Consider the following 72,089-nt stretch of genomic DNA (forward strand, 5'->3'; position numbering starts at 1 on the left):
ACATCATGGTTTAGGGGGGAGATTGTTGAACCTAGCAAAGAACTAATGGCCAAACAAGAAACAAATGATGACAAAAACATCAGTTGTTTTTCATTATGTTTTGGCAAACTGCTACTCCAAACATCTGACATTACAAAACTGCTTATATGAAAGAACTGAAGACTCAATAGCTGATCATCAAACTAAAGAAGATCCAAACAACTGATGACACAAACATCAGTTGTTTTAGCAAAGATCAGTTGTTAGCATAGGATTCTTTTATTTGTCAATTGTTTTCTTTTTGTTCATTAGTAGCTTGTAACCGTTTTGTTAGATGTCACTTTCACCTTTAGCTCCTTAGTTGTTTCACACATGTGTATAATGAAAAAGAGAGTCTATTCTTCATTAACACTTTTCACACATCACAACATTCACCTGATCAGTGTACTCTGTACTAGAAAATCAGTGAATGAATGATGAGCTAAGGTTGAAAGGGATCAATATGTAGGTTCCCTGGACGGATCACACGAGATATCCCGATATACACAGGTGCGGAATCCCTGTGTAGATCGTTACGGACGTAGAATATAATCACACAAACACACGTACACACGATACGAACAAAACTCACGTTATATTGATAACCCGAACCGTGTTACTTACAGACTCACGTCAATAGACTCACGTAAACTGAACTCGATCAGCCAAAACACTAACCGACCAACCGATTAACCTAAAACTGTAAACAGTTAACAATATAAATACATGACAACTTCGCCTCAGGCGAAGTTGTCTATAACTTCGCTCGTTGAACAAGTTCGCCTAGGCGAACTTGTCAACAACTTCGCTTGGTTAACAAGTTCGCCTAAGCGAACTTGTCAACAACTTCGCTTCTAAACAAACAGTTACATAAACAATATTACAGACTCGATTACAGACTTTAGACATATGAACTACTGACATCTATGCACCAACAGACTCCCCCTTGGCAGTAGCTTCATATCTTGATCTTTCAGCTCTTGTCTCGTAATCCTGTATCTTCATGCGTGCACTCCTTCTCTCACACACACCGTGACTACTCGCTGATACTTCCTTGCTTCATCCTTCCAAGCAGGAATGTAGAATATCTTCTTTTCGTTCAACGCTTGCAAATCAGCTTTCGATAAGTTAACAAGATGCATCGGGTCATACACCCTCAGCACTTCTTGTTCATCTTCGTCTTCCATCACGGCTTCAGCAGTCTGGCAATCAACGTACCACCATTTCAGATTCTTCAACACATCTTGAGGCATATTCTTCATTGGAACCTCCTTGATGCATCGGATCGGCTTATACTTCATCACCATCCATGGCTTGCCATCTGCTCTCAATCCCCTCTCTGTATCCTCCACGAGCTTTCCCTTCTGTGGCTTTAATAGTTCAAACTTCTTTTCTTTTACGCCTTCTTTCCACACAATCTTCTCAATCATTCTCACCATATTGTTGTCACTTCTGTTTATTAGGCCCAACCTGCCCAAATCTTTCACCTCGCATTTCGGCAACGTATTGAGAGATCTCAACATTCTCTTGAAGTATTGAATGCCATCATAACGCTTCACCACAAACAACTTGATCTGTTCATCATAAATCCAACAGATGATTCCCTTTTTCGACTCAGCATAGCCTTTGATGTTATAACTTTTCTTGAACATGGCAGGAACAGCAGGCTTCTTGGTCTTGATAAACCAATGAGCACAGCCTTCCTTCCACCTAGGCTGCTCCTCCCACTCAGTCTCATCCATCTCAACACTCACATCGGCTTTCTCAACCTCAGGGATCTCGTGTTCAACGTTTTCTTCTACTATCTCCCCCTCTTCTATTCCATCTTCAATCACAATCTGCTCACCGATCTTCTCAATCATGTCACTCGGCAGCACATCTTCATCAAACAGTACCTCATCACTGAACATGTCATCGTCGAGGTCTTTCAGCGCATCTATCACATCATCTTCAACTAACACCACATCATCACCAGAACCACCAGCCACGTCAGTAGACTCCCCCTCAGCTGTGGAAGTACCAAGAGCTTCAGAAGTTCTTGGCAGCTCACCACCTGCATCTTTCGATGCATTGGGATCATCGTCACGGTCATTCCTCTTCTTTGTTCTGAGCTCGTCGCCCTTACAGCTCATCTCCCCCTGAGATGCCAAGAACTCCTTCAAGGCATCTATGATTTTTCCATGCTCAACCAGGAGGGATGCCTGTAGTTGATTTGCTTCCACTAGGCTTTGAATAGTCTTCGACTGTTCTGTCACGATCCGCTCTAGTGAAGCAATCCTTTCTGTGTCTGACATTGGCGAAGGCGAGACTCCAGAAGCAGGCGTAACCGCAGGTGGTACCATACCTGATAACCCTGCAGCTGTGACGACCGTTGACTCCACAAAAACGAGCAACTACCACCGATTGAGTAGGCGTTGGCGGTGGTAGAGACACGATCTCCGGAGTTGACGTCTGGATGGTAGTGGTGGATGGAATGCCAGCCGTTGATGTAGCCACCACGGGAACATCCGCAGCGCTTGTACTCTTCACCTGTATAGAAGAAGGAACAATGGACATACCAGACAGTGCGGCCGGAGCAAATCGTACAGTCCTTGAAGTCTCTCCAGCTCCCATGCCAGCACCTGTCCTCTCCCGTCTTGATCTTCTTATCAGCTTATGAATGTCCTCTTCTTCTTCCGACTCATCATCATCCTCTGTTCTCTTCCTCTTCCCAATCGTTCTTTCTCGAGACACCATCAACCGTCTCCCCTCATCCATAATCTCATCCAAGTATGAGTCAGCCATCGAAGTTGCTGCTCTAGTAACACTTACACCCGAACTCTGTGCAGCTGAGACTTGCACCTCTTCCACTTGATCCATGTCAAAGTAGCCTTGACCTCCAAAAACAGCGTCAAGGTCTATATCCTCAGCAGTTGATGCAACAGGCACAGCAGGAGCAGAAACAGCTTGAGTTGCTCTTGCCTGCTGCGGTTGAGGATCTCTGAACTCGTCCCCGCCAGCAGGAACATACTCTGGGTTGATTAAAAACCCGAATAGAGGAGTATGCCTGGGACGACGTTCAGAATTGCTCCTCGCACTTGACGTGCGGCACTGAGCAAAGATACGTTTTCTCACTGATTCTACGTATCTGATCGGGCGTCTCTGAGGTAGACTCGGAGCCACATGGTTCAATATCATCTGTAGAAAGCGTGGGTACATGATGAACCGCTCCCGAGACATCGCCCTTCTTTGCCTGTCTATCTCGTAAAAGACCATTTGACTGAAACTATAACGCTTGTTATAGGTCAGTGCAGTCATGGCAGACTGCATGGTCGCACCCATACCGTCTGTGCCCGCCTTCCTCCCCGACATGCACACGATCATAACGTGCATGAGGAAGCGCCACTGGTCTAGAAGGAAACCCTTACTCCTCTGGGTGTCTCCTAATGGACCAGAGTAGCCCATTCGAAGAAATGCTCCATCACGAAAAGGAGCTACGAACTCTGTAGATCGTCTCGAGTCTCGTCTCCGAACCGTAGCGCCACCCGGATCTGTTCAGAGTTGAACTGAACCTGTTGATTATTCACCGTAGCTCTCATCACCGGGGGCTCAACACGGCAATCATATTCTACCGTCTCCCAGAAGTCTTCGATGTTCGGTAGAGATATCGGCAACGTGTTGGTAATCGCGTGAAAAATCCTCGAGCGCAGGAGGAACGTGATAATCTCGCGGTAGTCGTCCACACCGCTCGCCTCCGGGTCAAGAGTGATGTACATATTGTCACCCGGGAAAAACTGTCTCTGATTGTCACCATCATCGCCTCCTGCACCACCAGCACCCGCTATCGCAGCCATATATGCAACAAACTAACCAAGTTAGAACGACACAAAGACATAGCACAAGTTCGCTTTGTTACCATGAGCGAAGTTGTGATAAACTATGTATAGGCGAAGTTAAAGTTGAGGCGAAGTTGGGAACAACTTCGCTTCAGCTTTAAGTTCGTCTAATTAAAACTAAGTAAATCTGATCTTAGGCGAAGTTAAAGTTAACTTCGCCTCATCACAACATCGCCTCAGGCGAATTTAAGTTCTGGGCGAAGTTACGGATAACTTCGCCTCAGGCGAACTTAAGCTTCGGGCGAAGTTACGGATAACTTCGCCTCAGGCGAACTTAAGCTCCAGGCGAAGTTACGAATAACTTCGCCTAAACCCTAACTTCGCCTGAATCTGAATCGGCAACAGTGAGATTCATGGAACTACGTGCAGGTGATGATTGGACTTGTTTTAGACGATTAAGCACTCGTAAACATAAGTTTTACGGTCATGTTGACGATCAGTATAGTGTTTAACACGTAAAAACACAAGTTAAGAGAATCGGTTTCAAAACCGATTGGTTCGAGGTTAATAACCGGGTCGAAACGACCCTTGATTATCATGAAAGAACTTGTAATATACGATAATGCAACATCTCGAACCTTTGATCGGTGTAAAAATCGGAATAGATAACACTAAAACTGTGTAAAGAACAAGTTCGCCGGAGAATAAGCTTGAATAAGTTCGTTGAATTTTAATAAACTGATGAACAGTTTTGACCTTAAGTATCCCTTATATAGGGGAACTGTTGTACAGGCGAAGTTACAGATAACTTCGCCTAGGCGAAGTTAACCACAACTTCGCCTGTTCAACAACATCGCCTATATATTTACAAAATCAAACCTTATAATTTTAACAATTTTCCAATTAAGTTATAAAACTTTCCTAGAAGAAATAAATAACATGATCAATTCTAAGTAACCAGTTAAAAAATCATAAAGCTATCTAAGTACAAAAACGTAAAAAATTTAAAGAATAAGGGATCAAATTTCAGTCTTGCTAGGGACTGCTACGTTTTAGAAAAGATCCGAACAGGAATCATACTAACTACGTGACTGTCACATAGATCCGTGTTTAGCTGTATTATGACATATAGAGACAGGTTGTAAGCAGGTAATATGCTTAAGATGGTTTTCATCGTTTCTGTGATACGAGTTAGGTTCAATTAATCCTTAAAATTTAAGTGGGCAACAACTCAGAAATATTGATGCCTCCTATCTATCCTCAAAGCGTATTTGGCTTTCCCCAAGTCACCCCGAATTGACTTCGACCCATAGTGTCTGATTAAACATGTAAGCACTCTTCTTCTGGTTCCCGTTCTTCTTCTTGCTCTAAGAATGAGAAGTCTTGATAATTCGTCATCTCTAAAATGTTTCAATAACTTCAAATATAATTTTTTTTTAATATACATAGACTTCAAAGTAGAAATTAACTGCAAGTCCCGAATCTGGCTCACTGCAGTATCTTGAAACGCTATCTTCACGGGAATCAGAATACACATGGGCTCGTGTATGACTGGGTAATCGCTTTTCTGCCTATCATTCGAAAAGATATATATGAAGACACGCAAAACTCTTAAGGAGTTTCCACGTAAAATCAAGTAAAATTAGTTTGTATCACATCTACTTTTACGCACCATGAAAAGTTACCATGACATACAATGATTGTCCTAAAGCCTTTTAAGCCTAATAACTTTACTAGTTAAGCACACAGAATTAGTATATCTATCATTTTCCAAGGTTGGATCAGTTTTCCGTTTAACATAGCTAACGATCTTCTTACGAAGTAACAGTCTTGAAAAATAATTTCATTTCCCTTCTCTCTTTCAAAATTTAAACAAAAATCGCCCCGACCAAAACAAAGTCTTCAGGTAAACGGCTATCCCGAAGATCCAATGGATCAGCTGGACCGACCACATACTAGTATGTGTCCGTCTAACTAAATATGATCGACTAATTTTAAGCGAAAGAACGAAAAACTCATCATAAACCGCCCCGGTCACTATCAGTAATCTGGTTAATGGCTATCCACAAAATCTACAAGTAGAAAATGAGGACCAAAACATATCCGAAGACAAGTCCTTCAAACTAATGTAACCGACATAATTTTAAGCAATTAGTGACGTTTTTTTTTTTTTTTAAATAACACAAGAAAAGCATGGTTACTCGGGATTGATCATCCCATTCAGTTCAATAAGGTTTTGAAATCTGGATTTGTCAAACGCTTTAGTGTATAAATCAGCAAAATTCTCAAGCGTATCCACCTTTTCAAGAATTATTAGTTTCTTCTCAGCACAATCCCGTATGAAATGATGACGTATGTCAATGTGTTTAGTTTTACTATGTTTCACGGGATTGTGAGTTACTGAGATAGCAGCTGTGTTATCAATGCAAATAGGAGTAAGTAAGAAATTCAGACCATAGTCGCGCAGCTGTTGTTGTATCTAAAGAACCTGAGAGCAGCAGTTGGATGCAGCCATGTATTCTGCCTCACAGGTTGAAATTGCGACTGAAGTCTGCTTCTTGCATTGCCACGACACCAATCTGCCACCAAGAAACTGACATCCTCCAGTTGTTGACTTCCGACTCTGATTGCACCCTCCATAATCAGAGTCTGTGTAAGCGACCAGCTCCAAGTCTCCTCCTCTCGGGTACCACAACCCCAGCTTCGGCTTGCCCTTGAGATACCGCAGTATCTTCTTTGCACCTTTCAAATGAGATTCTTTTGGATTTGCCTGAAAACGTGCACAAAGACAAACAGCAAACATTATATCAGGCCTAGATGCAGTTAAGTACATTAAAGAACCTATTATCGCCCGATATTGAGTTGGGTCCACATCTGCATCACTGTCTACTTCAGCACCCAATTTGTGATTGACGCAGATTGGAGTATCATATGGAGAACTGTCCTCCATCTTGAAGCGCTTGAGCACATCATGAACATACTTCGTCTGATGAATGAACATCCCGTCCTTCCTCTAATCAACCTGCAATCCTAGAAAGAAAGTTAGTTCACCCATAGCACTCATTTCAAACCTTTTCTTCATGACGGCTTCAAACTCCTGACACATGGAGACTTTTGATGCAGCAAAAATAATGTCGTCCACGTAGACTTGTACCAGCAGGATGTCGCTTCCATCTCTTTTGAAGAACAACGTGCTATCAATTTTCCCTCTTTCAAAACCATTCTCGAGCAAGTAATCCGATAAAGTTGCATACCAGGCACGAGGTGCCTGATGTAATCCATACAATGCCTTGCTCAACCTGTACACGTGATCTGGATAGTCTGGGTCAGGAAAACCCGGAGGTTGCTCAACATACACAACCTCATCAACTTTCCCATTCAAAAACGCACTCTTCACATCTAGCTGAAACACCTTCATCTTTTCATGAGCAGCAAACGCCAAAAACAATCTTATGGCTTCCAACCTAGCGACAGGAGCAAACACTTTGTTATAATCAATCCCCTCTTGTTGATTAAAACCTTTGACTACTAGCCTCGCCTTGTTTCTTATAATGATCCCCTTATCATCTCTCTTGCACTTGAACACCCATTTTGTGCCTATCGCATGCACATTCTTTGGTTTTTCAACCAAAGTCCAAACTTCCATCTGCTCGAATTGAGCCAACTCTTCTTGCATGGCCTCGACCCACGAGCTGTCCTTTAAAGCCATTTGATAATTTTTTGGTTCAATTTGGCTTATAAAACAGGTATACATGCATTCATCGATTATTCCTGTCTCCTTAATGCTTGTATAAACACAGGTATGTTCATTCAAGCTACTTCTCGTTTGTACACCTGAGGACACATCACCAATCACATTATCCAGAGGGTGATCTTTATGGATTCTCGTGGTCGGAACAGAACCGACATGCAAATTATCTTCCAAATTAGAAGAGATCTCATCAATGGTTGTTTCATGCTGAGAGTGAAAAGGATTGATAAATTCTTCTTCAGCAGAGGCAACAGGGGTATCGATAGTGTTTGATGAGGAAGGTTGACATTTATCAATCAGCTGTCTTTGTAATAGATTTTCTTCCTCATCGAGTATCATCTTCGTCGCAGCTCTTTCTTCTTCTTCAGAAATCTCCAAATCCGGTACGTTAAACGACTTAAAAAGCTTAACATAGTCGAAAAGCTCATCAGGTCCATTGCTAGGTTTTGGCGGTTGGTAACTTGTGATGTTAGTGTTACACACCACCTCCACCTTGCAAGTCGAAGTATTGAAGACCCGTCTGTTGGGAGTACCAACAACATAACCGACTAATATTCCTTCATCGGCTACTTCCCCAAATTTAGAATTTTTCTTCAAGATCGAACAAGGGAACCCGAATGGTTCAAGACCACTCAAGTTGGGCTTTCTTCCATGCATAAGCTCGTAGCAAGTTTTACCAAGTCTCTTAACGGTTAACACCCTATTCAGAACATAGCAGGCTGTAGCAACCGCTTCAGCCCAGAACATCACAGGAAGCTTCGAATCTGCCAGCATAGTCCTGGCTCCTTCAATTAAAGTTCGGTTCTTCCTTTCAGCCACCCCATTCTGTTGCGGAGTATACGGCGCGCTGTATTGATGTTCAATTCCTTTCTGAAGACAGAAGATCTCCATTTCAAAGTTCTTGAACTCCGTACCATTGTCACTTCTGATGAACTTAATGTTTTACTCATGACGTTCTCAACTTTAGTAATCAAATTCTTCACCATTTGAGCCGTCTCATCTTTCGATTTCAGAAAATATACCCACGAATATCGCGAGTAGTCATCAGTGATCACCAAGCAGTAAGAAGTACCTCCTAGACTTTGTACATTCACTGGACCGAAGAGATCCATGTGAAGCAGTTCTAGAGTACTGGCAATTGAGTTGACCTTCTTGGTGAGATGGGATTTCTTGTGTTGCTTTCCCTTCTTGCATGCAATACATTTTTCTTCAAAGTTAAAACTTTTCAAGGGAACGCCCATCACAAGCCCATTTTTGACAATGTGGTTCATCTTCCGAAGATGAATGTGCCCCATCCTTCTGTGCCATAGTTTGGATTCTGATTCGCTTGCCTTCGTCATTAAACATGATTCTCCCGTGGCCATTTCAGTAGACCTCATATCCATCACATACGTATTTGTATCACGTGGAGCTTTCATCACTATCCACTCGTCTGGTATCTGAAAACCTGGCTTCAACACGATCGCCTCATTCTTCGTGAAGTGAACAGTATACTCCTTATCACAAATCTGCGACACACTCAGCAGATTGTGCTTCAGCTCTTCCACAAAATTCACATTCTCAAGTGTCATCTTCCCATTGGACACCGTTCCTTTTCCAGTTATTCTTCCTCCACTTTCACCAGCAAAACTAACTCTGGCTCCCTGAACAGGTTTTAAGTCGTGCAACAAGTATTTGTTGCCCGTCATGTGCCGGGAACAGCCGCTATCTACAATCCAAAGACTGTGGGCAGCCCTGTTCAACTGTTCCTGCACAGTAAAGCAAATGATTAGAATCTAGGGACCCAAGACCAATTGGTCTTGGATCTATACATCCCGTACTTCTGCTTTCCGAAGTTAGCATTTGAATAATTCCTGTCAGTCCTAGTAGGAAATCTCCTTGGAAATTGAGTGTGAGGCCTACCAAACCTATGTGTATTGAAAGTATTATATCTTACGGTTTGGCGATCAACATTGTAAAACTGAGGTTTGTTTCTTTGAAAACCTGTATTAGTTACTTTTCGGAACCTTGAAGGGTTTTCATTTTTAACAGTATTAAAATTACCAGTAGACTTATGCTCAGTTTTAATAGGTCTCACGCCTCTGAATTTCGGCGTCAGAGGACAATCTGCAACAAGATGTCCTACCTTGTTACATCTAAAACAACACCTATACTCCATTTTCTTTTCGAAGGTTGTTTTGGATGTCGAGGCAGTGTTACCGGCCGTTCGTCTCACATAAGGTGGGACGTACGGGTTGAGTGGAGTACTCTTTTTAGAAGTTTTATCTTTATCTCCACCAGTGGGTAACACAACCTTCTCTTTTGTCTTACCCGATTCGGACAACTTATCCGAATCCGATGAGACTGGACTCGTAACAGAAATATTTACACTTGAAACAGGCGAACTCGTTTCGCCACTACTAACATTTGATTCTTTACTTGTAACCTTGATTGGAACTGTCTGAGGAACTTCAAAATCAGCAGATTTCTGTACACTAGGGTTAAAAGTGTAATTGTGGTTATACGGTGGTGGAACCTCGTGATAACCAATTCCTCCTCTCTTTGTAGAGGTACCTTGATCACTAACAAGGTGATCAAGAATAGCTGAGGAATTTCTGAACTGTTCTAGTTTTCGGTTCAGTTCCACCACTTTCACCTGGTGGTCAGCAATCTGCTTTTCTCGTTCAGCAATCAGTTTAGTTTTTTCTTCTAAAACCTCATAACTTAGATCAATTACTTCAATTTTTTCAGCAAGTTTAGTTTTTAAGCTTTTAACATCCTTTTCACATGCTTTTATTTTAACTTTGTAACTGTTTTCTCTTGCTTTCGTAAAGTGATGATCTTCTTTAAGAGTTTTAAATTCAGCATCTAAACGAACATACTGATCAGTTATAGTAGCAAGTTGCTCAGACAAATTCTCACATTTAGTACAAAAAGATTTAGAACTTACCTCGGAGATTTGATCATTGTTGTCTGCCATGAAAGCTTTTTCCTTTCCAGTAGCTTTCTCTTCTCCGGTAGTCTTCTCACGTTCTTCACTCTCAACCTTAGCCATATTAGCCTGTTCACTAGTTTCATTCAAATGCAGGTTCCAGTTGTATTCACCTGCTTCTCTAGACAGCATGGCATTGACATCTTTCGTATTTCCAGTGTGCTGTGCAGACCGGCCCTGACCACGTTCAACTCTCTCGTTTCTGCAATCTTTGGCAAAGTGTCCGTTTTGTTGACAGTTATAGCACCTCACCTTAGACTTGTCGAATCCTGGCCTGCCTCCAACAAACTTTCTTCCCGTCTTTCTCATGAACTTCTTCACTCTCCTCACTATCATGGCCATCTGCCATTGTAAATCCAACTCCTCCAGATCATCAGCATCGATCTGGTCATAGTCTTTATCTAGCATCGCTGGATCAACCACCTTTCCTTGAATATAATTTTCATAAGAAGCAATAAATGAAGCATAGAGGCCAAACTGCTCTTCAGCAGATTTGACGCTCATTGGCATCTTAGAGTAATTATTGCTTGCGGAACTTGAAGATCCACTACTCTGGCTTGCTGTCTGTTGAGCACCACTTGATCCACCCGCAACAAAGCAAACATCCCCATTTGTGTTTACTGACACATGCCCCTCCTGTGAAGAATTTGCACCCGACTCACTTTTCGAGTAGTAGGCGGCAGAATCAGTCTTAGAACTTGTATTGGAGTTTACTTTGGCACCGTACATGCCTGGATCTTGAACCTGATCCATAGATGTTTTTTTTCTTACCATATTAAGCTCAATAGTTCTGAGCTTGTTCACAGCGGTTTCAAGATCATAAGTAGGGAAGTCCTTGTCTTCCCTCATCAGTACAGTATACATCTCCCATTTTGGTGGGAGAGCATCGAGAAGTTTTTCCACAATCTCTTCTTCTCGGTAGGAAATGGAGTAGTTACTCAATTCAGTCATTAGATGATAATATCGCGTGATAATATCATCAAGAGATTCGTTCTTTATGTACTTAAAGACTGAAAATTGAGTTTTAAGCAGCTTTATCTTTGAGGCCCGAATGCCTACATTTCCTTCGAATCTGCTCTCAAGAGCTTCCCAAAGCTCTCTAGCTAATGTATACTTTCTGAAAGTATGGAGGATCTCCTGTGGAAGAGCCATTGTGATTGCAGCATGAGCCTTGCTTTCGGCTTCATACATCTTCTTCTCCTCCTCTTCCATTTTACTGTATTTCTTTATTTGGTCTCGACCCTCATACTCCATGATCGGTGGAATATATCCATCTTGGATGCATACCCACATCTTCGCATCCTGGTACTTAACATACTGTATGAACCGATCCTTCCACGCAACAAAGTCGGTTCCCTTCAGCAATCTTGGGGCCTTTGTAGCTGACCCCGCTTCAACTTCCATCTTGACAAGCTCTGAAATGTTGATTGACGACATCCTTCTTGAAGACTAAGAAACCCGAAAAATTCTGAAAAGGGCGAAGTTAGAAAAATTTCTTCGAAACAGTACTGTAGGCGAAGTTAAGGATAACTTCGCTTAAGTAATAACTTCGCTGGATCCTTCGTAAATTCGCGTAAATGGGCGAAGTTGAGAATAACTTCGCTTAAGATAAGCGAACTTAGAAAGTAAGCGAACTTGAAGAGAACTTCGCTGAACTAGGCGAACTTGAGAAGAACTTCGCTGAGTTAGGCGAAGTTGAGGAGGTAGGCGAAGTTGTGAATAACTTCGCTTCTCCTTATATCTTCGCTGAAACCCTACGAATCTTGACGGCAACTTCGCCTGATGAACAGCAACTTCGCCTGACGAACTTGAACTTTCTGCAGATCTGAAAAACGGATTTTAACGACGATTTTGACGGTTTGAAGGCTCAAACACACTGGTAGGAAGCTAGAATGAGCATAAACACCAAAAACTCGTCCCGGTAACACCCGAAATGGAACGAATTCTACACCCGCGTGAATATCCCGAACCACACAATCGAGCAAAAGCTCTGATACCAATTGTAGGTTCCCTGGACGGATCACACGAGATATCCCGATATACACAGGTGCGGAATCCCTGTGTAGATCGTTACGGACGTAGAATATAATCACACAAACACACGTATACACGATACGAACAAAACTCACGTTATATTGATAACCCGAACCGTGTTACTTACAGACTCACGTCAATAGACTCACGTAAACTGAACTCGATCAGCCAAAACACTAACCGACCAACCGATTAACCTAAAACTGTAAACAGTTAACAATATAAATACACGACAACTTCGCCTCAGGCGAAGTTGTCTATAACTTCGCTTGTTGAACAAGTTCGCCTAGGCGAACTTGTCAACAACTTCGCTTGGTTAACAAGTTCGCCTAAGCGAACTTGTCAACAACTTCGCTTCTAAACAAACAATTACATAAACAATATTACAGACTCGATTACAGACTTTAGACATATGAACTACTGACATCTATGCACCAACACAATAGATTGTAATCTTTCAATTGCGATTAATACAAAGTTGTTCAACCTCTTATTAGCTTTATGATTTCCAGTGCACAAACTGTTTGATTAAATACTAATTGAATTATAGTTTAAATATGATTTCAATTAAAGTGATACTAATTCTTACAAAGAATTTGATCAGTTGTGTATTGTGTCAATAGTTGTGAATTGTGTTCATTAGCTTAGATTAAGTTCTAGAATCCTAACAGTCAAAGTTTCAATAACATCTACTAGACGAAAGTGGGAAAATAATCAGTTTTCCATCTGTTAAAGTCTCTCCAGAAGGTTACATGCTATATACGGAGAGTATTTATTCTTGGGATATCTTAGGATCCGGTAGTTCGTTTCAGTGGGAACCGACATGGAGAGAGAACGCGTCAGGTGCAGTTTTAGCCATGACTGATGTGTTAGGTCACAAGGGCTTCAATGGGTCTTCAGGTTAAATGATGAGAAAGTTGCTGCAATTATGTAAGTCGAGTAAATTACTAGAGGTACGAGTGTCCATAACGAATGGAAGTTTAAAGATCATCAAGCCTCTAAGTGGGAGATTGTTGTGTTTGTGGAAGCTTAGGCTCGGTTTGGGGACGGTTTACTTGAAGATTAATTAATTGAGTTTAATAAATATAGAAGACATAGGAGGTCTTGAGCCGCCCCCATATCTCTTTATTAGGGCTCATTTATGTTTTCTTGTTCAATAAGCTAAAAACCCTAGATTAGTATCAATATATTGCAATCGTTATAATTGTAATTCCTCATGAGTGAGGCAGTGGCAATAATAAAATACCCTGGTTGCAGCCCATGGATGCAGGCCAGTCTAGACCAAACCACGTAAATGTCGCATGTTCATCTTCGTTTATTTTTCTTAGGCAATATTGTTCGTGTTTATGTGTGTGCCAGATCCTAACACTGTTGACTCAAAATAGGAGCATGTTTGAGGAAAAAAACCAAACGTCCATATAGTTTGCTTACCAGTCTACTTTTGGCACATAGATTGTTCATGTCAGCTAGTATCTTTACATATGTGCCACTTTAGCAATAAATATAGAATTGTAATTCATTCCGCAATTAACAAGTTTAGGGACTTTATATGTAAAAAGTTGGGTTGAATGACTTTTATAAGAAAAAAACAGAAGTTAATTGTTTTTTTTATGATGGTACTTACACTACTTAATACATTGAATAAACCTTATTTTATGTCTATATAATTGTGAATTCATGAATATTTGGAATTATTCGTGTTACAAGAGACTTTGCAAAAGTCATAATTTTACGAAGATTTAGTTGGAAAAGGTATATTATGAATATAAAGAACTTAGGGGGTGTTTGGTACAGAGAATGGAAATGGAGAGAAAATAGAAATGGAAATGGAATTGTAGAGAAAGAGAATTGGTATGGAAAATGAGAATCATTTCTCTTGTTTGGTACACGAGAAAATAAACAGAGAACTCTACCATACCCAACCCCACCTCCACCCAACCTGACACCACTCACCACCGCAGCCCCACAACCACAGCCCCACCTAGAGGTGCACAAACCGGTTTTTTTGGTTCGGTTATTAACCGGACCGGTTTTTTTTTTGCCCGGAAAAAAACCGGTTCGGTTAATAACCGGACCGGTTAATAACCGGTTTTTTTCTGTCAAAACCCTAACCGGTCTAACCGGTTAGGACCGGTTTAGAAACCGGTTAGAACCGGTTAATAAACTGGTTTTTTTATTAACCGGTTTTTTTTATTAACCGGTTTTTTTTTTTTTTTTTTAATTTCGCGGTTTCAAATACGAATATTTGTTTTTTATATTTTGTACTTAATGAAGACCATTATTTTTTCACAGTATAAACAAACCGGTAACTACAAGGCAAAACGGACTGACCGAAGCCATTCTTTGCTTTCGTTGTTAGGGTTCTTTGCTTGGAAGATGAGTATGAGTGTGTGTTGGTGAATGTGTTTTCAACAAACCAAAGATTAAAAACACATAACTTTCATTTATAGTTTTTACATTAAAAATACAAACATTAAATCGTTATCGCATATTCGTAACTCAAAAATACAAACATTAAATCATTAACACTGAAGAAATCTCTGCCAAGAACTGTTGTTCATGATTTAACTCAAAAATACAAACATTAAATCGTGAACTAGCAGATGCTCCTGTTGTTCCCAATCGCAGTTTGTTCATGATTTGCCTCCATGTTTGCTGTTTCTTTAACTAAATTAGAAAAATCCAAATCAACAAGTAAATAAGAGCACATATTAGGAAAAAGAATGCTTAGACACGATTACATGAACAACTTGCTGTTTCTTACTCATGATTTGCCTCCATGTTTGCTGTTTCTTTAACTAATTTTCTTCGCTACCCGATCCCGAGCTATTTCTTAGGTAATCGTCGTACGCGGCTTCTTCATCGGTCATTGGTTGAGTGTGTCCTTCATTGACCTCGTCTTCATACAAGCCCGCTTCATACTCCATTTCCCCCTCGAGTGAGCGTTGATGTTATGCCCTATCTAAAGAGTCCAAGTAATCCTTGTAGCAAATCGACATCTCTATAGCTGGTGCAGTGAGTCGAGTCCTCCTAATCGATATAACCCTGCCAGAAACAGAAAAGCAGACTCCGAAGCTACCGTGGAAGCTTGGACCGTTAGTAAATCTTTGGCCATGGCGGCGAGGATCGGAAACTCATCCTCCTTACCTCTCCACCAAGCCAGCAAATCAAGACTTCTAAATTCATCCGGAGTCATGTGTTTCACAAAGTTGGTACCACCATACCTTCCAAGTTCACTGCTTGGGGTGTTTACCCTTTGACGTTTACCGGCGTCTTCCCAAATCATGTAGTACATCCCCATTTCAAGGTCGGTTTGGGATTGGGATTGGGCAACAGCTCTTAACGAGTCATGAATTTGGGAAGACGACCCGTATTTTGTAAGGTAGACATCATACATGTTTGACAAGGTGGTGTTGAAAGCATTCTTTAAAGTTTGGCTATAATAGGGGTTTTGATCGTCGTTTAACCCAAGCTCATCACAAATTTTTTCTATTAAAGCTTCAACACCACCAACATTGATGCAGCAGCACATGTCAAAACAGCGGGTAGTTGTTGAAAATATTTTCTAAATTTTTTTTTCATTTTTACACCCATATCAAAATAAGGTGCACCCCTACAATCAAGTTCACTCAACTTTGTGCACATGACAGCAATTTTTGGTAAAGCAATGGGGCTTGTTGGATAGTAAACCCCGAATAAACTAGTTGTGCAAGATTTAAAAATTTGAAGGACCTCCGTAACGATCTCAATCAATAACCAGTTTCTAGGATTATATGGTGCACATTTACCCCTACTTGACAAAATTTGATGAAACGCAATTAATGATTCTTTTTGTTGGATGGCTTTCTCAAACATATTACAAGTCGAGTTCCATCTTGTTGGACAATCCCAATTTGGCCCCAACCATTGACAATTAGCTTCTACACAAAATTTTTTGTATATTGAAAATGTTTTATTGTTGCTAAAAACATCTCGTAACATTCTTTTAAAACTGTTTCTTTGCGTTTCGATCACGTTTAACCCATCTTGCACGGCCAAGTTGATAATATGTGCAATGCATCGGCTATGAAAAAACGCTCCATCACAAATAGGTTTATACTTTAATTTTAAATGGCCAACCGCGGCCGTATTGTTGGACGCGTTATCAAACGAAATTGAAAAGATTTTATCTTCAATTTTGTATTGTCGAATGACTTTATCCAAGATTTGAAAAATATTTCTACCCGTGTGCGGGTAATCAAACAATTGAAACGCAACGGTTCGTTTCATCATTTGCCACGACTCGGGGTCAACCCAATGAGCCGTCACACAAATGTATGAGTCGGGCGAACCATGAGGTACCGACCAAACATCCGTTGTTAAGTTTACACCAGTTTGTAAGTTTGAAAAGTATGAAATTAGTTCGGATTTAGCGTTTTTCCATGCTTTAAGACAATCTCTTCTAAGGGTCGAACGACTTACGTGTTGGTAGCGTGGTTGAACATAGTTTTGCATCATCTCCGTGAATTGAGGGTGTCGAAGTGGTTGAAAGGAAGTGTTTGTTGAATCACAAAGTTTGAAAACTGTTGACGTACCGCTTCAACGTCGTACGTAAACACCCCTCCTTGATTCGTCATCTCCGGCTGCGAACTACTTCCCGCTTCGTCCTTCAAGGCCTTGCAAAAGCGCTGTTGTATATGCGCTTTTAAAGTGGAGTTTGCATCTTTGGCATAGAACTTCAAACAGTGCTTGCATCGAGCTTTTTGTCGACCGTTAGACAGTTCGCATAGGTCGAAATGTTGCCACACATCTTGGTTTCGTTTCGTGGGGATGATCCGAACGACCGTTATGTCTGTGTTCGAGGCACCCATGTTGACGGATGAAGCAGCACTTTGGGAGGCCATGATAATAAGAGCGTATAATCGAGTATGAAATAAACGAGTACGAGTATGAAATAAACGACTACGAAATAAGAGCGTATGGAGTGGTAATGTGGTATAATTGAGTGTGAGATAAAAAAATAATCGCGTATGAAATAAACGTTTAGAGCTAGTAGAGTTGTATAATCGAGTGTGAGCTAACCTACCCAACCTAAACTATATATAGTTGTTTATGGGGGTAAAATGTTAAAAAAAACGGCTAGAAATCAAGAAAAAACGGGCAAAAAAGGACCCAAACGGTCATATGGCCGTTTTATAACGGTCAAAAACCGGTTAACCTAAAAACCGGAGGTTAACCGGTTTTTGACCGTTAACCGGTTAACCGGTTTTTAGGTTAACCGGTTTTTTAATAACCGGTTTTTAAATTTAACCGGTTTTTTTACTAACCGGTTCAATAACCGGTTTTTGTCCACGAATGAGTAACCGAAGTACTAACCGGCGGTTCAATAACCGGTCTAACCGGTTTTTTAATAACCGGTTTTTCTATTAACCGGTTTTCGGTTAAACCGGCCAAACCGGTTCTATAACCGGTTTTTTTGAACACCTCTAGCCCCACCACCACCAGCACCACCACCACAGCACCACCACCACAGCCCCACCACCACCAGCACCACCACCACAGCCCTTTCTTCAACCACAGCCCACCACCACCGGCTGCCGCCACCAAACCCCCTTCTTCAACCACAGTACACAAGAAATTAAAAAGATTCAAATTTTTGGAACATAAGATATAGAAAAAGGAGGCTCAGATCTGTCATCACTGCCTCTTTGGAGATTTTGTGGTGGTGGTTGTGGTGGCGATGATGATGATGATAATCAGAAGCCACCTGCAACCACCGCCGATTTCCACCACCACTGTCACCCACCTGCGACCACTATCACCCGACCATCTGAAAACCCTAACCTACCACGAACCCCACTTGAAACCCTAATCTCCGTTCACCCGTACCACCTGCAACCTACAACCGGTTACCATCTCTGTGTTCACCACTGCGAACGGCGGAGACAGGGTGGTGGTTGCAGATTTGGAGACAAGGTGGCGGTTGCAGACTTGGAGACGAGGTGGCGGCCGGAGACGAGGTGGTGGCCGGAGACGAGGTGGTGGTCGGAGACGAGGTGGTGGCCGGAGACGAGGTGGTGACATGCTATGAGGAGGCTGCTGAGAAATGGATTTCTCTTTGTTTTAAAGAGAAATGGAATTCTCTAGTTTTAGAGAAATAGAAAGAGAAATAGAAATGAAAAGTGGAAAACAAACAAAAGAAATATTTCTAATTCCATTTCTCCCCAATCAAATCCCTCTACCAAACACCCCCTTAGTTTCATTTAAAGAATAATTGAACACGCAAACATATTGTGTCCACCCTGTACGAGCGTATGAAACTGTAAAAGTCGTATGTCGACATATATGATACCATACGATCATATGTTAGTGGACAGGCGTGTGGACCAATTGATGCCGTACTTATACGCAACAAAAAATAAACTTTAAATTTGGTAACGACAAACTTTCGCAACTTAATAAAATATTTGTCGAGTTACAAAATATATTGTTATCGCTAGTGAACTTCCTGATTAGAGCATGTTTAGGATTGAGTTTGAAAAATGCTTATTGGTGTTTTCAAAAAGTCAATAAGTTAAAATGAGTTTGATCTAATGGTATGTTCATATTTCACTTTTGGTCCAATATAACATAAATGGTCCACAGACTTGGACAGTACCAACTTTTTCTTGTTAAGTGAATCTGAATGACTAGAATTAGAGGCGCGCAAACGGGTCAGTCCCGCAAGACCCAACCGGTCAGACCCGACTCTATTGTAAATAACCAAGTCTAATTGGTTCGGGTCTCACGTTTGTCATTCATAGGTGGCACGGGTCTTATTAGGGGTGTTCTTCGGGTTCGTTTTTCGGGTTTCGGGTTTTTTGGGTCGGGTTCTTCAGGTTTCAAAGTTTTAAATTTAACCCGAAACCCAACCCAACCCAAATCTCTCACGGGTTTTTCGGGTTCGGGTAATTCGGGTTTGGGTTTTTTCAGGTTGGGTTAATTGGGTTTCGAGTATCCTAGTAAATGAAACAAAATATAAAAAAAATAAAAAACTTCAATGCTAAAATTAAAACAACATATTCTTCTTTGCTCGTAATGCAAATAATCAAATAATAAACTAACATAACTTAATAAAGTCATAAAACAATTTCAAAGAAGAGTAAAACTAAGTAACTAACTCGAACCATAATCGTCTTCAGTCAGACGTGATTTGGTTGTTCGATTATAGTTGCTATTATTAATAAACAGGAAAACATAAATTAACAATAAAGAATCGATCCATAATGGTTGGAATGACAAGAGTCGATTAGGCTCAGATTCTAATAACTTTAGTGACTAAGACTAAGCCTATTATAACTAAAATTATATTTAATTTCAAAACTAAAAGTTTATTTGGGTTTTTCGGGTTGACCCGAAACTTATAAATCAAATCCGAGAACCAACCCGAATTACTTCGGTTCAGGTTCGGGTGCGGAATTTTCGGGTTGGGTTTCGGGTAAACGTGACATTATTCAATTTTGTAAATAACCAAGTGGGTTATGATTAGAAGAATACCCTTTCCCTCTATCAAACAGTTTCAGATCTAACGTTCTCCGGATGAGTAAACAGTTTCAGATCTAACGTTCTCCGACAATGGGATGAGTAAATAACCAAATGCTATTATTAATAAACCGGATGAGTAATAAATATTAATATAAATAAATTTGAAAGTTTGAAACCATTTCCCTCTATCAAACAGTTTCAGATCTAACGTTCTCCGACAATGGGAGTAAAAAACCTGTGGGAAATCTTAGATTCTTGCAAGAAAACACTTCCTCTTCACCATCTCCAGTAAGTACTTCCCCCGAACCCCATTTCAATTTCACCTTCTAATGTTATTATTATTATTATTAAGTGCAGAAACAAGAGGGTTTGCATCGATCTATCATGTTGGATGGTTCAACTTCACAATGTCTCAAAATCCCATTGTTCTATCAAAGATAAGCTTTACCTCAAGGGTTTATTTCACCGACTTCGGGCCCTCATCGCCTTGAATTGCAGCCTTATCTTCGTTACAGGTGCCTTGCCCTAATTTCAAAATCGCATTTTTATTTCTTGAGCATGCTTTATTTGAACGGGTTATCGTAATTTACAGATGGCTCAATTCCGGGCATCAAAGTATCTACGTATAGAAGGCGTCTGCATTTGGACAATGAGGTAATTATTTCATGTTATGATGTTGTCATCTTCCTTTTTTTTGTTTTTGTTTTTATCACATATCTTATAATTATTAATTTGATTTTATATTTGTTTTTGTGTGATAGAGAACCCGAGACGAATCTTCTTCAAATAAAAATGCTCCCCTTCAAAGGAATATGGGCTCCGAGTTCTCGTGTATGATAAAAGAGGCCAAGATTCTTGGTTCAGCATTAGGGGTTCCGTGTTTAGACGGGTAATTAATATGCATATATATACCTTTACTAGGACATATTAGGTATGTAAACTAACCACATGTTCAGTGAATGGTTCATGAACCGTTCGGCAGGAACTTCATTTATTTAATAAATGGACGAACATGAACATATTTTTTTGTTCATTTAGTTAAACAAACCAACATGAGCACATGTCTCGTTCATTTATGTTCGTTTATGTACATTCATTTAAATTCGTCTGTGTTTGTTCATTTATGTTCATTCGTTTATGCTTTTTAATATATTCTTTTAATATTTTTGGCTCATGACAATGTTTTAATAACTTTTAAGGCCCAACACATTGCTTTTCACACTACTTATAACTGGTTTTAGCTTGCTTATGTTTGTTCATCTATGCTTAGTTCGTTTATCCTGTTAATGAACGGACATAAACGGACACTAATATGTTCATTTTCTTACCTAATGAAGAAAATCCCGTTTGTTTAATTGTTCATGGTCGTTCAGTTAAACAAACAAACACAAAAATGCTCTGTTCGTGTTCGTACAGTTTGTTTACAAGCCTGGAGTACATGCTAGAGGTGTAAAATTTGACTCATTTATAGTTCGATTCAGGTTATGTTTTATTTCTAATTGGTGAAATAAATAAAGTTAGCTCAAAAGGAAACAAGTTAAATAGGTTTATAGGTTGTGGTTGCCCTTAAGTGTATATTTATAAAACCTCCTAAATCATTTCATTCAAAAAGTTAGATTACCATTGAAATAAGATATTTTTTTCTAGTCATATTGGAGATGCTAAATGCTTATATGAAGTTTAGAATTAATTATAGGGATGGTCCATGTGGTTTGGTGATATTGCAACTTTAGTCCTCAAGTTTCAAATATTACAGTATTACACCTTTAGACCAACTATTTGCATGAACTTAACACCATAGGAAATGACCAAATACCCCTTTAGTGTTAACAATAGAAAATAGAAAATACACTAATATGTTAGTACCAAGAACAAGATCCAAGACCAATCTTTGAAATTTCTACAACCAAGAAACAAAATTTATGATATAGGTTTTAATTATTCAGATTCGTGAACTTTTTACCATGCACTTTCTTAACTTTTTGAACTTGTTGCTACTCAGTATTGAAGAAGGTGAAGCTCAATGTGCATTATTGGACTCGGAGTCGCTATGTGTAAGCAAAACAACATATAATCATTTATGATGTCATGTTTCTTTGATGTTTTCTACAATCTTTTTTGAATGTTCAGGATGGATGTTTCTCTTCAGACTCGGATATCTTTCTCTTCGGAGCAAGAACAGTGTATAGGGACATATGCCTTGGTTAGCATATCTAACATTCTGCTTTGTTATATTTTAGCTGGTCCTGTTAATATAATTTTAATTAACTTTTGATTTTCATATAATGGTTTAGGATTTTTTATGCATTAAAGTACACTTTGGGCATCTTTCAACCTGTTTCACTTATTTCTTTTTTAACTAGTTCTTATACGGGCCACTTGACCTGACCCGTTACAGATAAAACATAATCCAAATCAACCAATTCGGGTTTTACTAGCGCCGTAAACTAGCCATGCCGCTTGTGAGCTACTCAAGATTGGCTCGCTAAAAGCTCGGACTGAGCCGCGCTTAAACATGCTCGAGCCTAGAAATAAGCTTGTTAAATAAAAGAGCTCAAGCTGATTCGTGTATTATGTGATAATTTTTTTAAATATATATATATTTGTATAATAACTGTATATAAAATTATTAAAAAACTGACTAAATAATATATGTTATGTTATATATAAATAGTATTATTAAACTAATTAAAAATTTATATAAAAACAAACGAGCCGAGCTCAAGCTTGGAAAACTATTCACGAACCGAGCTCGAGCCTTAGAAATAGAGTGCGAAACGAGCCAAGCTCGAGCTCCTCGTAAGTTAAATGAAATTAGCTCGAGTCTAATCGAGCACTTGAGCTCATGTTCGGCTCGTTTACACCTCTAGGTTTTTCCATTAAGCAATGTCCCTCTTTATCAGTCAATAACACCTAGAGATGGACTAAAAGTTTATTTTTGTAATGCTCTAGAGTGCTGTTTTTCTTAATTTCTTTTTGTTTTTTTATTTTTTTGTGTAGGGGAAGGTGGGCATGTTGTTTGTTATGAAATGGATGACATTGAGAAAAACCTTGGATTTGGAAGAAACTCATTGGTGAGTTACGCACGACTATTGACTACATGTCGAAAACGCCCCATAATAAGTACAATATAAATAACTTTTCGCCAAAATCATTTTAAGAATTTTCAAATAATGGTTATAAGCCAGAAAAGGTTAACTAGAATAATAAACCTACCAAATAAATATAGCTTTGGTTTTGAACTCACTTAAGTTACTGTGGCTTTCAGATTGCTCTAGCTGTTCTTCTTGGCTGTGATTACTCACCAGGTGTTCGTGGGATTGGTCCAGTACGTTTAAAACTTTCATCACTTATTTCTTAATTTGTTTCGCTTAATTTTGATTGATTATTACTAATATATCTATATGGATTAATGTGCAGGATATTGCGTGTCAGATTGTTAGATCTTATGGTGAATCTGCAGTTCTTCAGAGACTTGCATCACAAGAATTGTTGCTTAAAAAGAAAGCTAAGTGTTCCAACAAACAGAATCAAGTACCCGCCTTCAACAATAAAGAGAACATACCGCCTCATGAATCAAATATTAATGGAAAAACAGCTATCTATATGATTTAATATGGGGAAATTATATTTCTCATTTGAATATTAGTTGCTAAAAGTTGAAAATTTTAAAGGTGCTAGTTACGACTTCCTTAGTCCTGGTTAGGGCTGTAAACAAGCTGAGCCAGATTGGGCTTGGGCTTGGGCTTGGGCTTGGGCTCGGCTAGTTTACAAACCGGCTCGTATTATCTTAGCAAGCTGAAGTACTGAGGTTGAGCTCGGCTTGTAAAAAGCATGAGCCGACATGTGGCTTGTTGAGCCAACCGAAAAAAATGAATTTTTATCTTTTTACACATTGTTTTATATATAAACTAGGATAATAACCCGTGTTACACACGGGTGGAAAACATATCAACAAACAATATAAAATATAAACTACGCATTCAGTCAACACAAATATTTGACATAAGTTTTTTACCCTCAGATGTTACAAAAGATGTTAAAACTATATATATAACATTAGGGATGGCTATGAAACCCGAACCTGATGGGAAAACCCGAAACCCGACATAAATGGGACGGGTAATACCCGACCTGTCAGTGTTTGGGACGGGTTTGGGAGTAGTTTTGAAATTTTTCGCAGGTTTGGGACGGGTTTGGGATTTCTAATATACCCGATTACCCGATAACATAGACCCATTTACCCGATTATATACCCGATGTACCCGATATAGCTTATTATATTATACATATACTATATTCCAAATATATTATTTGTTGAAACTTGTTTATGTCAATTATTTGAGATATTTTATTTTTATGGTAACCATCTTTGTAATCGATTAGTTATATTTTGTCAAAATCCCAGTAGAAACCCGACGGGTTTTGAGCTGGGGTATACCTGACGAGTATTTGTCAAAACCCGATAGGAAACCCGAAACCCGGCGGGTAATTACTCGATTAAAACCCGACGGGTTTGGGATGGACTTTTATAACCGGGTACGGGTTTGGGAATACCTAAACCCAACCCAAACCCGACCCATTGCCATCCCTATATAACATAAAAAGAAAATACTTTATAAATAAACAATGAAATAAATAAGAAATAATATAACATAAATGAACCATTAGACCTGGAAAAAAATAAAAAACACATATTAGTAAAAGATTTTGTAATATTAATTGAAAACTAAGTTTACAAATGCATAACAGCTTTAAACTGTATCATATTAAGTTTCCGAAAATCTCTTTGTAAATAGCTTTATTTAATTGTTCCTAATTGTTCTAAAGAACGTTTTTTTATTTTTTCTTTTAGAGTGCTTTTTATTAATAATTTTCAAAGATATATATATTTTTATAGCATTTTTCATGTCATTTCTTAATAAATAAATAAATAAAACTAAAGAACATTCGGTTTGATCACCATTCATCGGCTCTTCTTCTTTCCTCAAGAGTAAAATAAATCATTGACAAGGTGGTTATAAATTGGAATACAACAACAACAACAATCATACCTAGTAAATCCCACATATAACAAAAACTATTAGTAGGGTCTGGGGAGGGTGGGATGTAGGCAGGCCTTACCTCTATCCCTAGGGAATAGAGAGGTTGCTTCCAAGGGACCTCCGGGTCCAAGGTTATAAATTGGAATAAATAGACTTAATCATGGAGTTAATTGCATTAATTTGAATAAATAGATTTAAATGAACAAAAACTTAAAAAGATAGACATACAAGGTGGTTATTAATTGGAATAAATAGACTTAATCATGGAGTTAATTGCATTAATTTGAATAAATAGATTTAATTGTAGAATTAATTGAATTAAATTGGAATGATGATTTTAATTTAGTGGATTAAAAATAATTGTGAATATGTGGAAATTATTGATACGGAAATGTGATTACATGGAATCCTATGTGGATAGGCTAGAATAAGGACATGTGGAGAGAATCATCTTGCTTTAATATATTAGTAAGATATATATATACAACAAAAATATTATTTTTACATCCTGATAATGCATAATTAATAAGCTTCAAAATTAATAATTTATATTTCTTATAATTTCGGTTACACTTTTGGGTTAAAGTTTTTATATTAAAGCGTGGGCTCTAATTTAAACGAGCTGACGAGGCAGCTAAATGACACTAATGAGCAAGCCAACAAGCCTGGCTCGGGCTCGGCTCATTTACAAATGAGCCACGAGTCGCATGCTTTTTGAACATCCATATTCCTGGTACGTTGCTATAAGTGTTTGACTCCGACTGTGATAAAATGACCAAGTTATCCCTAAATAATGGCAAAATAAGAGAACCTTGTGGACAAGAACCTATAGCCTTTGTATCTTTAGCAGGAGGCTCTCTTGTAACAGAAACCTTTGTGATTTCAAGATTTTTTAAGTTCATTCAAGATGAATATAGTGGTTTGATTTTCAACACGTGTTCTTTTTGTAGGGCATAATAGTAATTTACCAAGTAGTAATCAGTTTCTTCAAGTGATGGATGCATACCTCAAACCGAAATGTCTTTCAGCTGACTCTCAAATGGTCCAAAGGTATATTTTAACACGTCTCATTTTTATCATGGCCCATAAATTCTCACAAAAAGATGACTAAAATGACTGATTCTAATTTTCTTCATCATTGTTAAAAAATAAAAACAGACCTTTTTAAAGTTCCTACATTTATTTTGGTTGCAGGGTTCTTGGTATACATTCATTTCAACGGACAAAGCTTCTGCAAACATGCCATCGGTTTTTTGAGTGGCCTCCCGAGAAAACAGGTACATGTGTCTTTAAACAAACTTAGTAAACGTGAAAATGTACATAATGATTTATTATTCTTGTTTTTATTTTATTTATTTATTTTACATATAAAAGATGAGGTTGTGTTATTTTTTATTAGACGAGTATGTTCTTCCTAAGATTGCTGAAAGAGACTTGAGACGATTTGCAAGCCTACGGTGCACCTCCTCTAACTTAGGAGTTCAGCTTCCTTTAGACAAGGTCTGTTTTTCTTATAAGGAAGGGTCATGTAAGTAATTTCTAAGATAATCTGTTTTGTACCAGCTGTTATGAACTGGTTATCCATAATAGATTCGTGTGACTTGAGGTTGCAATAATAAGCATCAATATTTTTTACTTTCTAATATTGTTATTTTTTGCTCCCTTTGAACCTATAGTAGGAGAATTACCTTTATATAAATATCTAGATCAACGATCTAGCTTTAGACCTATAGTCTGTTTCGTATAGCTTTAACATTGACAAATAATTTGTTTTTATAAAACATTTGAACTTTTAGTTCCTTCTTATCTATTCATATACTATGTTTCTTCTTCGGGAAGAAATATCTATGTTGGGTTTCTTCTTCAAGAAGAACCATTAATTCAACTATAATCTTTGCATACATTTCTTAATCATAAAGAAATATTATTTTATTTCTTACGTTTTTTAATCACAAAGAAACAATACTTTGACTATAACTTTTACTTATGAAAAGGTATATTATGCTTAACTGTGAGCAATGTTTGGGCTATACCCCCGACTATGGCCCAAGCCATTATAATAATAAAATAATACTTAATCAAAACCCCTACCTCACACGGTATTCGGAGTTAGATGCCTAAGATTGATCGAGCAGCACTTCTACTCTCTATTGCATTCTAGAACTTAAACGTTAGAGTTTTGGAGTTTGGCACGTTCCACGAGGTCGGCCCGCTTCCTGAGGCAAAACGTGTGAAAGTGGAAATGTTTCGGTGTGAGTCATGATGTGTGAAGCCTCCTATTTATAGCGATTTCGTGTCGTGCGAAGGCTCTCTTCGTATAACGCGAACCGCCATAAAGTTGGCTGAGTCATCAGGCGTTCTGCCATGTGTCAAATCGTGCTGCCAAGTGTCTCCACGTGTCATGCATGCAGAACCACTACTTCGCATCACACGAAGAATCCTGATCCTGTTACTTCGCGTCAGGCGAAGTTACTCAAAGTCGGTTTAACTATTTTGTCTTTCGTGCAGTGCGAAGACTTGAAGCCTGATCCTTCGCGTCGCGGGAAGGAAGGAGTTTTCATATTTCATTTTCAGTCCTTGTATTATCCAAAAATACTAAATCGGCCCTTATGCGGTGAGATGAGCGTGCGAAGTGTAATGTGCGCCATCAAAACGCCACATTACGCCCATCGCCCGAGCTCGAGTCTGAGTCCGAGTCCGAGTCCGTGTATGTGCGCGTGCGCATCGAGTGCTTCGCACCATCCACTAGGACTAGTGAGAGTTATTAGTCACATAAGAACATTACTATGGAAACTTTTTCCTTATAAAGTGCTTCCATTTCTTTTCCTCCTTCAATTTTCTTCCTTCTTTCTATATGGATGTTTCTTATCTCTTTAACATAAGATGCCTTATTTTTCTTATTTCATTTCTTTCCCATTACTTACGTTGAGAATAGTTTTAATCACTTAACTTTCAAAATTTAAATCTTTGGTCCAAAATAAGTATGGAATTTCTCGGGATGTTACATCCATTCTCTTGAACCATCGGAGAAGTTTAGTGGCATTCTCTTCTCCAAGATGCTGTGGTGGTTTAGCACTAGTGAAATTTTTGAAGTGGAAGTTGTTCAGGCAGCCGAAGTAGTAGAACCATTCGAGTTGAGACTCTGGATCTAAGTCACGATAATAGGCATGGCAGCAACAAACTCCATGGTGATTCTATCAGCCAGACGGCGATCATGAGAACCAGATAAACGAAGTTGATTACGACGGTGATTTCTTAGGAAAGACGTTCTATGAGGACCAAAGATGAAATTTTTTATGAGATGATGGGTAATTTGTGTAAATGAGTTGATGTTGGATAATAGGGAAATAAATTAAATTAAAATCGTGCTAGTGGCTTATCATGACTTGGGGATGCGTCCAAATTTTAAAATAATGTGAATACTTTTGAGGTATTTAAATAAATACACAAAGTTTATTTTAAAAGAAAAATTCAAAATGAAATTTTATTGGGTTGGGCTTTCCATGGGTTTTCCATGGTAGCTTGAGAACCCAAATTAAGTAACGAAACCTATCCAATGTGTTGGCCTCCCATGAGCTTTCCATGCAATTTGAATGGTCCAACTAAATAACGCAACATAAATTTGTGAATTGGGCCTCCCATGAGCGTTCCATGGCAATTTAAATGGCCCAATTAAATAACACAAATTAAATTTTATGAATTAAATTCATGCATGGCATTTCCATGCATGAATTAGGCCAACACAAACCTATCCAATGTGTTGGCCTCCCATGAGCTTTCCATGCAATTTGAATGGTCCAACTAAATAACGCAGCATAAATTTGTGAATTGGGCCTCCCATGAGCGTTCCATGGCAATTTAAATGGCCCAATTAAATAACACAAATTAAATTTTATGAATTAGGCCTCCAATGAGCATTCCATGGCATTTTAATGGCTCAATTAAAATAATGAGTTGCAAAGCAGTTGAGTTGGTCGGCCCATGAGCGTTACATGACATTTTAATTGACCCAACTAAATAAGGAATTATCAATCAATCGAGTTGGTCGGCCCATGAGCGTTACATGACATTTTAACTGAGCCAATTAAATATCGAATTAATGGATCCAAATGTGAGCAGTTGGAGTATCTCGTGAACCACCACGGGTGATACGTTCCAACTAAATATCAAATCAAAAACTGGTTGAGAAATGGATAGTTGGAGTGCTCATGGGTTGACATGGATTTTTCACCCAACTAAACATTTTAAAATAAATAATGATAAAATATTGGAAAATTTTCCCGAATTTAGCCATGAACCACGGTGAATTCAGCTTTTAAAAAAGGAATGTAACCGTTTAACCGGTCACGTTAACCACTCAAAGTTCCGGTCGTATGGAATTTGTTCCTCTTTGGCCTATAAGATCGAGTATTGTGGTCGGGCTATTCTCCAGGTAAGAAATAGCGTCTTACCTTGGGTTCTCGGAACCGTTTTTCCAAGGCCCGAATCACAGTTCTACCCCCTTTCGGTTACTACAGAACATGTCATACTCCTATGCTTTAAAGTGCAGGAATAAACACAAAACAAGGGAATTCCTAAGTAATTTCCCAAAATAAAAACAATATACTAAATTTATTAAACAAAGGAATTTAAAATATTTGAGAGTGAGGCATAGCCTTGGAGTTTGTGTGTGCACAATATTAAAATAATAAAAGAAATAAATCACGTAAGTAAGTTGTAAACACCTAATAATAAGCACATAACGCAATCATGTAGGCACGTATAGGTTCCTAAGCATATTAATAGAGCATTTCTAACAACCTATCTTATAACCTTCGGCTCTGATACCAATCTGTCACACCCCAATCTAAGGCGGAAATGTCAGAGTGCGAACTGCTGGTTCACAGCTCACAAGGTACTATCATACAATATAAAATATGACAATATCTAATTAATTTATTTATTTCAAATTCCAAATAAGTGCACAAGTTTCAAACATGACAAATATAATCCAAATTAATCAGATAATTCCAAAACGAAATAATACACAAATATCCTTTATTTTAATATCTAATGGTCTCTTTATGTGTTCTTCATCTTAGCTTCAAACCAACTAATAACATGTATACGCGTACAAAATAAACATAGATTTGTCAATACGAGGTTGAGTGAGATAATAACTAATTTTGTCACTAAATATAATACATAATAATTGAGCAAACAAAATAATGCGAGTTTAAATCAATCAAACCACTAGCAAATAGTTGTGGTTGTAGACCGTTGCCTTGCGAATCGGGCATTGGCCACAATGACTAGCATATACAAATGTAGGTGTCGGTTGACCATCGCCATATGAATCAGGCTTGGGCTACTAAGACGGCGTACGATCATACTTTAATGTGACGATGATGGACCTCTCCGAAAGCGATAAAGTAAACAGTTAAGCAAATAACAATTAACATTTATTTGATTACACACAAGATTAACGTTTGCTAGTTGAGTATATATAATTTAACAATATGAGACAATACGCATATGTCCCCAAAATGTTTAAAAGCTGTAAAAAGTGGCAGGAATGATCTCTCACCTTACTACTTAGGTGAGTTTGTGAAATAATAAGAATGAAAATAATATAAAACGAGTGAACCGTCCCTTAATGCACTGACTGAGATAATCCGAACATACGTGAAACTTAGAGAAAATAAACTATAATTAAAACGGAGAACAAGCTGCTGGAATCAATCCAAACGGATGTCTAGAACTCCGGTTATGAAATATCTTAAGAAATAAGCGAGCTGGTACTGACCAGAATCTGAACAACGAGTCAAAAGTCAGGTTTTGGTCAGTAGCCTTAAAACCTAGAGACAAAAATAAAAGTCTTTTGGACCGAAAGTAAGTTCCAACCAGAAGTGATAGAAAATGATTGGTCAACTTTGTTGACCAATTTGCCCTTAAACGGGCCCGAGTCCAATTGACCCGTTAAATCCCCTCAATCTTAGAAATTTTTTGAGGGTTATTTACTTTGAATAAATATGAACGACTTTACAGAGACAATATACCCGGAAAGCGCCTAGAATGTTGCTACATGTTTTGTACGTCTCGGTCTTTATTAGTTTATTGTTTTATTATGTTTTAATGTAAAGAGCATATTGGTAATTGTATAAGCCCATTCGCTCTATTGTAACGTAACGAATGTAACACATTCGTATTAAATGTAAACTCATTCGTTAACCTTGTTTAACGAATGAGATAACGAATGAGGGCTATTCGCTATGGTTTAATGTATTAACGAATGAGTGTGTTCGTTCGTTTGGTTTTAATGTAACGAGTGACTCATTCGTTAAAGTTATCTTAACGAATGAGGTCATCTCCTATAAATACCAGTAAGATTATTCATTAATGTAATAGTTCTGATTATTCTCTTCTCTGAGTCGTTACTCTGCCGGAATTCACTCTCAATACACACAGTTCACACATATAAAGTAATCTAGCCTAATCGTATACCGTATCAACGAATAACTCGATGTCATCCTAAGATCTAGATCCTAACAGGCTCTCTCAAGTGGTATCAGAGCTATTCGGTCTGATCTTCGATGTTATTCGTTGACTAGTTGTATGAATTCATCATAGATTGATTCAATTTCACGATGAATTGATCTAATTAGTGATTTGTTCGGTTACGGTAAAACAGAGGTTCCGTTTAATCGTAATTGGACTATTTAAATTGTAATTGGAGTTTGCATTAGTTAATTGGATTTAGATATGGAGGTTTGAGTTCGGAATTGAGTGCAATTGGATTGTAATTTGATAGATTTGGATTTGAATGTTGATGACGGTAATTGTAGCTATACAGACTGGTTAATTGAGGTCCGGATTGTAGTGATTATGGACTAGCATAGTTAGAATCGGAATTGGATTACGAGTCGTTTGATATAAGTTTTGTGGATTACAAACGAGCATGGACTGAGATATGAATGTTTTGGACATGATGAATGTTTTGGACATGATGACTGATTCGCTAAACTATTGAAAATTGATTCGTTAAACTGTTGAAGATTGATTCGTTAACAGTTAATTCGTAACTGATCATTCGTAAACTTACATTTGCTAAACCTACATTCGCTAAAGCTAGATTCGTTATACCTATTCGTCATGACTTTCACTTAAGTCACATTCCACATTCGTTAACACAAGTGTCATTCGTTAACCACTGATTCGCTAAACACATTCGCTATTCATTTTTCTCACATTCGTTACTCATACCTATTCGTTACATCTTCACCATTCATTACTGGTCTCTCATTCATTTGAAAAGTAACTTTAAACATTTAACAAGTTTAGTCTTTGACCTTTCAACCTTGTTATTTCTTGGCTTCTCAGAATGCTTCATATTATGCATTGGCATCCCAGAATGCGTTAATGCAACAAATGCTGACCATGGACAACGAGATCGGTAGTCATAACAAGTTTCCTAAACTTCTGAAGCTGTCAGATTTTGCTCGGTGGGAACCGAGATTTAATGCTCATTTGGGGTCGGTACATCCTAGCAGTGTACGGTTTCTCGATGAAGTTTATGCGGCACCTCTTGTAGGTAGTGATAATCTTGGCTGGACTCCAAAAGAATTTAAGCACTATGAAGCACAGGAAATCAAAGATTTTGAAAGTGAGACAAAAGCATATTCGACTCTCACAATGGCTTTGCCCGAGCAAATCTTTTATCAGTATAGCACTATTAAGACTTGTGCATCTCTATGTGCAACCCTGAAGACTAGAAGCTTGGGAAATACGCTCGAGAGTAAGAAGACTCTTGTAAAATTTCAGTTTAGAAATTTTATTTTAATAAAGAATGAAACTGTGGAGGAGATGATTAATCGGTTTAGTCATCTGGTTGTGGAAATGGCAAGTGTGAATCTTGAGCCAACTGAGATGGACAAGATTGATACCCTGAATAACGCATTGCTACCTTCATATTCTACTTTCCTTTTGGTGTTAAAAGAGAATGGTTAATTTCGTAACACCGAGCTCACTACCGTGCAATTTATTAACAAGATCGAGGAAAGAGAATTTGATTTGAAGTGCCATAACTCATTAAAGGATAATCAAAATCAAAATCCTTCTTTATATGGTGGTGCAATGCCTGCAAATAATTCTTCAAGCTCAGTTCCTATCACAACATTCTTCACTCAAGCACAAGAAGAGTCAGCAAATGTAAATGGTTCACCTAGCATTTGCTTCATAGAAACTGGGGCAAATTCTGGTTCAAATGCAAGTGCTTCAAATTCGTTGCCTAAAGTAAATCTTCAAGAAGCTGAACAACAATTTGCGTTTGTATGTGCGTTCATGACTTCATATGAAGAACTGGTTGGAAGCAAGATTGCAACATGTGAGTTGACCGATGAAGACTATGACCAGATTGATCCCGATGACCTTGAGCTGATGGATCTCAAGTGGAACATGGCAATGATTGTCAGAAAGGTTAAAAGGTTTATGCAAAGAACGGGAAAAGACCTTCCTACTCTTAACAAGCGAGTCGGGTTTGACAAACTGAAGGTCAAGTGTTATAATTGCGGGGACTTTGGCCACTTTGCCAAAGAGTGTGATAAACCAAGAAAGGAGTATTTGGGTCCACGCAATTCTGAGAAAAATCCGGGAAAGAATTCATCGGGAAGTGATCAAAGTAAGAAAAGTTCATCAGAGGGTGACAAGATTAAGTCGACCAACACTCAAGCTCTCGTCGCAAATGAAGGTGTGGACTGGTCTCAATAGTTATTGGGAAATCAAGCCAACCTTGCTATTGTTGAACCAGTTGAGAAGTTTGAAGATGCAAGCAGCGATAATGTATCCGAAGAAAGTGACACCTTGATTCGGAAACTGATACTGATTAGAGTTCATCTGTGCAACCCGAATCAGAACATTCGGTTCCTGAGCAAATCGAATCTTTTGCCTGCATGGCAAAAATTGAAGAGGTATGTCCTAAACCTTCAATTAATGTATCTGAATCTTCAGCTGTTGTGACTAAGTGTGCTGAATGTGCTGAACTCAAACTCAAACTTGAATCAGCTTTACATTAGAACACTACTCTCACAAAGGATCATTTCATGATCAATGAATGCTATCGACAGAATTACTGGAACAATCTACACTAAAAATTAAAAATCTGTCCGAAAGCAATCATGATCTCAAAGATGAAATTCAATGTAAGTTAATAGTTGTTGAACAACATTTCAAGGAGATTCTCCGACTCCGAACCTACATTTCAAACCTAGAAAATGAAGTTTTAGAATTGAAAAACAAACTTGGAAAATCTCGTGATTCCTCGTTTCTTTTAAATGAGATTATAGAAGTTTATAATTCTCACAAGATAAATGGGAAAGCGGGTTTAGGGTACGTCGAGATTCCTCCTCCTTTTAAAGGAGATTACTGTAGCATTCCTGATGTGAAACAATGTCCAGAAATGCCTACTGTTGAATCTGAAAAATGTTGAACATGTTGGGTTCGTAGGCCTTGTTGGCCCGGTTTATTATATGAAGTCAAAAGAGGAGACGGGTGTGGGCGGTCGGGCCCAAGCCCGGCCCGGTTTAGATTTCTTGTTTAATAATTTACTAACCCTAGTTCAGTCTCTATATAAACAACATTATGTACTTGTAATATTTGGTCACTCAATAAAGATATACCTAGTTGCCACCCGTGGACGTAGGTCAGTTTAGACCGAACCACGTTAAATCCTCGTGTTCGTTTATTGCTTTCGTGTCGTGTTCGGTTTCGTGTGTGCGTTTAATCCTAACAAGTGGTATCTAGAGCTTAGGTTCAGATCACGCGAAGAACACGTTGAACCAGCCAAGTCGCCGCCAAACCATCCAGCCGCCGCCACCCTACTGCGCTAGGGTTCCGCCGCTGCTCCGCTGCTACAGTACCGCTGCCGCCGCTACTGTACCGCCGCCGCCGCTACAGTACCGCGCCGCCGCTACAGTACCGCCGCCGCTACAGTACCGCCGCCGCCGCTACAGTACCGCGCCGCCGCTACAGTACCGCCGCCGCTGATTAGGGTTCCGCAGCTGCTGGTTCGTTTTTTCTGATCAGTTTCCAGTCCTTTTATTCCTTGGGTAGTTTGGTTGTTTGCTGTAATCAAAACTCAGTTTGGATAATGGCTGAGGACGGAAAGATCAAGATTGAGAAGTTTGACGGACAGAAGTTCGGTTGGTGGAAGATGCAGATTGAGGCACTACTTTGTCAGAAAGACTTGGATGTAGTGCTTGAGGATGAAAAACCAGAAAAGCTGTCAGAAGCAGATTGGAAGAAGTTAGACAAGAAAGCTAGGGCTTGTATTACTTTGTCGTTGTCGGAAGATGTGGCGTTTAACATCATGAAAGAAACCACAGCACGTTGTATGATGGAGGCGCTATCCAACATGTATGAGAAGCCTTCGGCAGCGAATAAAGTCTATCTTATCCGAGAGCTAGTGACAACAAGAATGAACGAGGGTGGGTCAGTTACAACTCATATCAATAATCTTAATTCGATCTTGTCCCGCTTAGTGTCAGTTGACATTAAGTTTGATGATGAAGTTCAATGCCTCTTGTTATTATCCTCTTTGCCCGACAGTTGGTCGCAAACAGTGACTGCAGTTTGTAGTTCGTCTACAAATATTACTTTCGATGGGATTCGAGATCTGATTCTGGGAGAAGATTCAAGACGCAGAAGTTCAGGTGAATCATCAGGCAATATGCTAGTCACAGAAGGTAGAGGTAGGGGAAAACAGCGAGGCAGTGGGAGCAGGAAGAGGAGTCAGTCTAAGACTCGTAAGGATATTGAATGTTGGGGTTGTAAAGAGAAAGGACACTTCAGGAATCAGTGTTCGAATGGTAAGAAAGAGGTGAACGTTACAGAAGACGACACAGATGACGGGGTCAGTAGTGATGAGGCTTTGGTTTGTAGTGTTGAGAGTAGCGTTGATGCTTGGGTGATGGATTCTGGTGCATCGTTTCATGCCACTCACTGTAGTGAAACGATGAAGAATCTTAAATTTGGGGATTTTGGAAAGGTTCGACTAGCGAATGATGATATTTTAGAGGTTACGGGTATGGGAGACGTTGATTTGATAACTTCAGCCGGTACTTCTTGGACTTTGAAAGACGTGAGGGTTATTCTAAGTTTGAAGAAACGTTTGATTTCAGTTGGGCAGTTGGATGACCAAGGGCACGATGTTAAGATCGGGAATGGGCAGTGGAAAGTAGTCAAAGGGAATCTTGTGGTTGCTCGTGGCAAGAAAATGGGTTCGTTGTATATGGTCGATATGTCACCGAAAGGAGTGGATCCAGTTTTGGTGAAAGACAAAATCCGGTTCACAGAATCTCGTGGGCAGAAGAAGGTTCGTTTTGCAAGTAACAAACCCAGAGCCAAAGTGAAGATTCAGGATGAACGAGCTAGGAAGGTTAAATCAGTTGGGGGACATCGTGACAGTGGGAGCACAGGTCGTGTTTCAGTTACAGTTCCAGGTCGACAGTGGATTAAGAAAACCAGTATTCCAGCTGTAAAAGTCTCTTCAGTGAATTACTTGCTGAATATGGAGAGTGTTTGTTCTCAGGTTATCTCAGGATCCGGTAGTTCGTTACAGTGGGAGCCGGTAGGGACAGAGAACGGGTCAGGGGCAGTTTCAGCCATGACTGACGTGTTGGAGCTCCGGGGAGCTTCAACGGGCCTTCAGGTTAATTGATGAGAAGGCGGTGGCAACTAGAAGAAGTTTAATGTTCATATTACAGAAGTACAATCAGGAGTGCAGACGAGAGTACTCAAGGCCTCCGAGTGGGAGATTGTTGGGTTCGTAGGCCTTGTTGGCCCGGTTTATTATATGAAGTCAAAAGAGGAGACGGGTGTGGGCGGTCGGGCCCAAGCCTGGCCCGGTTTAGATTTCTTGTTTAATAATTTACTAACCCTAGTTCAGTCTCTATATAAACAACATTATGTACTTGTAATATTTGGTCACTCAATAAAGATATACCTAGTTGCCACCCGTGGACGTAGGTCAGTTTAGACCGAACCACGTTAAATCCTCGTGTTCGTTTATTGCTTTCATGTCATGTTCGGTTTCGTGTGTGCGTTTAATCCTAACAGAACAAACTCAAACAACTCAAGAACCAATCCTAAATCAGTGTTTACTAAAAATGAGATGGATGGGTCGATTGAGGAATTGACAGAACCCGATGTGGTTGTCAAGAATGATAACATTCCGTTTGACAATCATATCTTGTGTGAACCCAAGGAATTTGAACAAGTGGTATATGGTTCAAAGCCCATGGGTGAGTCGTTATTAAAACTCCTAATGTATCTTCTAAAGTATCTAAATCTGATAAACCTTCGGTGTCTGATGAGGAGTTGGTGAGGTTCATCAATCCTCAACCTAAATCTTCAAGTGGGAAGATTTTTAAGTTAAAAGGATTGTCGAAAGTGTTTTCGGATAAGAAAGTTCCTTTGAATCTTCTAAATCCTGAAATGATTGAAAGTGTCTTTCAAGACGACACTTCAAAAGTTACTGAACTTGAACAAAGATTTAACAATTCAAAATTAAAAACTGTTAAAGAAAACTCACATGTCAACAAGTTTAAACCTATAAAATTTGTAAAATCATCCGGTATGGAGGATTCATCGAATTCCACCAATCTGGAATTTTATCAAAATAAAAAAGGATTAACACGTGAAGTTCCAAAGAAAGTAACTTTTGAAAAATCTAAGGTTGATATTATTCAATCTTTGCATAAAAACGAACCAAACGTCTCACCACAAAAATTGTTAGACACTCGCTTGTGTTTTAAATGTGGTGAACCGGGACATGTTTCAAAGAAGTGCAAAGCAAAGGTTAACAATATCAAGTCGTCATCAATCCGAAAGTCTGAAATGAATCAAAATTTGAAATATAATCAAATTGATGAATTTATGATAATTTATTCAAATGTAAATCCGAAGAAAGTTGTTCGGGTTGAAACTGTTAATGTAACAAACACATTTGTTGACCGTGCTCAACCGATTTGTAAAAACACTGATTCGGGCATAATACGTGATGGTTACTTAAAGAAGAAAACTAAAAAATCCGTCACCTATTTTCAAGTACCGAATGCTAGTGTTAATTTAAATTTATCTCCGAAAGTATCAAAAGGAGAGCCCAAGACTAAGGCTTGGGCTACCTTTTTGAACTAATCATTTTACCTGTTCGTGCAGAGTTCATCGAGGTCCATTTCTAGTCACAAGTGGATATTGGATAGTGGGTGTTCTCGGCATATTACTGGCAACCTGGATCTTCTTAATAACATCAAAGATATTCAGGGTGGTTATGTAGCTTTTGCGGGAAATAACGGTGGGATGATTACTAAGGAAGAAGAGGTTTCAAACGGGAAAGTTACGTTTGAAAAGGTTAATTATTGTGAAAAGGTGGATCATAATCCGCTGAGCATCTCGCAGATATATGTGATAAGAAGTATACCACGATTTTCATGGATACGGAATGTGTTATTCTTCAACCGGGATACACAATTCCTGAAGACATGGTTGTCATGCGATCACCTCGATCAAATGATATATATGTACTTAACATGAGTTTTAATGTAAATGTTTCGCCCTCGGCTACGTGTTTTGTCTCCAAAGCCACGGAGAAAGACTCTATTCTTTGGCATCGACGCATGGGGCACATCCACATTCGCAAAATGAATCATTTAATCTCGAATGATTTGGTAGATGGTGTAAACCTCAAGAACTTCAGGATAAATGATCATTGCGTTGCTTGCAAGAAGGGGAAACATAAGAAGAAATCACATCCGAGCAAGTCAATTAATTCGATTGACATACCACTAGAACGACTTCATATGGATTTATTTAGTCCAGTAAATATCGCGGGTGATTTGTACTGCTTGGTGGTTACTGATGATTTCTCACGATACTCATGGGTTTTTTTATGGGGTCGAAAGATCAGACGCCTATGTTAATTCAGAACCTTATCAGAAGATCGAATCACTTTACAAACTGAAAGTGAGACGAATTCGTAGTGATAATGGAACTGAGTTCAGGAATAATGTATTGGATTTCTTCTGCATTCAGAAGGGAATTCATCAGGAATTCAGTGCGCCTTATGTTCCTCAACAAAATGGCGTGTCTGAACGAAAGAATCATACTTTGATAGAGGCTGCGAGAACAATGCTTGCTGATTCTAAGCTACCCGTTCAATTCTGGAACGAAGCTGTGAATACGGCTTGTTACACATTGATTCGCGTACTAACTGTAAAGAGGTTCAAGAAAACAAGTTACGAGCTTCTGAACAATCGTAAGCCGAACTTAAACTATTTGGAACCTTTCGAGTGTCCGTGTACTGTATTGAAGAGAGATGCGGGAAGTTTGATGAAAAGGCTTTTGAGGGATATTTTTTGGGATATAATTCTCCTAAGAAACGGATCTTCAATATCTCTTCAGGTTGTGTGGAAGAATGGTATCACGTTGATTGCCAAAGTTATACTACTCCTCCAACTGGTACGGGTCCCGATTGGATGTTCGATTATGATAGGTTATTTAATTCGTTTATGTCAGCAGTTGAAAAGGTACCTGATGATTTTGTTAGATCATATTTGGAAGAACGATGTCTTCCTATTCCTAGTTCTTCTTCGATTGATGTAGATGACTCTCCTAATGTATCAGAAACGTCCATTGATGTTTCTGAGTCTTCCGATGATGTGGACTTTGTTGATTCATCGTCAGTTCCATTAGATGAAGCTCCAAAAACAAACGAGCCGATTCTAATTGATGATGACTCACCAACGGTCTCTTTAGACACTGTGGAAGAAAATATCACCAATCTGGGTGATAACGTATCTGTACCTGCTAATCCTTCCTTAAGGATTCACAGGAACCATCCGCAGGAACAGATACTTGGTAATGTGAACGATGGGGTTCGCACGAGAAACCAATTAGCTAATGTATGTGAAGACGAAGTTTGCTGTAACTTATCTCCAATTGTGCATTCGATTGTTTGTGCTTATGCGGATTTGCACTCATCGGGTATTCTTAGTATTGCACGATACACCTGCTTTCTATCACAGGTTGAACCAATAAGTGTCACGATGGCACTCAAGGAACCATCTTGGGTTGAAGCTATGCAGGAGGAGCTGCAACAGTTTGTTCGACTGGGTGTATGGGACTTAATTGACAAACCCGAACGAGTTAAGAAGGCTATACCTACAAAATGGGTTTTTAAGTGCAAAAAGGATGACCGCGGGGTAATCGTGAGAAATCAGGCACGATTGGTAGTATTGGGTTACAATCAACAAGAAGGCATCGATTACACCAAAGTATATGCTCCTGTGGCACGACTGGAGGCTATACGTATTTTTCTTGCCTATGCAGCCTACAAGGAATTTAAGGTTTATCAAATGGATGTGAAATCGACATTCTTAAACGGCGAGATTCCTGAAGAAGTGTATGTGAAGTAGCCTCCTGGATTTGAGGATCCACACTATTCAGAGCGTGTTACCGATTAAACAAGGCTATTTATGGTTTACATCAGGCCCCGAGAGCCTGGTACAGCACGTTGGCAGACCATTTACTCCATAGTGGCTTCAAGAGAGGGACTGTGGATTGTACATTATTTTACAAGAATCTTGGTGATGATCTGCTCCTCGTCCAGATATATGTGTACGACATTATTTTCGGTTCGAAAAACGACAGCCTGTGCAAAGATTTCGAGAAGACGATGAAGACCAAATTCGAGATGAGTTCGATGGGAGAGATGAGCTTTTTCTTAGGCTTGCAAGTTCACCAGTCTGATTCCGGGATTTTTATCCATCAGACTAAATATGTGAACGATGTCTTGAGCTGATTCAAGATATCAGACGGCAAGATTTCTTCGACACCTCTTCCCGTGGGTCACAATTTATCACGGGATGAATTGGAGGATACCATAGATCCAACCCTCTATCGAGCAATGATCGGATCTCTTATGTATTTGACTGCTTCTCGTCCTGATATCATGTTTGCTGTTTGTTTGTATGCCAGGTATCAATCGAGTCCCCGAGTGACTCATCTGGCGGCAGTAAAGCACATCTTACATTATCTGAGGGGAAATCCCGACATCGGGTTGTTGTACCCCAAGGAAAATAAGTTTTATCTTACCGCTTTTACTGATTCTAACTATGGAGGATGCAAGATCAATTTCAAGTCTACAACAGCGGGATGTCAGTTTTTAGGAAACCGGCTTGTTTCCTGGCAGTGTAAGAAGCAGACAGCGGTTTCAACTTCAACAGCCGAAGCGGAGTATGTGGCGGCCTCGACTTGCTGTTCACAGGTTCTCTGGATCCAGCAGCATCTGCGGGATTACGGTTTGAAGTTTCTTACTACTCCTATCTATATTGACAATTCAGCCGCTATTTCTATCATCAAAAATCCGGTTCACCATTCAAAAACCAAACACATTGAAATCCGTTATCACTTCATATGAGATTGCTTTGAAAAGAAATTAATTGACATTGAAAAAATACATACGGATTTTCAAAAGGCTGTCCTTTATACCAAAGCGTTTGATAAAACACGGTTTCAATATTTTCTAGGTATAAATGGTGTAAAATCTTTAAAAGATATTCAAAAACTTGGTTAAATCATTTTATTTTCATTTTTTTTCTTGTTTAGTTCAAGTTTTGTTGTTTTCAGGGGGACAAAATATAAAATCCAAAAATATTGTGTTTTCAGTTTGTACAGATGTAAGACCCCGAATACCGGGAATCCTACGGTTGGTATTCATACAAAATACTTACAAAAATACTTAAACTCAAAAACAGTTCATTCCATCAAAATAACCAATTCAGAGTATAATTCAGCAGAAAATCATAATTAATAACACAAGTTCCCAAAACCTGGGAATTATGCCCAAAACCAATCTTGAAATGTATTTAATAAAACGTTAAAAGAAAAATGTTTATTATTATTAAAATTTCCGACTAAGCATGCCCTCCACCGTCCAAGTAGCTTCGTGCACGTCCAAGCGGTAATGCATCCATCTCCTAACCTGAAACTCACACTAACATGCACACAAAGTCAGCTTGAGCTGAGTGAGTTCAAGTTTTATTAATTAACATCTATAATAATAATCATAATAGTCATTCCAAGAGTTAAAAATAAATGGGATACAACAGTTAGGCCATCATCATCAATAAATAATCATTCTTATATATATATACATATATATATATAAACATCCTTATAATTACATCCCTATATATATATCATCCAAGTAATAACATCAGGGTCGAGCACACGTACAACCCAAACACGTAACATCTCATCCAACGTATGCAAACACAAAGTAGGCATACGTAAACATCGTTAGTCGATAACGACTAATAAACATCGCCAATTATTGGCCATACAATAATACATACTAACATGCCATAATATCATCCCAAGGCCTACCCTATACAAGTAAGCCTATACAAAATAGTTTAAACGGTTCATCAAGCAAAATCGCTTAGGTGTGCATGCTAGCTCAAAAACTTAAAAACAGTAAAAAGGGGCATCATGAACTCACCTGACACAAGGCACGAATTCACCAAGAGCTAGAGAACCCTAAGTATCCCCAAAACTCAAACGCCTATCGGTAAACATACAATCATCACAAGTGATATCGAAAGGACTCGTTTATCCTACGAGATGTTCTAGCATGGTTCGAGTTACCTAAAGCCTCAACCTAAACAAACTCATTCATAACAGCCCCCCAAGGCCTTACATCCACCGACACTTAGATACTCCCGGGAATAAAGAATTCCCAAATTACCCCCTGAAGCACTAGGTGATACTAATACGCGCGTTTAAGAGTTGTTTAGGGGATTAACATCCAACTCAGCCCCGTGTGGACCCAATATGATAAATTGACAGCCAATAAGTCCACACGACGCTACAAGAGTTAAATGGGTCGGTAACTCGCAAGTACAACGCACCAACTATTCAATAAACGCAAGTGCGTGTTGTACCGACCCATTTGAGTAACCGACAACCAATTCAGCACCATTACTTATAAAAATGATTTTTCAACAGCCCGTACATCAAACCAAGTTCACCCGAGCTGAATTGGTCGTTAATCACTTCAACCCTCGCGTTAAACGCAACAATCTACAATTCTAGTCAACCGAACACAATCTTTCAAACTACAACTAGTTGACCAATCTAACGAACACCAATGAACTTGATTTTAAAGTATGTTATACTAGACATACCTAGGAAGATTTGGTGCAAAAACCTCAATCGAAACAATCCCAAAACCGCTCAATTGGACAGCCACCCGGTTAACATAAAACAAGTCGTTTATCGATCAATACGCGTAATATAATGATCAATTAAGGTGTAAAAGACTTGTAGAGACATAGTACTAACCTTCAATTAAGTTTTAGACCTTAACCTTGGATTCACAAAAGAAAATCGAAGGGGAGGGGGGGGGGGCTGCACTATGCCGATCGGACAAGGAGGGGGGGGGGGAGGGGTTAGGGTTTATTTATGATACAAACATTTTTCACTCTAGCCCTTCCAATTTTAAAGAAGTAACATCTTGGTTGAAAAGTTATATGACTTAACGTACCGGGATGACGAGAAGGTTTCCGAGAAATGTCGGTTGAATCCCGAGAATTATACATACTTTACAAGCTTTATCTTTAAACCAAAAATTAACGGGCGTTACAACAGAGAAATTTAAAAACTCCAAAAACATTCAAATATTAAAAATATAAAAACATTAAAAATTGCTCCTCAAAATGAGTCTTGAAGCAAGCAGGAAAAATGATAGTACATTCGTCATTTGCTCCTAAGTCCAGTAAAAAGTAAGTAATAAAAGACTGTGTGCTTAATTGCATTGATGTATTGGTAGGTCTTTTGACAAACAAGTACTGACCAGTAAGTGATATAAACATAAATTGCTAAATACTCAGGGAGATTAGTTCTATAAAGGTCTTGATAATGATGGTAGAAATGTAATAATCCGGTTATACTCAAGCATTCCAATCAATTTGAAAACTATTTTAAGGAAAAGAGTCTAGTTGGTGGTTAACGCTTCAACGATGTATGGTTTTATGGCCTTAAATTTTGTATTGATGAGATGCTTTAAGGTTCCTGACTCCATTGGGTCTTTATGCGATTTTACATCTGGTATTCATTTCGATGAATATTAAAAATGCTTGTAAAAAGCGAACCTGCAGTGTAACTGCTTAAGTCTCTAAACTTGATCGCAAAATTGTACTTCGTGTACAAAATGAATTACAGGCTTGATCAAACCACGCTGTGAGTCATACATTGTTCCCTTGCTCACGTCTTATTACCATTAAGAACGGACCACAAAGGACACAATGTCTGTAAACTGACAGATGAAATCGTGCATACTCATCCATGGGAACGGACCATTGGGTATTGCTTGATAACGGGGGTATATCTTGTACTGGGGATTACGAACTATGATTGCTTAAATATAAACACTTTTACATCAAATTGGTTCTAAGGTTTAAGTCGAGTTGGGGTGATTTGGAGAAAATCAAATTAAGCTTGAATCAAGATTTGAACTCTAATTCTTTCTGACATTTGTGCCTAATTGAACCAAATTAAGAAATATCACCGAAAGTTCTGAAAAATTTGTTAGAAGATTTAGGTGGACAACAATACCAATAATCAACTTAACACCAGTCATAATAAAAGCTGAAAATAAAACTGTGATGGACGGAAATTTTGGTCAATATGATTCCCTGCTCAAACTCACAAAAATATGTACTGCTTTGATTAGATGTTAGTTTGTTTTACTGCTTTACATTTACTGCATTTTATTTTAGTTTAAAATTTTCAAAATCCAAAAATATTTTAGTTTTTTTTTCTCTGCTTTATTTTCAATTTACCAAGCTAGAGAATAATACCCCAATTTTAAGTTAATCGTGCTTAACGTAATTCACAACTGGTATCAGTTGACTTTTAATGTAAAAATCCGTTTGAGTTAAACATTAACGATCCTTGGTTGATCGGGTATTTTAATGTATGCAATTAAAACCCTAATTGGATTTAATTGATTATTTAATTCGTTGACTAAAACCCTGATTGGTTTTAATGAATATTTAATTCGTTAATGAGATTGTATCTCATTCGTTAAGGATCTTTGGTGAATGAGTCTCTCATTCGTTATAATGGCATTCGCTTCCGTTGGTTTATGAATTAAAGCCTTTCGTTATTTAAACATAATGAATGAGTCTCTAATTCGTTATAATGGCATTCGCTTCCGTTGTGCATAACGAATGGAAGACATTCGCTTAAACAGTTAACGAATGGAATGATTTTAATGTATCATTCGATAAGATTTTAATGAATGACCCTAATATTCGTTATAAAGTTGACGAATGGAAGAGTTATTGTAATATTCGTTAAAGTTTAACGAATGGAAATCTTGTTCGTTTAAAAAATATTGAACAAATCAGGTTAATAATATAACGAATGAGGCCATTCGTTAGTTCAAATTTGAACGAATGACCTCGGGATACGTGAAATTATTGGGGTTTATAATCCCAATGTTAGACGAATGACCTTTCATTTGCCTGTTCCTATTTCATTGCTTCTCTAAGATGAACCCTTGCCAAATTTTTCAAAAATCATCTACTTGAATATTATCGATATTGATTGACATTTTCGTGTTCTACAGGTAAATGCAATCTCAACAAGATGAATCTCATGAAATTTCATTGGGTTTTTATGTGTTAACTGATTGATTGTATAACGGAGTTTAAACCGAACGGTTAACCATGATTAAAACTCATATGTTGATAAATATTAGGACCGATGATCTTTGATTATTGTATTAAGCTGATTTCCGACAATTGTTATTGAGATTAATTGTGAAAATTGATAGGAAATTATAGGTTTTATAGATGACATTCATCGTGTTTGACTATCATAAGTCAAAATTAATTTGATGTTTGACTTCTGAGAAGTCAAATGGATAATCAACTTAGATTCGTTATACATATAACGAATGTCTGATTATTTTCGTTAGTTTCTAACGAATGATCTAGTCAGATTCGTTATCATTAACAAATGACTATCTAATTCGCTAAGGTTGTGAATGGACAGTCAACTCAATAACGATTAACTAAAACGAATCAGTGTTGATTCGTTAAATTAATAATCAGTGATTCGTTATTATAAAGAATGAGTTAATGTATAAGTATAATTCGTTATTTGTAACGCTTCATCAATAGTATGACGAATGTCTCATTCATATAGTATAACAAATGAGATGATTATTCGTTAATCTGTATTATATGTTTGAATATGTTACTAATATCTCTTGTTTGTTTTAACAGTAATGGCAGACGAGAACATTCAAAACCCCATTCCCAAGCAAAATTCCGAGGCTAATCCTAAACAACAGCCTCAAGCTCAAGATCAAGCTGCACCTGAACAAGCTCCAGTGATTTTATCGTGGAACAAAAGCCATAACATATGCGCTTTTCTGGAGACAAATTTTGAAGACTCGTCGATCTTTGGAGGCATGATCAGTTTCCTAATACGCTCCAAGATTTACAAGGCCATATCTACACGGACTGTTGTTTATCAAAGCATTATCTGAGACTTTTGGAATACCGCCAGCCTTAATGAGGTCGAGAATCAGATTCAAGCGGTTATTCGGGATAAACGTGTGGTAATTGATGTTGAAGTTATTAGAGATTCGTTGGGTTTCCGTGATACGGTGGATGATAGGTGTGAGTTCGATAAGGGTTTGATTCGTGGGTTATTTGGACGGGTGAAGATTAGCTAACGTAAGCAACTATGAACTTGCGATGCAGTTTCAGAAGGTTGTTCGTGTCTGTTATGCATACAAGATTCATAGTTGTGTGGACTGGAAGACAAAGATGTTCCAGCAATGAAGAATAAAGAGCTCGAGACGAGGGGGAGCTTGTTGATACATGTATTGTACGTCTCGGTCTTTATTAGTTTATTATTTTATTATGTTTTAATGTAAAGGGCATTTTGGTAATTGTATAAGCTCATTCGCTCTATTGTAAGTTACATTCGTTACCCCATAACGAATGTAACACATTCGTATTAAATGTAAACTCATTCGTTAACCTTGTTTAATGAATGAGATAACAAATGAGGGCTATTCGCTATGGTTTAATGTATTAGCGAATGAGTGTGTTCATTCATTTGGTTTTAATGTAACGAGTGACTCATTCGTTAAAGTTATCTTAACGAATGAAGTCGTCTTCTATAAATACCTGTAAGATTATTCATTAATGTAACAGTTATGATTATTCCCTTCTCTGAGTCGTTATTCTGCCAGAATTCACTCTCAACATACACAGTTCACACACATAAAGTAATCTAGCCTAATCATATTCCGTATCAACGAATAACTCGATGTCATCCTAAGATCTAGATCCTAACAGGCTCTCTCATAGAACGATGAGAAAAACTAAGTCAAAGGTCGGAAATTGTTAAAGTCAAACGACAGCTTGCTCTTGAAGACGAAAATACTAGAACCAGAGGGTGGTGGCTAGGGGAAAATGATGGAGAATAATATTTTCAGTGACCATTTAGAGTTTAGAGATGTGGTTTAATTAAATAATCATTTAGAGTTTATGGAACAAGAAATCGACTCGATTAGGAAAACGAACAATATTTTAATGAAAAAATCGAGTCTTATGATCCCCAAAATCTCGATGGAAACGCAAGGAATGAACCTAGACACTTCATAATAGCATATTAGTTGACTTATAGCTCAATTTTCGTGATTCAGGGTCATTTAGAAGAATATTTAGAATTAAACGAGAATCGAAAACAAATCTGGCTACAGGTGCGCCTTTGCGCGGCGCTAAGGAACACAAGGTTGTTCCTTCACGCGGCACTAAGGATTCCTTCCACCAGACTTTGATATTTTGACAGTTTAGTCCCTGAAGTTCCAGAAATGCAATTTTAAGTCATTTTAAGAGTTTCTAAGGGCTATTTAGCATAATTGAAAGTTATAAAATTATAAACTAAGTTAAACACAATTAATTACTAATAAATGCATGATTTTATTATAAGAAAGATCTGAATTACATTTCCAAATCGGGTAATCAAATGCGAATACGAAATATTCGAAATGTTTCATGAATAATGACAAATGAGGCTTTGTTTAGCGAATGAGGGATTTAAATGATGATGAATGGTTTAACGAATGTGAGCAGTATCTGACGAATGTGATTAACTGATGAAAGTAACGAATGAGTAGCGAATGAAAGGTGAATAGTAGCACGAATGAGGTATATCGAATGAAGCTAAATAACGAATCAAGGAACAGTAGAGCGAATGAATGAATTCATTAGCAAAAGGGTTGTTAAAACGGTTATAACAAACTCTCAACTGCCTAACGAATGATTTCAACTCATATAGCCAATGCGCTCATCAACATTCAAGAAATTAGCGAATGTTCTCATCATCTTCAAACAAACCGAGATTCAAACAGCAAACCAGAACTTAGCCCAATCAATCCATTTCAACACCATAATACTCATAAACACAATTCAAACCAATCCGATCACAATTTAAAGCCAAATCAATACCGAATTCACCTTAAATCAGTCAAAACTAAGAACAATTTTGGCTAATAAAAGTCAAAATCAAACGTTCAAACATACTGTTACTTCCCGCACAAATCAAACTCAATCAAATTGAATGAATAAATCAATTAAAATAATCCATACCTCAATTTGATATTAAGAACAATCCTCCATAACAATTATGAGCAATTTACAGTTAAATTGATCCTTAATTGTTCAAATATAATTCTGATATAGTCCATAAAAAATCCTTACAATTCGTTAATCAAAATAGGTCTCAAAACACACTAAATTGTTCTAATCTCAGTCCAAAACGATCAATCAGACAAATAAAGCATTGATGCCACTTGGAGAACCCATGTTGATTCTATACGATTTGATCTAGATTTGATCTAGTCTATTGATATGATCACTTAGTTACTTGACTAGACTTAAATATGTGTTAGTGTGTGTGTTGAGAGTAAATTTTGACAGCATAACGAGAGGATTTCAATAAGATAAGAACTGTTATAAATGAAATAATTACAGGGGGGATTTATCGAAGATGGTGACTCATTCTCTATGCATGCATAGTGAATGATTCACAACCACTACCGCATTCCCTAAACATTCTTAGCGAATGGCCCTTATACTTTAACCCTCATTCGTTAAACATCCCTTAACGAATGAGCCACAAAACTGTTCTCATTAGTTATACATCCTATTGCGAATGAGCTTTACATAATTACAAAATAGCCCCTATACATTAAGTCTATTTCAAATATGATAAAACAAAGAATGAGATTACTTCTCAACACATATCATTTCTTAACAAAGAATAAAACATTATTGGTTCAAAAGTACCATAATTAAATGAATATGTGCATTAAGAATTATTGCTAACCATGCATGATTTCTATATCTTCTATTTTAATTTATCAGCATGTGTCTAGCTAGGAGACATTGAAATGGCTTAGAATATGTATTTCAGTTATGAAATATATGTGCTTATATTTTACAAACTAGGGATGAGCTTAGTACCGTACCGGTACCGAAAATCCCGATCCCGAAAATTGCAAATTTTTGGTATTGGTACCGGTACTGAAATGTTCGGTTCGGTAACGGTACGGTACCGGGACGGTACCGGTATTTAAGGTAAAATTCGGGAAATACCGGTACCGTACCGGTCCCGAAAACTCAAAACCTTCGTACCGTTCGGTACCATACCGATTTTTACTCATCCCTATTACAAACCCATCAAAAAAGTTTGGTTAGTCTTGTTGATGTAGAGAAACACAATAAGGTTGTATATATAATTATATATGTTTACAAGATGTGGCAAATGAAGTTTTCACGTGAAGATCATGCAACATTGTTCAACTTAAGGATTAGCATATCAAGGGACCAAGACGCAAATGATTGACTACAAAAGTTTTGCACACCTTTCACAGAAGATTCTTACTTACCATTTTAAAAGGATATATAAACCAGGAGACACAATACGCATTGTACTCTTTTTTCCTTAGCTCTGGTTTTATCCCAATGAGTTTTCTTGGCAAGATTTTCAATGAGGCAGCAACCTGAATCGTATGAAGTTGATAACCAAATGGGAGTATTGTGAATAATTATTATTATGATTATCATAATCTGAAATAGATTTAACTTTTTCTCCAAGTTTTCTCATCCTTGTAGAATAGCCTATTGTATCTTATTGTACTATACAGATACCTGATTAATGAAATCTCTCTCTCTTTCTTCCTACATTTCTTTCTCTTATTGCTTTGCTATTAAGCTAGTTTCACAACAAAATTGTAATTTGTAGGAGAGTTGGTAATTATTTTCTAAAGTGGGTTTTTTTATATATGTTCTTAAATTAAGAGTTAGTTTACTAAATTAGGAATTAGACAATAAAATTAATAAAAAAGATCAAATGAACAACTATTGAATTTATATATTTAATAAATGTATAATAACAAATTTTTAATACTTCGCAAGGATAAAAAAATAAATACCACAAACTCTTGTAAGGTATAACGATGAAAATAATGGTAACAAAATGTGACTTCTTCCATTGTAGAGTATAAATAGATGTGTAAAAATCAATAATCAAACGAAAAAGTTGATAAAAAAAAGTAAAAAAAAAAGATAGAAACAAAAAAAAACCCGAAAAACAACAATAGCAAAACTTCCTGTCACTATAGTTACGAAAGCAATGGTAAAAAAAGGCTAGTTCTTCTGTTTTAGTCAAAAGCTATGAGTGTTTTTATACTCTGAACTACATCACCATGTGTTAGGGTAGTTTTGGTTGGTGACTAGTAAGTTTCTGATGTATCAAGAGTGTGATGGGTTCGCTGCGATACACTCTATATATAAACACTTGCAATTTAGTTGAAATGGGACTAGAAATTAGACTGATTACAAGCCCTAGTCAATATATATCCTATTCAAGTTTTTGTTAGTTAAATTTCGGGGACGAAAGTCCTTAACAAGGGGCGAATGTGACACTCGAAAATACTCGGAATCCGAAAAATAAATTAGTTCGATAGAAAACTCACAAATTATATTTATTAAAGAATATATGGTTATCACTGCGAAAAAAAATTCAAGTACCAACTTTCTTTTCATTTTGTTTAGAATTTGTGAGAAGGCAAAATAATCCGACCACTACCCACTAAAAATATTATTTTTATAAGAAAATATAATATTACCTATTAATATTATTCCATAATTATCTTGTGTGAAAATACCTAAAATGGGAACGATTTTATAAAAACGACACGCGATAATACCCGGTATTTCCCTAGCTCCTTCAAAATAATAATAATAATAATAATAAAATGGTGGACCTACCACCCACCTTTTTACCAAAACCACTACCTAAAACCATTACTCACCTCCGCTCTCCACCAATCAAATCATACCCTCCACTTCTATATAAATCCATCAACCTTCACCATTTTCTACATCCCTTTCATTCTTCATCAACTCTCTCTCTCTCTCTAAGTTAAAAACCCGGTGGCATTTTAGCTAAGTTTCCGACAAAGTTTCCGGCTAAGTTTCCGACGAAGTTTTCAACTAAGTTTCCAACGAAGTTTTCGGCCAAGTTTTCCGATGAAGTTTTCTGGTGACATTTCCGGCGACGTTTTCCAGCAAGTCTCCAATAAAATATTTCGTTAAAGTTCTTTGTTTTTGGATTTTTAATCAACATTATTTCATCATATTCTAACAACATGCTAGTATAATCAAAGGATCCTGTTTGCATGGATGGAAAACCCTTCGCATTCTGTGAATCCGCATTACCTTAAACTTGGATCATGTTTGCTAGGATGGAGATACCTCCGCATTCTGTGAATCCGGATTAACTTAAACATGGATCACGTTTGCTAAGATGGAAATGCCTCCATATTCTGTGAATCCACACTAAAACATGTTTACATACCTGCAATTAAGTTTTCTTGACACGAAATCGCTTAAAATATTGTTAAGATGCACGTAAGTGCAACCCTAATCTTAGCAGCTTTCGGACCCGGTTTTGTTTCAACCATAACTTACTAATAATAAAATCCAAATTTCTTAAATCTTGATTCTATGGTAAAGATTTCGAAATACAAATAAAACGATATAAATAACTTTGAATAACACCTTCGTTTGGACCCCCAAACAGTCATCTTTACAACAGTGCGTAGATCTGCACACTTCTGAAAGATGAACGTTTTTCTCACACTTCAGGGTTCCATATCAGTAACTTTTCTAAACCAAAGTTGTTCTCAATACAATAATTTAGTAAACTAAAATTTTTCATAACGTTTTATCAATGATTGATATTTCTAAAGCGAGTGTAAACATCCGGGTCAGAATCTGTCCAAAACAGAAAACATCTTTACCAAAATCTTTTACATTCTACCTTTCGCCTATTAACATCCAGTTAAAAACTAGCATTCTCATAACAGCATCCGACCCTAATTTAAGTATCTTTAATCCTCTAGGGCGTCAACAATAACATGTGAGTATCCAAGCTTACTAGAGCATATAATATCTTATTCAAGGTGAGATTCATAGCCCATTTTTACTTACTTGTGGGTGGAACATGTAATCCTAAATCTTATTTTAGTTACTTCCATTACCAAGTGTTCATATTATATTTGTGCATTATTTGCTATTTTGATAATCATATGAAATCATTAACATGTTTTATTCAAGTATCCGTTAGTACAAATATGGCCATATGTTGGAAAATGTCAACATTAGGACAACCCTTTGGGCTGTGACCTCAAGCTTAGGACAGCCTGTGTGGCGGTGCCTCATTTATCATCATCATCGAGATTGATTGTCAGGCTTAATCCATGTTCATCATCAAATTTTGCATATGTATAATATGCTATCTTGATAAGGGAATCACACAATAGTTTCATAATCATTTTTCATAAACCTATGTTTCTCACCAACTTTTTAGATGACCCATTTTCTTACATGTTTTAGGTAATCAAGCTTAGGTCAAGACAAAAGAACTTAGGACGGCCTAGAAACTAAATAAAGAACAAATTTGTTATGTTTTATGTTTTAAGTATGGGAGATGTTGGATGTTTTGCTTGTTTTAAACTAATGTAACCTATAAATATTTCAACTTAATTAGTAATACCTTGTGGTTATCTTTATTACCTTGGAACTCGTTATCAATCATGAAGTCACACTGTGGTTTTCGCACACGGTGTAGGGTGTGACAACAACACACACACACAAAAAGCTAAATTAGACCCTAAAGCTAAACCGACATTTTTTTGGGTTTTTTTTATTTGAACAAGGACGACGTAGGAAAAAATTTAGTTGTTTTACTTTTTTTTTATTAATATTTTGATTTACTATTTTTTGTTATATTTTTGAATTTTGTTATATTTTATTACTTTTTAAGGTTTTTTTATCTCAACCATTTAAAGCCCCCCAAATCCTTGTTACCATTCTTATTTTTGTAATCCTTTGTAATTTAACATATAACACGAAGGATTAAGATATATTTGTAAAATTGAACAGAAGGTTCAATGTCAATAGCACGAAATGACAACCAATTCGAAAGCCCATGACCAAGTAATTCACGAAGGAAGAAGATCCATTGTCGATGGATGCTTCGACTATGAATCAACTGTCTTTTTTCTAGACATTTTATTTGAAAATTATGTAAACACATCAACAACAAAGTTATGGATGCATAACAAAGATATGATGAACCATAGCCCGAAAATGTGAAGCGGTCATATCTCTTCAAGACCAAATTTACAAATCAGACGAGATCTAATGTGGACAAATCAGCTTCATAAAATATGAAAGTATCTGTAGAACAAGAATAATATTACATACACACCAAAGTGAAATATAAAACCCCTATAACCTAAAGAAATTGTTTATATAAACCTCAAGTGTGAACCTAGCAAATAACTGATGGTCAAAAACCAAACAACTAATGACATAAACATTAATTGTTTTTCATAATGTTTTGGCAAACTGCTACTCCAAGCACCTGACCTTACAAAATGCTGACTTGAAAGAACTGAAGGCTCAACAACTAATCAACAAACTATTGAAGATCCAACAACTGAAGTCTAACAACTAATGGGACAAACATCAGTTGTTTCATCAAAGATTAGTAGTGAGCATAGGATTCTTTATAATCAGTTGTTTACATTTTGTTCATCAGTAGTTTGTAATCGTTTTATTAGATGTCGCTTTCACCTTTAGCTTATCAGTTGTTATACACAGGTATAAAATGAAGAAGAGAGTGTCTTCTTCATTAGCACTTTACACATCACAAAATTTACCTGATCAGTGTACTCTTGTACCAGAAAATCATAGTGAATGATGAGCGGAGATTGAGGGGGAGCAATAGATTGTAATCATTATATTATTGTTAATGCATAATTATTCTTCCATATGAATCCTCAATTTGCTTCATGATTTCCGCTTTTTAATTTGTTTTGATAAATACTAATAGAATTATAGTTCAATATGAATTCAATTAAAGTGATTCTAATTCATACAAAGAATTGGATCAGTTGTTTATTGTTTCATTAGTTGTGATTATGTTCATTAGCTTAGATTGTGAATTTAGATCCTAACAATTAGTATTAGAGCTGTGGATCTGTGAATTTGTTCTAATAATAAATTCAGAAGCAAAGATCTATGCTCAAATTGATAATTCTAGTTCTGTTGTTAGTGAAAAAACCAATTGAATTGAGAATCATGTCGATAGTACGTGATTCTCACAATACCGGTTCTACCTCCAAACCACCAGTGTTGGTTCGAGGTCAATACAACTGTTTGTTTCGCCTATTTTACCGTTCTTCATTAAAACCCCTCATCTTTATCTTTTTTTTTCCTTCATTTATTTTAAGCAATTGATTAGTTAAAATCAAGGGTTCTCGAGTTTTCTCCTTAATAGAGTTTTCTATAGTTCACACCCACAAATACCATCATAAATAAAATGAATAATATCATAGGTATGACTTCTAAAAATCAACAAATTCAAAATCTCAAGTTTCACATGTTAAATCAACTTTTAATATTCCTTTTTTTGTGGATGCTGTTAATGGATATCTAATATATATGCTATTGCATATGTTCTTCATACATATTGCTACACTAGTCATAATTCAATGACCTGTAAAATCAAACATTTAAACATTAAACTGCTTATAACATATTATCGTGGCTGTTATACTTTGAACTTGTGTAACAAGGATTTACAGTGTGCATGCCATAAAACACATAAGAACGCAAGTGCAGGAGAAATCACAAATATTATTTTCAGGTGAATCCACCACTTATGGCCTAGTGGTAGAAGGTTTAGGTTTTTCAGTGGAGACCCTAGTTCGATCTCCACTTGTGTCACGTTTGGTGAATTATGGCAATGAAGTGTTTGGGCTAGGCATTGTGCAAGGTTGTCAGTTCGAATCACGAGCCCACACGGGTTTTCATCCCTCTGTGTGTTACACTAGAGAGTTCTTTTCTTATGGCGGCACAACAACTATCAAGTGGCAGCCGGCGGTACGGTTTCCCGGGGGAATGCCCAAGCCAAACTCTGAAGACATCATGGACCCGGTTAAAATAATATAGTCTGGTCAGAGTGGAGCAGCTGGATTCTCCAAATTTGGAGAGTGCGGTAGCCTAAATGCAAGAAAATCGGCGTTCTAAATAATAGAAAATAAAAAATTAATTTTTAGGTATACGTGTATACATCATTTTTAATAATAGGTGTGAAAAAAAATCAAAAATCTATATTTAATTTCCTCATATCGTCTTAAACTTACAAACGACCCATAAAACACATAAAAAAGTATATCATTAAACAATATCGGAAACAAGCACCTTACGTATTTATAGTTGATGTTTCATCGTAATTCTGAATCTTTACACAAAAATATAAATATATTTAAGAGTATAAATATCAAGATAAACTGTCACATGAATGGCTAAAAGACTGATTTGCACATTCAAGAAAACACTTTTCTTTTTCAACGGATTTAATAAACTATTATCCAAAGTTTTGGTGCATTGTATCATCATAGGGCATAGGAAATGAATATATTCTAATTACGTGAAGAAAAAAAAAGGTAGGGAGAGGGCTGGCTAAACATGAACGCCTCTTTGGTCCTATCAACTCAATGTTTTCTAACTTTTGATGAATGCCATCCAATTCAATGGACAATAGCTATCAAGTGGCCACGAAGCATGCTTTAAGCACTACCATTCTTTTTTTTTTTTATTATTTTTTTCCTACTTTCATTTCAGTCATCAAGGAGGTTGGTAACTTGTAGGGCCATTCTCCACGACAACTCTTAAGACACCACCTTTTAAAATAAAAGTTTCTCTCAAACCTTTTCATTTTTTCTCTTTTATAATAACAAAACTAAGATCCGAGTGTCGGTTCTGATTTCCACTAACCAATAACACGGATTGATCCGAGTAAAGTTATGAGATCCATCTTAAGGACCTACATAACTTGTTGTGAAAAACAAAATGTTTAGAAACAATTAAGTTTGTAGGTTTTAAGTTCAAGTCTCATAGATAACATAATTAAAGAAATTTGTTGCTTTAAAAAAAATAGCTAGATCACATGAATGACTACTCACAAGTAGAAAGTAACCAAAACATACAAAGAAGGAAAGTTCAGGACTAACACAAAGAATATAAAATATTACAATGGAGCATTAACAAAATTAAATTTGTATCAATTCTCTCGCTCCAATGATGCTAGTGTAATTCTAAACTGCACCATAGAAATGAAGTTATTTTTACCTCATTTATCACATTGGCCACCAAAAAAAGGTATACTATCGAAAATCATCTTGTTTCTTGACTTTCTAATCATCCAACATGTTACCGCCTGTATTGTTTCTACTGCATTTCCTCAACTGAAATTAATTGGTATCATACTTTAAGTTTTACTTCCCAATTGGTTCTTCATGTAGAGCCTAGATAGTTTTTTCAAATTTCTAATTTACATAATTTTAAGTTGTGATACCCATAGTGAACATTCTCAGACCCGGATCAGGTCATCGTGCAACAAATTAAGTATCAAAAGAAAAGCAGTGGAAATTGTAACTAAACTATACTAATTTCTAAGTCTAATGATCAAACAAAAACATTTATTAAAATTGTCTAACGACCTCGTTTAAACCTGAGTTTTGTTACCTAGTTGTCTAAAGTCCATCTTCGTGAAGCTAAGGTAATCCATCTTTAATTTGGATCAAGCACAAGACTATGTCAATTTCTAAGAAAGATCTCTTCTAAGTCTTCCTAATTATTTAATCTCAAACTTGCTCAAAAGAAAGTAATAAGGCAAACTAAATGACATAAAAGTATATACTTGATACGTAAGTAGTTGACCATTCATCTAGAAAGTAATTTCATAGTCAATCATTTATTAAAGTAGGAAATTTGTGTTAGATAACTCATGATCAGGTAATGTCCCCCTCGGGGTAGATATTGATAGTTACAACTATTGAAATAAAAGTTTTACGATATGAAGAGTTTAAGAGGAAAATTAGTTTCATTTACAAGAATGAATTATCAGAGGGAAAATTAAAAATTAAAATATCTAGCAATAAGCTTAACACTGTTCTTGTTTAAATCTCAATGTGAACTTTTTTAACAACTTTTAAACGAGTTGACAGGTTGATCTATTTTTAACATGTTATTTTCATATTAACTTATTTATTAAATGGGTCATGTTGTTTAATAAATACGTATTTACCGATCAAACCTATTTGTTTTCATATCGTGTTCTGTTACGTAATAAATTTATGATGATAAAAGATGTGAAATTTATGGCAGCATAGGTTATGAATAAATTTATATTCTTAGATGCATATGTGCTTGTACAATGTATTGCACTACCTTTTTATTTACCACCTCTAGACTTTGTTTCCCTTAGGGGCATCCGACACCATCGGCAAAGGCGTTTGGCTTCATTCGCTAAGTCAGTAACACATACAAAATTCAATCGCAAAGAGTACTGGGTAAAGCTTTTCGGTACCAGAACACTTTGTTGAAGAAAACAATGAACACAAGTTGGTTGCTTGCGGGAATTTAGCAAAAACCATTGCACTGTATTTCGTAGTTTGATAAAAGAAACTAGAAAAAAACAGAAAAACAAGTGTGACACGTTGATTGGTTGGTTGCGTTTCAAAAAATTAAGTACATTAGGGAACACCTCGAATACAGTAGTTAACAAACTAAGTTAGAGCCCGTGTTCCACACGGGTGAAAAATATAATAACAATAAAAAATATTATATGTAATACGTAAATTTAAATGTTTCATATAATAATTTTTATTTATGACTTTTTTTATTAAGTTTTTGATATATTATGCACTATATTTTAAGTTGAAAACCAAATCTTGATGTTTGCTTTATTTCAAGTAAAACATTCATACCGATATATAGTTATATTAAATATTGTGTGTATAAAAATAATATATATAACAAAATGTTGTCACAGATTTAAAAACTAAATTGACAAAGACTAAGATTTTGTTGTAAAAAAAAATAAAAAAATATATATTATATTTTAAAATAAAGAGAGAAACGATAAACAATCTTAAATGGTTGTGTTAAAGAGATATGAGAAGACAATATCATATTGTGAATTATGAAAACGTTAACAATTAAATATAATTTTTATTTTATACTTGAAGAGAAATCACATTTATTTATGTTAAGTCAAGAAATCAAACACAATTACCATTTTAGTGGAGTTGATAAGCACATTTGGTTTGAAACATGATGTATTGAGTTCGAAACCCGTATCATACACTAATATATTTTTCAAAATTTTATAAAGCCTTACGGGTCATGGGTTATAGTATGAAAATGGACCTTGGGTAATAATATAATAGGAAATAGTGATATGACATCTACTTGGCATCATATGTAACGTGCCTAGTTAAATGTCATGTGAATAACTTGTGTTGCTTTAATATAATAGAAAATATAATAGACATTTATATAATAGGAAATATAAATAGACATAATAGACATAAATAGACATAATAGGAAATCACATTTATATATGTTTAATATAATACGAAATAGTGATATGACATCTACTTGTATAGTTAGATGTTTGAATCAATTTTTTACATGTACGTGCATAAATAGACATAGGGTATGTTTGGCAATGAGCTTTTAGGAACTTCAAACTTCAAGCTTTTAAGAAAAAAACTCATACTCAATTAAAAGTCTTGTTTGGTTGAAGGAGATTGAAGCTTTTAGGTCATGAGAAAAAGCTTAAAGCTTGAAGCTCCAACTAGTAGTGTTTAGAAAGAGCTACAAGCTTTAGTATTTTAATTACTTAAATAACCTTCTAAAATAAGTATATTTAATATTATTTTTTTTAGTTATGCTCATTTTGGTCATTTTATACATTTTATTAAAAGCTCCAGCTATTCTGCCAAACATCTAAATATATCTAAAAAGCTACAGCTACCAGCTTCAAACCACCAGCCACCAGCTTCAAGCTACAACTACAAGCTAGTTTTGTCAAATATATCCATAGAGTTAGTTGTTAAATTATGAATTTTATTTCTTTTATAACTAAAAATAATCTACTTAGGTAAATTTATTAAACATAAATTTAAATGTGAATTATTCAAGATAAAGCAATATAATGAAAAGCATTGTTAAAAGATACTTCTGTTCACTACTAAATTAAAGAAAATAAAAAAAAAATGTTAAAAAATGTCAATTATGCAAGGAATCATATATTAATAAATTAAAATAATACATAGAATGTGGAATCACCTAACAAACAACGACTTAATTAGATGGGTGAAGAAGAAGAAGAAGAATTATTAAAAAAAATACCTTAATGGAAAAGGAAAGTAAAAAAGATGAAGGATATTCTGATCGGAGAATGTATTAAACATAAAATGTGGCATTTCCATTTTGGTGGGTGACAATGTGATTAAGGTATAAAATGTATAAAACTAGGTTATTACTTGCCGCGTTGCGCCGGGCTTTTTTGTTGGTCGGGCATCGTTTCCGTAAGTTGTCGTGAATTCGGTTGGTATCAGCTACGTTCTTTACGGTACGAAAACTAAACTCAAAAAATAATTCCTCAAAATAACGTATTTAAAACAAAGTAAAAAATGAAACAACACACCACCTTACTTTTTCGTTGCTTGATCTAGTATGAAATTTATTTAAAAAAAATAAAAGAAAACATAAAAAACAAAAATAAAATCTATTTAAGAAAAAACAAAAGAAAACCACAAAAAACAAAAACACAAAAAAAAAGCATGCTTACATGAGGTTCGAACTCAAGACAACCAGGTTTTAACAATACACCACCACCATCACAACAGCTTTCTTTTTTGTTACTTTGATTACTTTCAAATGAATAAATAGTCAAACATATTCTGAAATATTAAAAAAACAAAAAAAAACTTAATGACTACCACATTATAGCCACTGATTAGATCAATATCAAACTAATGTAGCTAGAGGTTTCTTTTTATATATAGCATAATAAGAGATCATAATTTTAGTATGTATATAGTATAAAAGTTTAGTTGTTTAAAAAAAAGTTAAAACAATAAAAGGGCACCTAATCTTTGGACATGGTGGGGTAACAAGAGACTCAAATGGATCCTCCGCACAAGGATGCAATCAAAGCACAACTTTAAAACGTTTCGACTACAGAACAACTTTGAATGCATAATAAAAATTATACATTTAGGCGAACTTTGAAAACTCAGCTATTGGGGGGGGGGGGGGGGGGGGGGCCTTAATTGAAAACGCGTAACACTAATTTCGAATAGATTATAGCTCCTCACACTACATGTACATAAATGTTGAAATAAAAGCTTAGTTCTCGTAATTGATTCACATATATTTTAGCATTAAATATTTCCATCTAAAATCCTTATAACTTTGCACTTGTAAGAATTTAAACACATAATCTCGCATTTAAAAGGGTAAATGAAGAAGCGTGGATTGACTCACTGGTAGACGATCTACTTTCCTCGGGTGTGATTATACTATTTCACCGATGGTTTTCTTGGATCTGGGTTCTTCCACCTACAAAATGAACAGCACCGTCAACTTACCCCTCAAAAAGGGACAGAGGGGTCCTCTTTGGGGTAACCCTCCGGTGTGAGAATAAGTATTTGTGGAGAAGATAATAATATGAGAGTAAGGAAATCTCGGGAGTATTGCTTGATAGCTGAATACTCTGTGATTGAATATGATTGTGTATGTTACTGGCTGTAACTGTCTGTGATTGAATATAATTGAATATGATTGAATGTGAATGAATGAGTATGATTGTCTGTCTCTCCTTGTGGAGTTGATGCTGTATTTATAGTGCTAGGGTTTCCACTGATTGGGCTCAGCCTTGTTGGCCTCCTCCAATTGCTCTGCGCCATGTGTCCTCTGGGACACCTGGCGCTTTCTCATTGGTTGTAATCACGTGGTAGCACATGTGTCATGCTGAGTTGTCGACCTTTCATTTGGCAGCTGTCAACATCAGCATATTCTTATTCCTTAAAAAGATACCTTCTGGAAGGTTGTCTGACGTGCACAATCAGGGTTGCCCTAATCCTGATTTGGATAAGGATGAGGTTGATTATGTGCATGTGTGATACGCGCCAATCCTGAGGATGCGCGAGGTCTTCTCTTTATTCTCACGCGCAGATGTTTCATGCGCAGATGTGATATGCGCCGCGCGCTGATGCGCCGCGCGCATATGTGACGCCTGGGCATATGATGCCTGAGCATATGTGGTGCCTGGGCATATGATGCCTGAGCATGTGTGGTGCCTGGGCATATGATGCCTGAGCATGTGTGGTATGCGCCATGCGCATAGGTTTTGGCTTAGTGCCTTCATAATGTCTTGATTTCAAGCTTCTTGTCTTTATCTTGTGGGTTGACCCGCCTCGTTCGTTGTTGAGGCGGGTACATACCTCTTCAAGCCCCCCCAGTCTAATGTGTGTCTTGTCTCGCACGAGCGAGGTAAGATAGATATTAGACTATAGTTTGCTCTTTTGGTATTGGTTTTGTCTTTTTCTTCTTATTATTCACCGTTGCGCGAAATTCTATCCTCTTGGTTGCAAACGAATCGTCCCTGGACGTGGTTGGTTGTTGCTGACGTGGGTCAGTGATGGAGACGTGTCAGACCTTTTCGTGTGCTCGAGGTGCTACAGTTGCCTTTCGTGTCCCCTCACATGCTGTCAGGGACACGTGTCGCGCTCACGTTGGTCAGTTCCTGCGAGTGGTGGCGCGTGAACTCTGGCAGCAGCTGTATTATTTCTTTTCGTGTCCCCTCACACAGTGTGATTGACACGTGTCGCGCTTCCGTTGGCTAAGACCTGCGAGTGGGGGCGCGTGAAGTCCGTTCAGCACCCAAATTTCTCTCTCCTGGGCCTATAAAAGCCAGCCCTTAGAGTTTTTTTTTTTTTTTTTTTTTTATATATCCTTCATCTTCTTGTTTCTTCTTCTGAGTTTTTCTTTGTTTGTCTTCTGATTATCATTGTTCTGCTTCCCAAATATCTGTTGTTCAGAAGCATCGTTTGTTATTTGTCACCGTTGTATGTCTGATAGCTCAGACAACACAATCACCCCCATACATTGCCGTAGAAAATCGTTAGTAATGTCTACATTGAAGAAGACCGGCAAGGGGAAGAAGGCTGGTGAGGGCTCATCGGAGGAGGTAGGGAGGACCAAGGTGGTGAAGAGGTGGAATGAAATCCCCTGCAAATTGAGGCAGGCTGATCTTGACAGCCTTATCGCCTCTCAGGGTTTTCCCACCCTGTTTGGCTGCATGTTGCCTGGGGCCGGGCAAACGGCGGCGGACCCGCCTACCGGCTATATATCCCTATATAGCCATTTTTTCACCCACTGCAACCTTCGTCTCCCGATGACAAGGTTTGTGGGTGCACTGCTGCAGTTCTATGGGATTCATATATCCCAAGTCCATCCGTTTGGACTTGTGCGCATGACTCACTTTGAGTTCATGTGCAAATCCCAGCGCGAGGAGCCCACCCCTCGGCGCTTTCAGTTTTTTTACAAGCCCAAGATCCAAGACAGTTGGTTCTCTTTTGTTCCTCGCAGTCAGAAGGTGAAGTGCTCCACTGTTTCATTCAAGAGCCTTCATGACTGGTCTGAGAGGTTCTTCTATATAAGGGCTGGTGTGATCCCCATCCGTATGACCATGCGCTCGATTTCTTCTGCGCCTGCGGATGTGGGTGTCCTCAAGAACCCAACTGGCGCCTGGGTTAATAAGTTGTCCGCTGAACCATCCCCCGCCAAGAACATTTGTGAGGAGGCGCTGGTGGGGGTTGGTATGAGCAAGAGGTGGGCGGACAGCGCGCTTGAGCCCGTTATCCAAGTCGATGGGTTATGTAAGTTTTATCTCCTTGCTTTACTTCTGCGCGAATATAATTCTTTTTTGCTGAACTCATTTGACTTGTTTTGTGCAGTCACCAAGGAGTATATCCATGCTGCCTATGATGAGCACATGGAGGGTGGATCCGTCGCGCTGGGCGCTGGGGAAGTTTGCTTCCCCGATCGCTTTGATGACATGTTCATCCCTGTTGATCTGGGGTTTGTCTTCGACAGCGATGCGCCTGGTAAGCCTTTGTACTTATGCATTTTTCTTTACAATACCAAATTTTGCTAACACTTCTGTTGCATGTATTGTAGATGCGCTCGAAAACTACGAGCTGGAGCTCGCGGAAGAGGAGGAGGAGGAGGAGGCGCCCCAACTAAAGCGTAAAGCTAAGGGGAAAACTGGCGCAGGGGCCAGTAAGAAACAGAAAAAAGATGTTGCCCCTGTTGTTCAGGACCCTCCTACTCAGGCGGGGGGATTTGGGAAAACCCAGGAGTTTACCACCAAGGTTTCCTTGTCTTCCCTGCCTATAAAAGTGGGTAGACCTCCTGTCCACCTGAGGCATGGTGCCACTACCTCTTCCTTTCGCGCGGCGGAAACGCCCGCGACAGGTAAACTTTGCTTATCCTTTATGGTTCTATGAGCGCGATTCTGATTGAAGTACTAATGAATCTTGCTCACTTAAATGTTTGTAGAGCCGGCGACAGCGCAACAAGATGCCGAGGCTGCGCCGGAGGTCGCTTCGAAGTCCCCCGTTTTACCCTCAAAGAAGGGTAGAATGGACTTCATGGCGATGTTTGCTTCGCGAACGGAGTTGCGCCAAGGTACGTATTGCGCTCTTTTTCCTGACTTTCTTTTAGACCAAGTCATGAACCATTTTTTTTTTGTTGATTTTTTCACAGAAGCTGTAGCTGGCGTACAGGCTTCTGGCGGCACTCCTGGCGCCGGCGCCAGCGCCGTTGGCCCTGCTCCTGCTCCTGCAAGCGATGAATCTCCCCTCATTGGGATTACTAAGGAGCAGGAGGCCGTTTTGCGCGCCGACCTGGCGGCGCCGAGACCTCTCTCACCTCCTCCTGCGCACAGCCCTCCTCGCGAGACCGATTTTGATTCTAGGTCGCAGGAGAAGAGGCCTATTTCAGAGGAGGATGAGGAGGTTCATGCTGAAGACTCCTACGACGCCCGCGCCAGCCCTGCAGCGCCACGAGGTTTCGCGGCGGAGCCATCTCGTGGGGCTGGCGCTGACTTTTCTGCTTCGTCCCCGCAGGTATAGTTTCTTTTTTGCTCCGCTGCACGGACTTTCATCTTAATGTTTTGATGACTTAGACAATTTCTTTGTTTTTTGCAGGAAGCCGATCACACTTATCGCCCGAGATGGAATATAACTGAAGACAGCACCTTTCAGTCCATGGGTGTGTGTGCGGAATTCTGGGCTCATGCTGTGCCTCCATCTGAAAGGAGGTTCCAGGAGGACCGCGCTCGCGACGACCTGCTCAATGATCATATGTTTGCTGGGTCGGCCTTCATTGCTGCCTCCCAAGAGCTTCGCTCTGATTACGTAAAAGTACGTGATGCTCTTGCGGAAGCCAAGCAAGAGGCTAAGGTGTCTGCTTGGCATCTTTCTGATGCTCGCGAGAGAGCTGAAAAGCTCCAAGCCGAGCTCAGTGAGAACAGAGCCAGTGCCAACAGCGCCTTCGTGAAGCGCGGGCATGAGCTTCAGGCGGCGCGGGAGAAGCTGCAGGCGGCGGAGGCGGATGCGGCCAAGTTCGCGCGCAGGGCGCGCGACTTGGAGTTAGAGGCGGAGGCGCGTGACCAAGCTCTTGTCCAGTCTATCACTGAAAAATCATCACTGGAGAGTGAGGTTGCTCGCCTGAAGAGGGAGCTGGCGGCCGCGCAGGCCGATAAAGATGAAGCCCAGAAGACGGCGGCGTCTAGCCAGGAAGCACTTGATGCTGCGCGAGCGGAGAAAGAAGAAATCTTGGCGGCAGCAGCGTCTGACAAAGAGGAGCTGAAAAAGACTAAGGAAACTGTTGAGTTATTAAACTCTCAGGTTCCTTCCCTCGAGACGTCTGTTGCTGGCCTCGCGCAGGATCGCCACTGGCTCATCTCACAGGGCATGACTCGTTGCGCTTTCGCGATGAAATATTCAGACGAGTTTCAGGCCCTTGTGATGGACTGCAACGCTGCCGCGCGCTTGGTGGGCCGAGCTGAAGGGTTCACGGATGGTTACGAATATGGCATGTTAAAGAAGAACCCATCCGAGTACCCTTATCAGAGCAACGCTGCCTGCGCGGAAATGGCCGCTATGGGGGAGAAGTATATGAACACTCCCATTCCCATCCTTGCGCAGGTATTTTAACCTTAATGAGATTACCTTGACTTATTTTCTAAGTCTTTTTGTACTCATATTTTTGCTTATGATTTGCAGATATCCGCGCTTGCTGACCAGCCCGATCTCGTCGCGCTAAAGAAATTACTTGACGAGTGCGAAGGGGCTGGTGGCGGCGATGATGGCGCGGCGAATGCTGGCGTTGCTAGCGGCTCTGGCGTGGCCAAAGGATCCGCTCCTGACACTGTTGTGCCGGAAGACTCCATACAAGATGAAGAACTTGACTATGGTCAGTTTGGAGATGAAGAGGAGCAGGCTGCGCCAGATGCCGAGGGCGATGATGTGGATAATGAAGAGGCTGATGTCAACGTGGAGACTTGAGAAGCCCTTCATGTTTTTATTTTTATTTGTAATTTGTATCTCATCATCTTGTAAACTTGTAAATTTCAATGCTTTTGAATGAAATTATGTTTTTCCCTTCTTCGCATCTTGCGCATTCCCATTCATCTCTTTATATAAGATATGCTTGCACGTTGGAATAAGAACAAGGTTGTAAGGAATTTATTATACTTAACCCTTGTCATATTGTAAGTGATTTTGCCATATCTTGATTATGTTGACACGTGTCTTGGCGCTTTCATTATTCCTCTTTTGCGCGACGTTATCGCGCGTTTATGGAATTATGAGTTTTTTAGCCTTACGCGTCAGTGTGTTACTCAGATATCCATTACAATTTTATGCGCGACCTCGACCTGAGACCTTAACAACTATGTTTTGGCGCTTGCTCTGCCTTAGTTGTGTTTAGGTATTTTATGGTCAGGCTGCGCAGCATGCAGGATGGATGTTGTGAGTTGTTTGAGCTAAGGCTCACATTTTTGGGCTAAGGCCCTGACGTTTTAGAGTTAAGACTCTTTAACGCGTTTGAGCTTGAAGCTCGCGCATGTATGTTTTACTTCGTTTTATTTCATTTTGATGTCAATACAATGTTGTCATATTGCTCAAAATTAATAAAGGGAAGTGTGAAACATGTATGCAAAAGGTAGTAGAATTGGGCTAAGGCCCTGACGTTTTAGAGTTAAAACTCGTTAACGCGTTTGAGCTTGAAGCTCGCGCATGTATGTTTTACTTCGTTTTTATTTCGTTTTGATGTCAATACAATGTTGTCATATTGCTCAAAACTAATAAAGGGAAGTGTGAAACATGTATGCAAAAGGTAATAGAATCCACATTAATAGAAGATAGCGCGTATCATTATTCATAATGGCTTAAAAGGCCTTGATTACAAACTTGATATTTTTTACATGAAACATTTTCTAAGCTGTGCTGCGTTCCATGCGCGCGGGATCTTCTTTCCATTCAAATCTTTTAAAGCATATGCGCCTTTCCCCAATTCTTCTGAGATTTGATAAGGTCCCTCCCAATTGGGGGACATTTTTCCCGGGGGTATCGCGCGGCTAGCTTCATTATTTCGAAGGACAAAATCATTTTTCTTGAAGTGGCATTCTTTCACACGCTGGTTGTAATATTTTTCCAGTTTTTTCTTGTACTTGGCTTCACTGATGATAGCCGCCTCTCTGCGCCCTTCAAGTAAGTTGAGATCCAACCTTCGTTCGCGCTCGTTATCAATCCTGCTCATCATGAGCACTCTATGGGATGGGCATCCAATTTCCGCTGGAATCATTGCCTCGGTTCCATAGGTTAGGCTGAAGGGTGATTCGCCATTGCTGGTTTTGCTTAATGTCCTGTGTGCCCACAGGACATTAAGTAGCTCTTCGACCCAAGAATGGGATTCTCCCTCCAACCTTTTCTTCAGCCCATTCAGCAAGCTTTGATTAGCGCGTTCCACTTGTCCATTCCCCTGAGGGTGATAAACTGAAGTGAAAATTTGGTTGATGCGCAATTCCTTGAGCCAGCTGGATATCTTCTTGTCAGTGAATTGCTTGCCATTATCGCTCACAATTTCCATGGGCAAGCCAAAACGGCATATGATGTGGCTCCAGATAAACTGCTTCATCACTTCGGCTGTGATTTTTGCTAGTGGTTTGGCTTCAACCCATTTTGTGAAATAGTCTATTGCTACTACCAAAAATTTTACTCGCCCAGGCGCTTGCGGTAGCGGACCCACAATGTCGATTGCCCATTTGTGGAAAGGCCATGCTGAGGTTACTGGAATCAAGTTGTTCTTTGGCCGCATGGTGTTCGGCGCATAGCTCTGACATGCTTTGCATTTTTGGATCTCCTTTAGAGCGTCTAAGTACATGCCTGGCCAATAGTAGCCTGCGCTCATTGCCTTGGCAACCACCATGCGCGGGCCAGCATGAATTCCACAGATTCCTTCATGTATCTCTCTGATCACATAACTTGCTTCCTCAGCATCTAGGCATTTCATGAGCGGCCCAAGATAAGAGCGTCGATATAATGTACCATCAAGCAGTTCATAGTTCTGCGCCTTGTGTCTTATCTTCCTCGCTTGCGCGCGATCATCTGGTACCTTTCCCTCCTTCAAGAATTCCATTATTGGAGTTATCCATGATGAAGGGGTTGTATGAGTTACCAGGACAAACTTCGCTACCACCGACGGGTTGCTCATTACTTCTACCCTGACATCTTTGCCAAAGTGATCAAAACTGGTTGATGCCATCTTACTCAGTGCGTCTGTAGATTTGTTTTCACTGCGCGGAATATGAATGATTCTGAAGCAGTCAAATTGCTCGATGAGCTTTTTCGCCTGCTCTAGATATAGAGGCATGGTGTTCTCCTTGGCATCATAAAGGCCATTGACCTGTGCTGCTACCAAGTATGAATCAACATGGGCCTCTAGCTTTTTAACTCCGAACTTTTGCGCGATGCGCAGACCAGCCAACAGGGCTTCATACTCAGCCTCATTGTTGGTGCTTTTGAAGTCCAACCTGATGGCGTAAGTATATTCATGATTCTCTGGATCCACCAGTTTTAGGCCTGCGCCGGACCCTTCGTTGTTTGAAGCTCCGTCAGTGAACAATCTCCAAACATTTTCTTCATCATTGGCTCGCGGAGGGTCTACCTCGCGCTGAGCCTCTTCAATTCTTCCTTCGGGGACCTCGGCTATGAAATCAGCCAAGACTTGTCCCTTTATTGCTGGACGGGGCTTATAGGCGATCGTGTGCTCGCCTAATTCCAGCGCCCACTTTGTCAGCCTTCCTGAGAGCGCTGGGCGCCGCAAAACTTGCTGGATGTTGTAACCAGTCAGAACTTCAATGGGATGACCATTGAAATATCTATGAAGCTTGCGCGACGCGTGTGTTAGTGATAAAACTAACTTTTCCATGATGGAGTAGCGCGTCTCAGGATCTGTCAGCACCCGACTCACATAGTATATTGGCGTTTGGATTCCCTTGCGATCCACCAATAATACTGCGCCGATGGCGCGCTCTCCTGCTGATAGGTATAATGTCAAAGTTTCACCAGGAAGTGGAGCTGTGAGCGCGGGCAGATTTATCAAACATTCTTTAATCTCACTGAAAGCTTGCTCGGCCTCAGGAGTCCATTTGAACTGACTTTTCTTTAAGCAGTTTCTCAATGTGTTGACAAATGGGGTAGATTTGGTTGCATGGTTCGCTAGGAACCTGTTGATTGAGACCAATCTACCATTCAGCTTCTGTACTTCTTTCATGGTGGATGGCGAGGGCATGTCAAGGATGGCCTCCACCTTCTCAGGGTTCACCTTAAAACCATCCTTGGTGACCATTACACCAAGAAATTTTCCCTCTTGCACGCCGAAAGCGCATTTGCTCGGATTGAGCTTCATGTTAACTTCCGTTAGGCGCCCAAGGGTTTCTTCGATGTCTTTGAGCATTTGTTTTTCCTCCCTACTTTTGATCACCAAATCATCCACATAGACTTCTAGGTTTCTTCCGATTTGCTCGCTGAAAACGGCATCCATAAGCCTTTGGTAGGTGGCGCCCGCATTCTTCAAACCAAAGGGCATTTTTGTGTAGCAAAAAACACCCTTGTCGGTTCTAAATGCGGTCTTGTCCTCATCTTGTGGTGCCATTTGAATCTGGTGATAGCCCTTGTAGGCATCCAGGAAACATTTGAGTTTGAATGGCGCCACGGAGTCCACCTTTGCATCGATGTTTGGGAGGGGGTAACAATCCTTTGGGCACGCTTTGTTGAGGTCCTTGAAGTCAATGCACATCCTCCACGACCCGTTACTTTTCTTTACCATCACAGGATTGGCTATCCATGTCTGGTATCGTATCGGGCGGATGATGTTTGCGCGCAATAGATCCTCAACCTGTTCATTCATGGCCCTCGCCTTTTCATCCCCCATGATTCTCTTATTTTGAGCAATTGGCTCTACAGACTTGAAGGTGTTGAGAGAATGTTGTGCCAGGTCTCGCGGAACCCCAGTCATATCAGAGTGTTGCCACGCGAAGACCGACATATATGCTGTGAGCAATCTTTTCATTCTCACCCTCGTGTCGTCCGATATCGTAGCGCCAATTGTGATCTTCTGCTCCGGGAATTTTGGGTTGAGAATCCATTCCACTGGCGCGTTGTCTGCCATTGGAAGTTTCATTCTCCCCTCCCGCGGAGTACTTGTCACTGCGCACAAATGATCTCTGTATACAAAAGTTACACCTGTTGGTGTTGGGAACCCCAACGCGCCGTGCGCTGGCGACGGTATGGCGTTGAATTGGGCAATCGTTCCCCTACCCAAGATCATATTGTGGCAAGAAGTGGTGGGCAAGACCAAAAAGTTGACAACTTCGGCTCGCTTGTGTTTCTCATCCCCCATAGTTAGCTCAAATTGTATTTGACCTAGGGGATGAATGATTTCATTGGAAACACCAGAGATCGGTGCATTCACAATTTCAAGCCTTGCTTGGTCTGCCGGATCCAGTTTCCTGAAACACTGCTCATACATTATGTCTGACTCGTTGCCAGCGTCCACCAGGACTTTTGACACTTCGTAATGAGCAATGTGTGTAGTGATAACAAGAGGACTGCTGATGGAAGGGCCTCCCCTGATTCTTGGGAAGATGACTTGCTGCTCGCGCCAATCTCCTTGGATTTGCGCGCTTCTCTTTCTTGAGGTCTGCCCTTGCCTTCCTCCCTCGGCTACACAGATTCTTTTGTACTTTTTGCTGGCTGAGGCTCCTGATTGTTCATCTTCTGGTCTTGAGTTTTTCACCAGGTGAGCCAGCTTGCCTGATTTCACGTCCTTTTCAATTGCATCCTTCAAGTGGTGGCATGCATCAGTGTTGTGCCCTGTGGACTTGTGAAATTCACAGTACTTGCCACTGTCTGATGGTCCCTTGTAGTGTAGTGGCTTGGGGCTTTTGAATTGGACATTCTCGGTCCTTAACACCTGTGAAGGAGTTTTAGTGAGGGGAGTCCATATTCTTGGCAGAGGTCTGCTAGGATCTCTGCCGCCCTCCCTCTTGTCACCCTCCCCGTGATTACGAACATCTTTTTGGGGCTGGGGTGAGCTTGGTTGCGCCTGTTTTTCTGCGGAAGAAAAACTGGTTGGTTGCAACCTGGACCATACCGAGTTCTGCTTGCCCCTCTTTTCTTTGCTGCGCGGTGACTCAGCTTGATGCGATCTTTCTCTTGCCCTATCTTGGGCAATTTGTTTTTCATTCCTCGCGAAAACTCGCGATGCTTCCATTAACTTGGCCCACGTGGTGGGCATGCCATCTCTGCTTACGAGAGCTCGTCGTAGTTGATCACTGCGCGCGCCTTGTATAAAGGCCACGCGCAATAGTTGCTCAGTGATCCCTCCGATTGCCAGAGACTCCTGATTGAAACGAGTGATGTAGTCTTCAATCGTTTCATCATTCCTGCGCACGCAGTGCATGATGTCATCAGGGTCGCGCGTGTGTCTGCGCTGCTGTACGAAGTGGGCTTGGAACTTTTCCAATAGTTCCTCGAACCCATCGATTTGCCCAGTCGGCAAGCTCTCGAACCATACACGCGCCGCGCCCGTGAGGCAGCGAGCAAACATGTGACACCATGTTGGCATCGTCCAGCTCTCTAGGTTTCCCGTGTTGTAAAAACCTTGCAAGAAATCGTCTGGATCTGTTGTGCCGTCATATTTACCCAAACCACTGGGCATCTTGGTTTTGTGCTGGATGGGAGCCTGCGCGATGCGCGCAGTGAACTTTGAAGGTTTCACCAAGATGGCTGGTCTATACGGTGTGGTTACGTCCACTTGCCCTCT

General features: G+C 38.7%; 1 protein-coding gene across 1 annotated transcript; it reads left to right on the forward strand.

Annotated features, from left to right (window-relative positions):
- Window positions 1-20,312: 20,312 nt before the first annotated feature.
- Window positions 20,313-34,600, forward strand: LOC143570563 (single-strand DNA endonuclease 1-like). Its single transcript, XM_077056188.1, has 16 exons — window positions 20,313-20,380; window positions 20,450-20,607; window positions 20,685-20,746; window positions 20,854-20,981; window positions 22,095-22,146; window positions 22,223-22,295; window positions 23,093-23,166; window positions 23,361-23,420; window positions 23,513-23,679; window positions 26,083-26,187; window positions 26,332-26,414; window positions 26,537-26,665; window positions 31,928-31,983; window positions 32,497-32,925; window positions 33,166-33,408; window positions 34,346-34,600. The coding sequence occupies exons 1-16, from the start codon at window positions 20,313-20,315 to the stop codon at window positions 34,598-34,600; spliced, it is 2,142 nt and encodes a 713-aa protein (XP_076912303.1).
- Window positions 34,601-72,089: the final 37,489 nt, after the last annotated feature.

This window comes from Bidens hawaiensis, unplaced genomic scaffold (genome assembly GCF_021521415.1).
Source record: "Bidens hawaiensis isolate Kalapana, Puna unplaced genomic scaffold, B.hawaiensis_p1.1 tig00001269_1, whole genome shotgun sequence".
Lineage (NCBI taxonomy): Eukaryota > Viridiplantae > Streptophyta > Magnoliopsida > Asterales > Asteraceae > Bidens > Bidens hawaiensis.

Excerpts from the sequence above, each read along its gene's own strand:
- LOC143570563 (XM_077056188.1), top strand. The coding sequence starts at position 20,313 with ATGGGAGTAAAAAACCTGTGGGAAATCTTAGATTCTTGCAAGAAAACA. Across the intron at positions 20,608-20,684 it reads CAGCCTTATCTTCGTTACAG|ATGGCTCAATTCCGGGCATC; the intron begins GTGCCTTGCCCT and ends CGTAATTTACAG. Across the intron at positions 23,421-23,512 it reads GTGTTCGTGGGATTGGTCCA|GATATTGCGTGTCAGATTGT; the intron begins GTACGTTTAAAA and ends ATTAATGTGCAG.